At 48.8% G+C, this 55,555-nt stretch overlaps 1 protein-coding gene across 1 annotated transcript; it reads right to left on the reverse strand.

Annotated features, from left to right (window-relative positions):
* Nucleotides 1-10,693: 10,693 nt before the first annotated feature.
* USP22 (ubiquitin specific peptidase 22) lies at nucleotides 10,694-52,260 on the reverse strand. Its single transcript, XM_036101863.2, has 13 exons — nucleotides 51,861-52,260; nucleotides 32,816-32,948; nucleotides 29,905-30,018; nucleotides 28,011-28,112; nucleotides 27,552-27,721; nucleotides 26,477-26,624; nucleotides 23,349-23,454; nucleotides 21,650-21,808; nucleotides 17,134-17,260; nucleotides 16,144-16,235; nucleotides 15,366-15,428; nucleotides 14,619-14,768; nucleotides 10,694-13,821 (listed from the first exon to the last, which is right to left on the reverse strand). The coding sequence occupies exons 1-13, from the start codon at nucleotides 52,029-52,031 to the stop codon at nucleotides 13,779-13,781; spliced, it is 1,578 nt and encodes a 525-aa protein (XP_035957756.1). The 5' UTR covers nucleotides 52,032-52,260; the 3' UTR covers nucleotides 10,694-13,778.
* Nucleotides 52,261-55,555: the final 3,295 nt, after the last annotated feature.

The following is a 55,555-nucleotide window of genomic DNA, read 5'->3' on the forward strand; positions in this document are numbered from 1 at the left end:
GCACATCTGGGAGCCGCCAGGGTGCCGCTTAGACGGGAAGGCTCGCCTGGAGGGTGTGCGGGTTTCTATTTCTTCTGCAGTGTTCCAGCTCTGCCCATCCGAGCCCGGGGAACTCTGGGGGATGTTTCTGGTAGTGCTAGGGGAGTCGGGTCTGCGGAAAATGCAGGGTGCTGAGCGCCCGACCCTGGCAGCCATCAGACAAAAATAATCTTGGTTTTTGTCAGTTTTTCAATTGTTCTTTGTTGTGTGTGTGGGTATGGGTGTGGGTGTGGGTGTGTGTTTTAAGACACGGATCCCTTTGGTAGATCGTAAATGAGAAACTCTAAATACTGTCCATTTTATCCGTGCTCCGGATAAAATTCTGTTGGTTGTATCTCCAACATATATTCTGATTCCTGTCACTCGTCACAGCCCCGGAGCCAGGCTCCTGCCAGGGCTCCCGCGGGTGAGTGCGCAGCGCCCCCTGGCCGATCTGTCCCCACCCTGTCCCCTAGCCCGGGGCTCAGCCAGCTCTGCGGGAAAGGATGAGAGGGTCAGTATCTTGGGCTTTGTGGACCATTTTGGCCGGACAGTTACCCGGTCCCCACCACAGTAGCCAGCAGGGAAGGCTGTGCTCCATAAAATGGCTTCCAGAAACAGGTAGCGGGCCAGATTTGAACCGCGGGCCGTACCTTGCCAACCCAGCCCTTTCCCTATTCGTGGCAACACCGATCTTTTTTTTCTTTTAAGCTCTATTGAGATATAGTTGACATATAACATTGTGTGAGTGTACGATGTAAAATGTGATGATTTGATACATTTACATATTGCAAAACGATGACCTCATAGCATTAGCGAACCCTTCCATCCCATCACAGAATTACCGTGCCTTTTTGGTGGTGAGAACATCGAAGATCTACTCTCTTGGCAACTTTGAAGTAGATAATACAGTATTATTGCCCTGTTTGCCATGTGGTACATTAGGTCCTCGGAACTTGTTTATCTTATAACAGGAAGTTTGTGCCCCTTGACCAGCATCTCTCCCCCACCCCGTTCCCCGCCTCCACCCCTCCACCCTGCTAACCACCATTCTACTCTTTGTTTCTCTGAAACCTGATCTTTTCATTTATGCCTCTTAAATTTTTTTAAAGATTGTATTTATTTATTTGAGAGAGAGATTGAGAGAACGAGTGGGGAGGGTCAGAGGCAGAGGGAGAAACGGACTCCCTGCACAGCAGGGAGCCCCATGCAGGACTCAATCCCAGGACCCCGGGATCATGACCTGAGCCAAAGGCAGACGCTCAACCGACTGAGCCACCCAGGCGCCCTATGCCTCTTAAAATCTTTTTAATGGTACGTCTTTAGTTCATCACAGTCAACCCTCCAATAATAATATACCACTTTGCATAGAGCATAAGACTCTTACAACAGTATACTCTCAATGCCCCCCAGCTTCTGTGCTGCCGTTCTCACGCATTTTCCTTACATGTTCTATCAACTCTCTATACATCACTACTATTTTTGCTTTAGAAGTTCAGTACCTTTCAGAGCAATTAAAAATAAGAAAAACAATGCCTTTTATGTTTACCTTAATTTCTGGAAATCCTCACTGTTTGGTGTAGAGCCAAGTGTCTGGGAACATGTTCCTTCTGTCTGAAGAACTTCCTTTATTCCTTGTCCTTGCAGGACATGAATCCTCTCCATTTTTATTTGTTTGGAAAAGTCTTTATTTCTCTTGCGTTTCTGAAAGATGTTTTTGTTCCTGGGTATAGACTGGGGTTGCCAGGTCTTTCAGCATTTTAAAGACATTATTCTATTATCCGTGGTTTGCATAGTTTCTGACATCTACTCTGATTCCTCTCTTTGTTCCTTTATAATCTGTGCCCTCATTTCCTTCTCCTTTTCTTACCTTTTTATTTATTCTAAAGATTTTATTTATTTATTTGACAGAGAGAGAGAGAGCCCAAGCAGGGGGAGCCCGATGTGGGACTTGATCCCAGGACCCCGGGATCATGACCTGAGCCAAAGGCAGTCGCTTAACCAACTGAGCCACCCAGGTGCCCTTCTTATCGTTTTAGCAGTTAGAATATGTTCTATCTAGGACTTTTTGTTTGAGTTAGGGTTTTTTTGTTTTTTTGAGAGAGAGAGAGAGAGCACACATGAGCAGGGGAGGAGGGGCAGAGGGAAAGGAAGAGAGAGCACCCTAAGCAGGCTCCACGCCCAGCATGGAGCCTGTCACGGGGCTCGATGTCACGACCCTGAGATCATGACATGAGCTAAAAACAAGAGCTGGACGTTTAACCAACTGAGCCACCCGGTGCCCTGGGTTAGGTTTGTTTTTTACTTAGCCTGCTTGGGGTTCGCTGAGATTTTTTTGATCTGTAGCTTGGTGTCTTTCATTATTAAATATATATATATACATGCCATTCATTATCTCTTCCAACTGTTTGCTATCATCCCACAGCTCGGGTGCCCTATTATTTTATTGGGGTTTTTCCCCCCATTCTTTTTTTCTCTTTGTGGTTCAGTCTGGGTAATTTCTATTGACCTTCAAGTTCACTGCTTCACTCCTCAGCTGTGCTGAGCTTACTGATGGGCCTTCATCTCAATTACATGGGCTTTTCTTCCAGAGTTTCCATTTGACTCTCATAGTTTCCATCTCTCTGCTGAAGCCCCCCCCCTTCTATTCAGGCATGTATCCCACAGTTTCCATGAGAGAATTCAACATCTGAATCTTAATTATTTAAAAATTCCTGCCTAATAGTTTCAACACCCAGACCACCTCTGACTCTGGCTCTGTGGAGTGATTTGTCTGTTGGCAATGGGTTGTTTTTACTTGCTCGCGCGTGTGTGTGGTAATCTTTTTAACGAATGCCAGAGCCGCGTGGGACAGTAGGCAGGCTGAAGGAAGGAGGGTGTGGGGGGGACAGGTATGCCGGCTCTCCTGCCAGGCAGTCAGTGTGAGGGGTCGAGCCGACCAAGCTGTGAGCGGAGCTGAGTTTCCGTCTAGTTGTTGTATGCTCACCTCTCGTGCCTTGCTGGATTCAAATGCCCCTGGGGTCACCATGTTCTTGGTGGCAGGGGGTGGCAGGGTTTGTAATATTCCCACTGTGCCCTCCGTCCCTGCGTGCCTCTGCCTAAAGAGGGTCTTTCTCCATTCTTTGCCTTCTGTCCGTGGTAGGCGATGTTACTTGGTGCTTGCCAAGCAGAGGGGTGGGGGGAGCTGTCTGCCATCCTGTGTCAGTGTCTGGCAGGCCATGTTCCTGGGCAGAGGGCATAAGCCTTTTCCAGTGATCCTTCCCTCCCCCCACCCCAGGAACGGAACCTCTCTTACGGATCAGGCCCGGGACGGTGTCCTGCCCCCAGATGGACTAGACGGTATTTTCCTGGGGTTTATCACCTGAATCCTGAGTTTGCTGCCCTTTGCCCAGCTTTGGTCTGTTAGGGAAGAAGAGTCTGGGTGGGGCTGTGAATACTTCCAGCAGCTGGGGCCCCAGGCCGGCACCTCTGAGGCTTCCTGTGGTCTCCACTCTGTGACTGACATGTTTTATAAGATCCAGTGGAAGTCTGTGGAGAAGAACCTGCAAGTGGGTGTCAACTCCCCTTGTTCGACGTTCCCAGAAGTTCTGTGCTCTTGTGCCAAACCACGCTCAGCCTTCAGCAATCCTTTAAAGCACTGGAGGACCTCTTGCCCATGTGCATGGTGGCTCTGCCTTCTTCCCTGCGCTTGGCCACAGGTGGCCCTGCTCATGTCCCCTCTCTCCTTGGGGGCACCTGCCTTCCTTAGACTTCAGGCCAGTGGGTTGCCCTTCAACTTCAGCTCACAGATAGGCTCAGGGAAGGTACAGTTTTGTGGATTATCCAGCTTTCTGATCACTTGGGAAGGAGTGGTCTTCTCTCTGGCTTTCTCCTTCCTAGGCGGCCCCAGAAGCCAAGGTGATCTTATAAAAATATCAATTACATCATGTCTTTTCACTGTTTAAAACCCTCCAGTGGGTTCTCAACACAGAATAAAATGTCAACCTCTTCCAAGGGCCTCTGAGCCTCCTCCCAAAGTCAGCCTATATCACACTCCAGGTCACCCACCACCCTCCAGCCCCTCTCACTGGCATCCTCCTGCCCTGAGGCCTTTGCCATTGCTGTTCCCTCTACCAGGAATGCTCTTCCCTCCATCTTCCCCCTGGGTTCGAGGGGGTGCTCCTATCGTGCAAACCTCAGCTCAAATGCCACCTTCTCAGAAGCCCTTCCCTCCCACAATTTCCCTTCTCCCTGATTTCTTAAAATTTCAAAAATCTCACAGATATGATTTTGGAAACTTGCCCAAATTATTTTTTGGAACAAAGGAGAGATTCTCTCCAGCTGTGTTTCTCTGGCTCTTTACTCAGCCTATCTGCCTAGCTGTTCTCAGCCGTAGCTGAACACGAGAATCCCTGCGGGAAAAATCTGTAAAAAAAAATCCCAATGCCTGTGTCACACCTCAGACCAATTAAATCAGATTCTCAAGATGGGGGGGGGGGCAAGCATCAGGAGGCTTTCTAGGCTCCCAGATGGTTCCAGGTGGAGAACCAACTGGTCTGGTCCTATAACGGAACAGGTCACCCAGGCTGACATTCGGTCTCTTTCCAACAGGCCAGGGACAGGTCCCACATCTGCTTAGCAAAATACCTGGTTTCTTCTTCCTAATTTTTGTTCACTCTCTCATTTATAGACTAATCAAAGGAAAACCCCCAAACATATCCTAGGAAATGGACATACAGGCTTTGAGTCAGAAGACACACCACAGATCCCAGAGAGCCCCAAGCTTGGCTCTCAGATTTGGGGTTTTAAAAAAATATTTATATAATTCTTACTCCATGCCAAGCATTTTCCTAAGCACTTTCCATATATTAACTCAATTTTTCCCCCCTTATAATCATCCTATGAGGGGATACTCTTAGTGTCCACATTTTATAGAGGAGACTAAGGAGTTTAAGTAACTTACCCAGAGGTACCCAGAACCAGGATTCATGCTCAGGCAGTCCGGCTCACTATCCTGTCTCTTAATCACTGGACTATATACCACAGAGAAGGTTAAACTTACAATTTAAAATACTAGAGAAGCTGGAACTGCCATTTTAGCATGCGCTGTCATGCACCTGACAGGGCAGAGAAACCACATGAACCCGTTGGTGTGGAAAGCCCAAAAAGTTCTGGCTGCAGACCAGGAGGAATTTTTCCACTGGCTCCTCGGGAGAAGCAGGCCGCGGCTGCTCCATGCAGAACGTGCCCTCCTTAATACCCATCACCGGGCTAACCCATCCCCGCACCCGCCTCCCCTCTAGAACCCTCAGTTTGGTTCTGAGTCTATAGTCTCCATAGTTTGGCTCTTGTGGACATTGCTGCTATAAATATTGGGGTGCACGTACCCCTTTGGATCACTACATTTGTATCTTTGGGGTAAATACCCAGCGAGACTCGGCTTTTTGAATCAATGGGAAACAACCAGCGTGGGCTGGACCCAACAGCAGACCGAAGGGAGCTCGCTAAGGTGTCCCTCTGAGCCTCAATTTCCCCATCTTCAAGGACACGCTGTTCCTTTTACCTGGAATGTTCTACCTCTGACAGCCGGTGCTCACTGTCTTACTTCATTCAGGTCTCTGCTCGGAGGTGGTCTCACTGGAGAGCCATTTGACCACCTGGGTGAACAGCGTGGCCCCTGCTGTCACGCTCTGGCCCCCAGCCTCTCTCAGCTACATAGTGCTTACCACAGTCTGCCGTATGTGTGTCCCCTCCGTGAGAACAGGTCTCTCGCTCCCTTGTGCCCAGAACAGTATAAGTCCTGCACGATTCAGGGTGTCAAATAGTTGCCAAATGAATAATTCAGGAGCCCAACGAGACCACTGCTGAAGTCTTTTCTAGTTTGAACATTCTACAAAAATGCCACCTATTTACATTCCGTCTCCCCCTCCTAGCGGCTGGCATTGACATCCCTTCATGACTGATTGCTATCACCATCAGGAGAAGCAGGGAGAAAAAATTCTTTAGACTTAGCAAACATCAGGGTTGGGATGGAGTTTCCCGACCTTTTAAGCTCTGTCCCTTCTCATCTTAGAGACAAGAGGCCAGGGGTGCTCAAGAGAATCACCAGTCCCAGGAGCACCGCCAGGGAGCACCGAGCCCCAACTAGAATGCTCATCTCTTGTCCCTTGAAAAGAGACTCTCCTGCTCCATGAAACTGCTCTCTGCCGGAGCAGACCAATCCACCGACCGAGAAAGAATGGAGGGGGGCTCATGGAGCTCTTGATCAGTCTGTTATTAGTCTTCACAAATTTGTTGCATTAAGAGTGTCTCAAATGTACATGAGCTCCCAAGTTGGGATAAAGTGCGTTAAGATTTCAAGTGGATACATTTCTCCCCAGGAAAAAGGTGGCGTATGCCTCCCTCACTGGCAGAGTTATGTGTGCAGACAGGGAGCTGGGGATCTGGGGCAGGCCCGGGAGATTGGTTCAGGTTGGGGCTTCAGGTTTGCTCTGAATTACACTGTCATCGTGTCCGTTGCAGGTTGGGACCTTGAGCCGGTACTAATGCATGAATCTGAGAGTCCCAGGTGTCAGAGAAGTCACTGAGTGTGGTGGATGCTGTGGTGTGCACCCCAGGCCCCCCAGGCCTGAAGCGCTATCCTCTAATCAACAGGGCCACCCCACCCACACCACCATGGCCCCTATCTTGCTAAATGTCACTTCCTCAGGCCCCCAACTGCCCTGTAAGATTGCCAGAGCACTGTACCTGTGTTTGTCCACATTTCTCAGATACTTGTCAGTGCTTCTTTCCCTTCCCGCAAGTTCCTTGGGGACAGGATCTGGCCCCTTTCTGCTCACCATCACATTCTGCTGGAGAGCTTTTGTTATGGAAGTCACATGCTGAGGAGAGTCATTTATGCAATGAATATTGTGGACCAGGCACTACGTTCAGTGCCGTGGATATGAGAAGACTAGATCTGGCCCACCCCCATTTTTAGATATCATTCTTTTGTTGATGCAGCCCAAGACAATAGCTTTTCTTTAACAACAACAAATTATTTCTTGCTCACATGTGTATCCAGTCACCTATAGGTTCTCCTCCATGTGACCCTCTACCCGGGATATTCTGGCTGATGGAGACTCACTGCACATGGCCAGGTGTTGTGGCTGAGGGGGGAGAGCACAGGACAACATGCACCGGCTCTGAGAGTCTGCCCAGAACATGTATGTACAATTTCTTATTTTGTTAATGGAAGTATGTTGGATCCATTCTGTGGTTATTCCCTCAGTTCCTAAGTATATATAGTGGGCATACCTGGCACTTGGCAGGATCCCCACATTGACTTTTTATCCACTAGGTGAGGGCTACTGTGGTTGGAAGGACCATGTGGAAATGCCTAGAACTTCATCTCCCTTACCATGACAGTACACCAGAAGCAATACGTGTTCCTGGGGGGATTATTTTATCATCTTCTTCATCCTCCTCCTCTCCTCTTCTTTTTTTTTTTAAAGATTTTATTTCAGAGAGAGAGAATGAGAGAGAGCGGGTACATGAGAGGGGGGAGGGTCAGAGGGAGAAGCAGACTCCCCGCCGAGCAGGGAGCCCGATGCGGGACTCGATCCAGGGACTCCAGGATCATGACCTGAGCCGAAGGCAGTCGCTTAACCAACTGAGCCACCCAGGCGCCCTCTCCTCTTCTCTCCTACCTTCCTTCCTCCCCCTCCCCCCTTTTTTTTAAATTTTAATTTATTTGAGAGAGAGTATGAGCAGGGAGGAGGGGCAGAAGAAGCACACTCCCTGCTGAGCAAAGAGCCCCATGCAGGACTCGATCCCAGCACCCTGGGATCCTGACCTGAGCTCAACCCACTGAGCCACCCAGGCTCCCCTCCTGGGGGATTTCAAAGAGTAAGACCCCCATCAAAGAATTAAAAGATACAGCAGTGATACTTCCTATCACAGCCCCTTGTAATTCACCTGTCCGGCGTGTGCAGATCTGCGGGAATGATAGCGGACCAGGGGCTGTCCAATCTCAGGGGCTACATTAATTCTGCTTTCTGCTATAATAAGTCTATATACATATTGACTCCTGATATTCCATCATTCATCACTCTGGTCCACTATATTGATGGCATTTTGCTGACTCGATGCAGTAAGCAGGTAGCAGTAAATTCTACAGAGGCTTTAATAAGACAAGTGAACCAAAGCAGGAGAAATAAAGTCCCCGAAGCTCGGGCCCCCAACTCGATGAAGTTTCTGGGGGCTCAGGGATCTGAAGCTTGTCAGGATATCCTCTTCAAGGTGAAGGACAAATGGCTGCAAGTCACACCACCTACTACGTAAAAAGAGGCACAATGCCTGAGAGGTCTTGCTGGGTTTGGGAAGTAGCATACACCACATCTGAGTGTGTTAATTCGACCCACCTCCAGAAGCACCATACGGCTCCTGGTTGCAAGGAGGACCTAAGCTCGGGCTGTCACACGCTGCACTACCACTCAGATCCTATGATCCAAAGTGTCCGTGGCAAACAAGGATGCTTAACAGAGACTCTAGCAAGGGCCAATAGGAGAGAAACAGCACAGAGCTCCAGGATTTCAGAGCAACTCCAATCTATGTCCTCCTCCACAGATGTCATTCATTCTCCTTTCTAGAAACAGCTCCTACTTGTTGCTTGGACTTAGCAGATTGAACGTGTATCACAGGCCGAGCTGACCATGCAGCCTGAGCGTCCCACAACAGAGTGGTCTGACCCGCTCGGCCTTAAGGTCGGCCGTGTGCAGCCGCCGTCCATCATGTTGCGGCAATGGCACGTGGAGGAGCGAGTGTACGCACGTGCAGAAGGTAAACTGCGTCAACAGGTGGCTCTTTCAACGGACACCTGCTGCATGGCATCAAGTGTTTTTTGTGACCAGTGACTGAGGACACCTACGTAGTGACGGAGGACAGGCCTGAGTGGAACTCTGAGCTGCACCTCTGGTTACCCACTTGTCTGGAATGAGGTAGGGCCGTAAGTACTGATCTACGTTGATCTGTGGTGAGTTGCCAACAGTTTGGTTGGATGGTTGAACATCTGGGACAGGATTCAAGGATTAGTGACAAGGTCTGGTTGGGGACAGACCTCTCAAAACGGGCACCGACTATGAAGATATCTGCATCCACGGGTGCCCCCCCGAGAATCCCTATGGCGATGCTCTTAATGATCAGGGAGACAAAATGGCATGCCTTGTATTTGTAGTCAGCTTCCTTCCCCAGCCACCATGCTTGCTTGGTGGACCCATGAACCAAAGGGCCATCAAGACAGGGGTGGGGGCTAGAACAGGCTCAACTCTTAGACCTGCCTTGCCCAAGGCTCACCTAGCTAACTACCCGCTGAGTGCCTAACCAGCTAACAGACGCTAACGCCGAGTCCCTAGGATGGCATTTCCTAGGAGGACCAGCTAGCCACCCGGTGGCAGGTGGACTACACTGGGCCTCCTGCATCATGGAGAGGGCAGAGATCGGTCTTCACTCGAATAAACTCATATTCCAGTGATGGACACGCCCACCATGCCTGTCAGCACCACCATCCACGGTCACATTCTACAAATAGCTGTTGATCACAGAACCCAAATCACAGCAAAGGACATTCACGAGCAATGGGCTTGTATCCATGGAAGGAACTGTTCTTACTACATCAGCCCCCACCAGGAAGCAGCTGGGCATCCTGAGGACTCAGCTATGGGGAAGGAATGGGGTTCTGTCTTCCAGGATGACTTTTATGCCGTTAGCCAGAGGCCGTTACCTGGTGCCGACTCCCCCACAGCCAGAATACATGGGTCTGAGGATAGAGGCGTGGGAGTGGGGGCTGGCACGTCTCAGTATTACACTCAACAACCCAATCACAGAATCTTTTTATTCCAGGCCTGGAAAATTTGGGCTTTGTTGGTTTGACGGTCTTGGACCCTAAGGGGGGATAAGCTCCCCCTGAGGGACACAACACTGATTCTGGGTAATCTGAGGAGAATGCTACTCAGTGGGGACAGAGGACTAAGCCTGGGATCCAGAGGGATTCTCTGGTCTCTCTCGGTGTTTCCATGTAAGGGAAGTAAAGGACCTTGCGACAATGGTTTCTAAAAAAAGAACACTTCGGCAATGAGGCTTTGGGTCCAGCAGGTAAAAACCAGTTAAGGGAGGTTCTGAGGACAAGGGAAGTGTGGAGGGAGGCGGGGAGGATGTCACAAATGTCAACTACAGTCCTGTGACCAATTACAGGATCAAGGGCAGTACTAACTGTGCACACTTTCTCCTGATTCATGTATGCTCACTGCTCATTTGGGGAGCTTACTACACATGCGTATTGTTATACCACACCCCTGGTCTCGTCACCAAACGCTGGTAAGGATTCCTATACTGCACGTGACTGTGATGGTGACAAACTCTGAGAGTGGATGGTTGTCCTGAAGCCTGGATGCGTCACCCTACTGCCCACAAGAGGAGGGAAAGAGGGTCCGAGAAGCAGTGAGCTAATCAGGGAAAGTGAGGAAATGCGGGGTGCGCGGACTTCCCAACACCCAGAGCCATCACTGGACTGGCCCAAACCACATCCGAGAGCTCTGGCCGCTGAGCCCAGCGGGGCTGCTGTGGCGCCGAGCCTTACCCTGACAGTCCTGTGGCGCCACCTCTCCCCCGCGGCGCCCTCTCTGGCTGCTGTCAGTAGTAAGGGGAGAGCCGGCCAGTGTTCCGAAGAAAACGTAGCTTTATTATGACATAGGAAACACTACAAGCCATTAAGGGAGAAGGGTCAACAGTTTCTCAGAATGACAGGTAAAAGGGAAGTGTAAACATCTTGGTAATAAAATCCACAGCACGATCATTGGAATCTTTTCCTTACAATTTCTGTTTTCAAGATTATAGTCAACGAAACAGTCACTTGAATCGTCAAAAGAAGGGCCATCTGACCCAGGGAAAGCATACACACCAAGCCAAAGGACAAGAGCACGGGGCTATGTGTTGTGGGGTTGGGGGCACTGCCACAGGAAGGAGGCCTCAGACGGTCCTGCGCCCTGGAGGGGAGGCCTGGCCGCTCGGGCTGCCTGCCGGGCCCCCCACTCCCCCAGCCGGACGCTGCTCGGAGCTCACCGCCCACCTCTGAAGACGGAAAGCCCGGTTTCCCTGTGACACGCTCAAAGGACGGCCAACATCTCCAAGACACAGGTTATTTTAAAACCACTGGTGGAAATGTGCAGGCTGGTGGGGGTCACCTGATGATCCCGTTAGTGTCAGACGCCCTTGGTAATGACCTGAACACCGATACGGGGGTTGTTATGAGGAAACAAGAAAGCCATGTTCCTGAATTTAACAGCTGGCCTGGGAGCGGAAAGAAACATTCCCAGGCCCAGGATGGAGTATTCTGTGGGTAAGAGGGTGAATCCCAGTGACCACGTCGGCGGCAGGATGTCCTGCTGGCCAACACTGCCCACGGTGCTTGCGGTCACAGGAGCTTCCCAGTGGCACGGAGACAGGTGGCGACCTGCAACGCCACCAACAGGGAATAACGACAATTAATTTGGATACAGAAATGTAAAGTCATGTCTACAAAAGAGAAACGTGGCCTCACTGTCTATCCCCAGACCTCATACTCTTGGAATAGCTGAGCTCTCCTGAACATGAGCAGACACAGATGTGGGAAGCAGGACAGGCCAGACCACAGGGAACCTGCCAGAAAACCCAGGACGATCCAGTAAAGCCAGGTCACAAGGCAGCAAAGCTCACGGCTCAGAACTCTGCAGGCCTGCTTCAGTCAGCTCCTCGTTTGATTTGCTCCTGATTAAAAGGCAACGGCTCTCCCAAAAAGAAATCTTCACAACACACACACACACACACACACACACACACACAGAGCCAGGCACGTGGGGCCATTTCTGAAAATCTGCACCCACCCATATTTCTGATGACTCCTGTGTGTCCCAAAATGCCGAAATACACTGAGCCTGAACTGAGCAAGTGCTTTAAAAGCTGCATCACTAAGGACTTTGTCGAGTATGAAGCTGCTGCAGCATACTATTGTTGTTTCGTGTATTCTAGCACGTTCCACACTGAGCAGTAACTACTCAACTTCTGCTGCTCCTACCCATTTCCTAACCTGACTAGCTAATGAGCCAGATCTGGCCCACTGTGTCTACATGGCCTACCAGCTCAGAATAGTTTGCACATTTTTAAATAGAGGAAAAAAAAATTCCATGACATGTGAAAACTGTCACATTTCAGCATCCATAAGATGCTTTACTGGAACACAGCCATGCTCAACTGTTTCTGTATTAGCTATGGCAGACACCACGTGGCCAATAAAGCCTCAAATATTTACTACCTGGCTCTTTAGAAAAAAAAAAAGGAAGAAAGAAAGAGCGCTGAACCTCAAACAGAGGGTTCTCTTCTGCAGGAACGAACATTCCACAGCTCCGATGCAGACCGGGCTCCCAGGACAAGCACTGCCTGTTCCGTGAACGACATTCAAGCAGCTTTTCCTCCCCCACAGAAACGGACAATCGAAGTTTGGGTTTGGACAGACAGATGCATGCAGGGTATCTTACAAGGAACAAGGCGAACTGTTCCCTCTCCTCGCGCGCCTCCTCCCTCTCGCAGCAGCTCCCGCGCAGAGCCACCTGCCCCTGCTCCGCGTGGAACTACACCCGGCGGAGTGCGGAGGGAGCAGCGACGAGAGGCTCCAGCGGAAGCCGCTCCAGCATCCCTCCGACCCACAAGCCGCCACGCAGCCACGGAACAGCGAGTGGGCCGGGTGGCCAGGAAGAAAACAGGAGGAAGGGAACAATGAAGCCACTGAAACACTTCATTTACTCGAAAGGTTAATAGGACAGAGACACTTACTAGCCTCGGCCTGACTCTCGTCCGCCGCCCCCGCCAGCCTTCACCAGGACCCGGACGCTTCTGAAGGGGGGGGGGGGGAGGGGGCCAAGCAACAAAACCAGCACCAATGAAAAAGCAGGATTCACTCTCCAGAATAAAGGAAAACGATCTAAATGTCTGTATAAATCCAATAATTCATTCACGTTACTACCATTACGTTTATGAAAGTCACCATTGTGGAAAAAGAGAGAAAAGGGGAGAGGGCTAAGAAAGTGCCTATTTCCAAAGGAAAAAAAAAAAAAAAAACCAAGAGAGAACACCTGGGCTGACACTTCCACATGCAGCTGGATGCTAAGTGATGTGCGCAACAGACGTGCTTGGAAACCCCAGTTAGTGTCTTCAGCCCCGTGGGCTCGGGGGAGGGGGTTCTTGTATCTGCCGACAAGACGAGGCTAAGAGTTCCAGCTAGCTATCTGATACTAAACCCACAGCGAGGAAGGTACTTGCAAAGTCCTCTGTCCTCACACCACATCTTTGGCTCCTGTACTTCTCTGCTTTAACGGACCCACGATGCGAAACCAGGCTGGCGCCTTGCTAAACCGAACCCTCGGGATGGGCTCCAACCCCCCCCCCCGCCCCGCACATGGTCTTGAGGAGCACAGGAGACGCCCAGGGACGCATCCCCGGTGCCCCTCCCCACGCAGGGCCCAGCCCCCACGTCGCTGTGTCCGTCGCGCGGGTCCGGGAGCCTTGTTCCGAGCGCAGCGCCTGTCCACGCAGACACGACGACCCTGGGCACCCGCCGTGGCCGCCGCTGGGCCCAGGCTGCAGAGGAATCCGATGCTCTCGGGGGCACTTCTGTGTGGGTGGTGGCTTTGTGAAGTCGGGGAGGACGGGGATCGTTTTGTGAGGCTGGCCAACTCATCGCCGTCATTTCTGTGGACCAGCTGCAGATAAGGCTACTCATATTCCAGGAACTGTTTGTGGTAGAACAGCAGGTAGCTGGGGAGGCAGACAGGAAGCAGGCTTACATTCTAATTCACTGGAAGTTCACGCAACCCGAAGCTTCTGGCACCGGGAACACCCGTGTGGTGGTCTCGGCACCCACTGGCAGCCTGACGGCTTGCTTGCTAGGTGCTGATTCTTAGTCCCCAAGGACGAGGGGCCTTGGCTGGGCAGCAGGGTGCCCAGAGCGAATGCCCGTCCTCCCACCTATCCGCCAGGACATCGTGAGCCCATCAGTCCCGCCCCCCACACGGCTCCTGAAGCTTCTCCGACGGCCACCACAGCTGCCCTCAGGCGGCGGCTACTCTGGGGGAGACTCTTGCAATGGCTTCTGGTCCAAATCCACCCCTTCTGGAGGCCTCCTCTGGCCTCATTACCCACAAAACTGTCCTCTCTCACACCAATTCTTCTACACACACTCTCTCAAGGGGCGCCCCACCGCTTGGAGTAAATACAAAGTGTAGACGCCTCAAGAGCGCTCTGGTTGGCTCATCCCGGCCCATCCTGGAGCGGGGGATTCTACGGCCAGTCTCAAGACGAAGAAGGACTTAAGGCAAAAGGTGGATGACGACAGGCCAGGGAGTAATGAAGCGGGTCAAGAAGGAAGGAGCTCCCCAAGCCCCGCCGCGGCTGCTCATGCCGTGGGGGACAGAAATGACCACCCCCACGCTCTGGGCGTGAAGGTGCTCATAGAGAGTGACCCCGCCCATCCGGCTGCCCACCCAGGCTGGCATCCTGTCCAGAACATGCCTCGTTACATCAGAGGCTCAAGGTGACCATCGGACCGGACGTACCCCTCGCTGTCCAGCACGTCCTCAATGCTGGCCTTGGTGATGATAGCATCGTCACACTTGAACCACTGGTCCTTGTGCTGCCGGATGAAGCTGGTATAGTGGCCGCTCTCCAGGGTCCCTTGGTGGTTAACTACGGCAAACAAGGAGTACCTAGTTTGGGAGCGCGGCAGTGGGGAGAGAAGGGGCAGTCGAGTTAGTTTTATCACCGTCAGAAGCAATCAGCAGCCTGCACAATGTGCAGCCCCCAGACACCCCAAGAACGAGAGCAGGAGCCCGGCAGACAGGCAGGCCGGCCTAGCCCACTCAGCTCTCGAGCTGCTTTGCGGGAGCCCCATTTAGTGGAAGTGGGGACAGCCAGCCGCGCTGGGGATGCTGTAAGCACACCGTCCTCTGTTCTTCCTCCCACAGCGACGGCAGCGGGTGGTGAAGGAAAGAACAGGGGCCTTACTGCAGCGTGGGTGGACACAGAGGCCAAGGGGCCCCGAATCCAGACCCCGAGCTCGCGCACAGGAGCTGGGACAGAGGGGCGCAGGCTCCTCCATCGGGGAGCTTTACAGTGCACGTGTGAAAAGCCCTCTCCCAACAGCCTGCAGCATTTCCAACAAGGGTGGAGCAGCAGGACAGGAGGCAGGCCATCAGCCAGAAGAGTTGTGCCGTCGGGGGCCCTCCCCGCGCGGCCCACCGGTTCTCCCACGCTCCCCGCTCACGCTGCAGACGCCCGGCGCCAACCCACGAGGCACCACTTACTTATTGTCGTTGTTGAGACTGTCCGCTGGCTGCTGGTACTGTCCGTTCATCCTGCTCTCTTTGCTGTAACCAACAACAGCACTTCCTCAGCATCATTTACAGTAATCACCCAAGCAGATGCGGGGCTCGAATGACAGCCCCACTACCCCCGGGCCTCCTCCACCAGACGCGGCCCTCGGTGCATTTTAGACATGCTTTCTAATTCTTCCAGCAACTCTGCTTTCTAGGGGAAGACCATCCCGGAGTGAAGGTGGGGAAGCAGAGGCCGGGGCTGGAGAACCAAGCGGCGCAGAGCCACGAGGCGCAGACGGACCGGACTCCACCTCGCTGCTTCCAGCCAAGCCTGTGCTGATGTGTTACGGGGGCCGAGGAGACTAACACCTGTCTGACGTCTGAGCGAGTGTCGCGGTGATTCGGAGGGCGCGTTTTAAGTGGTCTGGGATATCAAGATGTGAATCTACATCTGCAACATCAACTGTGCTTTGCCGTACCCAAAGGCAGTTCCATCTGCCGCAGCGCTGCCTCCCGTGATCGCACCGTGACCGCTCGCCACGTCTGGGAGCTGATAAAGGATCGCTAGGGAGGAGCCAAAGCCGCGGCAGCACGGCTGACAAGACTCAACTGCGTCCTGGGTGAAGACCAGGATGACGATTCCGTTTTGGCAGATGTGCTTCCAGCAACCTCTACGCCGGCTCATCGGGGAACCAGAGCCGATCACAGACCCTACGGAGCCACAGCCCTCCCGGTCACTCATACAGCGTCCCAAACCCTTTCATACCTGGACGCCATGAAGGGTGTCATGTCCAGTTCCAGGGGAAAGGACACGTACGTGGTGATCTTCCGCCTCAGTTTGGCCGAGTGTTCGAATCGCTGCAGAAATTGGGGAGAGGGGAGAGAAGGAAGAGGATGAAGCTGTAGGGCTTTCTTCCAACGGTGCTTCTCTCGACACCCCCAAAAGGGGGCTTTTCATTTTCTTTCTGAATTGCCCTTCGGCCACATCTAGAGCTTACAGACTCAATAACACAATATTAATCCATGCAAATCTAATTCATGGGGTTCAAAAATGGAGGTCTGAAACGATGGCATTGTTCAAAGTGATCGGGGCCAAGTGTGCAAAAAAGTAATCTTGTAACAAACCCAGCAAAGTGCAAAGTGGAAGGTAACAGAACAAACATCCATAAGCTCCGGGAGCAAAAATGGACATACTGTTCCTTTTACCACAGACATTCCTTCGACTACACTGGGGCCACCAAATCCAGCCAGCAAGCCAGGAATGGTGTGGGTTTTCTGTTAAAAGGGTCATAAAATAAAACGAAGACCATAAAACAAAGATTCTATGTGGCCATGAAGCCTAAAATATTTACTATCTGACCCTTTATAGAGAAAGCTGACCGACCCCCCTGGACTGGATCATAAGGCTCAGGTCTTGTTTGCTTTTAACTAAAACAAAACCAGAGAACTTTGGTGTTGGGGGGAGGGTGGGGAATCTCGGGGGAAGGAGGAGGAAATTCTTAAACCCTGCCCCCAGGTGAGTGACTCACATCCTACTGTCATTATCAAGTAATCACTCTGGTTCACCACAGACCTCTCTGGGCAACAGAAGACAGGGGGAGAGTCACAACCTACTACCCTCTTGTGCCCTCTGTGTTCTTTACTGAGTCGCTGCTGTTACAAAATGTACTTCTGGACGCCATACCGACAGGCTCTAAGTTGTACCGCGGATCAAAAATGGAGTCTGCCGCTGGAGTGTGCTTCCTAGAGAGCTTACCTTGAGATGAAAACAGGCTACAATGGGCAGCTTCTTCATGGTGAGCTGCTTCGTGGACTCCTGGTAGCTATGGCAGCCACTGCACTTGATCTTGGCACTGCTTCCTAAGTGCTCCGGTCGGGTAAATCTGTAAGACATTTCAACAATACAGTTTTAGTTTAAAAAGAAAAAAACAAAAAGATGGGAGAGGTAAGAAAGGAAAAAGACAAAATAAGTATCACTTTTAATGGGTTAATCTCCCTACTGAAAACATGCGTACAGTTGGGGCGTTTATAATTTCACAACGGGGAAAAAAAAATTTTCTTCCTTCATCTCTTCCCCTTATCACTTTAAAAGTGATTTTGTTTTTATTTTTTTTTAATTAAAAGTCTGGTGAAATAGTAATGATTTTCTAATGACCATAAGACACAGCAATTCGAATTTCAGAAAAACGACAACTCGTGATCATGCAAACGACTATACATAAATGTTTTTAGCAGCTGTGTTTGTTAACAGCCAAAACACCTGGCAGCAATCAGTGCTGTTCAGTGTGCAGATGGTTGAAGAAAATGCTACGTGACCCCGTGGAATACTCATCGGCAACAAACAGGAACAGACTATGGACACACACAACCTGGATGAATCTCCGGAGACTTATGGTGGGGAGCCTGGGGGAGGAGATCCAAGAGGTTCCATGTTCTATGATTCCATTTACGTAACATTCTCAGAATGCTGAATTCGTGGCTGCCCGGGGTTACGAGGCAGTGGTGGGGGGAGGGACATGGAAGACTGGAAATGCCCTGCATCCTGACTACATCAATGTGAATATCCTGATCATCACATTGTACTGTAATTTAACACGATGTTACCACTGGGGGAAAACTCAGTACAGGATACCCAATTATAACTGCACGTGAATCTGTATCCCAAAATAAAAGGTAAATCTTAAAAACGGAGAAATGATCATTCTCAAATGACGAAGACAGACCTCACGACACAGCAAGGTTGCACTAAGTCCAAAAGCATTTCTGGCATAGGTGGTGGCTACCCATAAAACAGATGTTTCAATATGGTTTATGCCAAATTTTTTAAGTTTAAAGCTGAAAAGCAAATGAAGTTCATCTTTTCACAACCAGGTCTGGAAATCTTTTGTTAATAATCCTTCGGAAATTCCGTGATCTCACCGGGGCAAGACGGATGCCCCCTCCTGACCACAGCTGACCCAGCCTGCCCCGGAGGTGCCCCGGAAGTGGGAAGCCGAGGGAAGCCAAGGAGAGCAGTTAGGTCTCATGGGAAAGAACATGGTACAAGGCATCTGAGCGTGTTTGCCCCAACCTGCAAGAACTAGCCCACAAATGTAATTGGCAAAGTCCACAGTGTAGGTAATTCTGTGAAAAACGATCTTGTCTTTTCAACATAGAAATGGCAAGGAAACCAAGGCGGGGGGGGGCGGGGGCGGGGCCTGAAGCCTATGGATTTGCAAGCAAACGTAATGTGCACACCTAGTCTGGATCCTGAGTTGAACAAACTGTACGGAATAGTTTCTTATAAAAACAATCAGGGCAGTTTAAACACTGGGTACCTGACTGGAAGAAAGAAGAACATGCCCATGTTTATAGTGAAGACTCTGGAAATACATGACTTGCCACACACTACCCCATAACCGTATTTTCCAACTCAAACCCATTTGGCCCCAGGCCAACCAAACTGCTCAGGACCGCACCAGGGGCCACAACCGCTTCCCTGATGTCTAGACCAGCTCCTCCGGTCAGCACTGGAGACAGCGGGGACAAGTACTCAGACCGGTGTCACTACCAGGTAGAGCGAGCACGGTGCACTGAGGAAAAACATGGACTTTTACAACTGGAAGCCCAATGCCAGCCCACAACAGAAATTAGGCAGAGCACTCTGCCCGTGCAGCAAGCATTCAGAAAGCAGGTGTCCGATGGTGGAAAGCAAAGTGCCCGAGGCAACAAACCTACCAAGCCGGGCTGCAAAGAACACTTCCTTCCCCAGTGAAGGAAGCGCCTGAGGCTCGAGCTGCAGGAACTCTCAAATGTGACAGGGTCGAGCTTCCTAAGATACAGCCTTTGTGTGGCTTGTCAACTCAGACTGGGGGTGTGAACACGTCACTTACCCTCAATTTTGGAAACACAAGCGTCAGCCAGTTTTAACCACTTTGTTAACTATTATCAATTAAGCAGCTGATCAATAAGCGCAATGCTTCTCCTGAGGATGCGCATTTTAAAAGAACGTACTCCAGCGCGGTATAAAATGCTGAGTCCAGAGTCATCTTTTGAGGTTTTCTCATTTTTTATTCTTCAGGAAGATCCTGATATTTTGTCATTTTTCCTTCCGTGTGCAGTGCCCCCTAAGTTGAAATGCACTTAACCCAAATCCTCCTCCTCTCTGCCAAATGACGCTAACGTTCGGACACCAATTATGTCAACCAAACCTGCTTCGACAGCTAAGAAAACATCCCACAACGTCAGATATGAAGAGGATTTGGCTTCAAATTCCATAACCGTGAGTGAAGAATGGAAGGACAACAGAGCTCAACTCCCAGATCTTCTCAACTATCTATCCGTGCCACCCCTCCACCCACGTTTGGGGAATTTCCAAACCTGGGTGGGAGGCAGGGCCCGTCTTCCTTCATGGAAGTTTACCACAAAGGCCAGGGATTTGCTTTTCCACCCACCAGCATTCTGGGCACCCGACCTAGGCTCGACCGGTTGGATACTCATAATGAGGACTCTGCGTCTGGAAGAGTCATTCTCAAGAAGCATCTGGAGAAAGACCTGGTCTTGCCCGGAGCAGCAGCTCCACGGCACCAAACAGCCACAGGCCAGCAGCGGGCTGCGTGTTTCTGGATACCGGTCCCCAAGCCTCGCATGGGGACCACGTGTTTGCTGAGCCGGGTCCTCTTCAGCCTTCCTGTGGATGCGGTGAACTACCCAGTCTCTTCACCCGCCTGAGCTCAGCAGAGCCCCTTCCTGCCGCCTGCAAGCCTGCAAGCACTCCGACCTGCTGAGTGCAGGTGCGCTCGCACGCGTGCCCGGCAGAAGACCACCACCACTCGAGGTGCGACGGGGGGACGGGAAGGTAGTACGAGGCAGTCTCCTCCCCCGAAGAGGCTGCATTTCAATCCGGACTGAGGAGATACAACACAGACAGTAAAAGAGCAGAGACCGCAATACAATGACGAGAGCCAAGGGCACAGCCCGAGGCCAACACAGGAACGGCACAGACACCCAGGAAAGCAACTGGCCCTGCCGAGGGCTCCCCCTTCACCAGGGCCGCCTCCGTGCTCCCGCTGAGTCTACCTCCTCCCCGAAAGGCTCAAGGAGCACGGGGTGAGCCTTCCCTCAGGCAGCTCCCAAGGGGTGATGGCCACCTCTCTGCCCCCGCACCGCTTACCCTCATGAAACACTTGAGAACTCGGAGGGTCTGGAGCTATGGAATTCCATCTACCTCAACTTCCTCCTGCCGGCTTTGCAATCTGCTCTCAACGTAACTTGGAAAGGGCCCCTTTGCTGTTAACACAAACTCGAGATGAACGTGCTCGCCTTTCCTCAGCCACTCAGCCACTGACCCAGCCCCACGCGGCCCCTGACCGGACAGCTCGGTGGGCATCTCAGTGTGGAAAGTGTCGCTGCCCCCTCTGTGCCCGCTTCGTGGGCAAAGCTTCAGGTTTGCTGAAACACACAACTAAGTGCAACGGAGTTGGAAACCGTCTCTTCAAAAATGGTGGCCTTTTAATTTCCGACGTTCTTCTTGGTTTCCAAATTACAAGTTTGATGCCCCATTTACATCTGGACCTACCAGTGTGACGGAGTTGACGTGCTTAAAAATTCTTAACATGCACCTTTGAGCCTGCTGACTCTACAGCAAGATAAAAACCAAGAAGCCTGCCCCTCTTCGTAAGGAACACCTCTGCCCAAGGACACACCTGCGGTGACCTTTAAAGTGAGTAAATGAAAATAAAGGCTGTAAAACACTCAAGTCCATTAGGATAGTTTAGAAAGGGTCTCTAGCGTCTCCGCTATCACGTGTGAGAGCAACCCGAACACGCCGATGGCAACCGTCCCCTAACCCCAGCACCTGTCCCAGGTGGCGATGGCGAAAACGGACGCGCGCACCACCACAAACGGGCCAGTGGCCGGCAGGAAGGGCCCCGCCAGACTCTGGGGCAGCTTCTCAGCCCCAGACGCTGACGGAGCTTCAACCTCAGCTCTCTGGCTCTTGGGCACCTTACCCGGCGGGCAGGGGGTTCCCACACCAAGCTGGGTGACCAGAACAGTCCTCTTGCCAACACGTGACAGACTCTACGAGCCACTGTGCACCAGCTGCAGCCACCTGCAGGCTGTCCTGCCTTGTCTCATTTTCTATACCGGACATGTGACAGAAAATTCTCCTGGGGCCCTGGGTGGCCCTGAATTCCTTCGGACTTTCCTCTGACCGACCACTACCCCGAAGAGCCGCAGGCAGGAGAGACCAGCGCCTGCTTTGTCTCCAGAAGCGCTGGCAGCTCCCTTACCTTCGCAAGCAGTCCGTGAGCGTAGTGGTTCCTGCTACGTGGCTTTCCCCGTTCACCACGCTGCCCTCGCTCCCGGGGCTCAGGGGCCAGAACGGGGTGGAGGACCCAGGCAGATCTAAACTGATGTCCCAGAAGGGGTCTATGGTGGTAGAGACTCCGCTAGAAGCAAGAGGAGAGACACACACGTGAGAACGGACGGCCACGCAGCCTCTGAGGCAGCAGCTGGCCGACGACATCCACAGCATCTCACAGCTCTGCCCTTCCATCCAAATGAAGTGGAAGGTCAGAAGACACGGGACAGCTCCCACCCAGCTCGTCCTGGGCCCCCAAGGGAGCCCTGTGGAGGAACAGCAGGTAAACCACTTCCGGCACAGGATGCTCCGAAAGCTACGGTTTCAGAACCCAGAAGATCATTACAATCGTTTTGGGGTTTTTTGAAAATAGAGACAGACCCCTGGGCCCCACGTCCAGAAGTTCTGAATTGATGGATCTAGCCCAGCAGCATCTGAGGAATTGGAAACCGCGAGTCCAGGGAGCGATTCAGAGCTCCACACACACCTCCCGTGGAGAGAACGCACTGAGCCAGCACCGCGCCACGGGATGCTCTACCTAACAGAGCCGGTTCCCTCCCAGACACAGCCTGTGAAGGACAGGCTGGGAACTTCACTCCAGATACTCAAACAGGACATAAACCTGAGACAGCCTCCTGCTGCTGGAATTCAGCAGCACAGAGCCGACAAGGAGATCCTTTAAACTGTGAGTCTAAACACTGGAGCAATGCCCACGACGGCGTCTACATCACAGAAAACTGGGTGCGTGACCCAGGCAGAATCGCTCCCCTCCCGGTATCTCCTCTGTCCTCTACCAACTGCACGTGGGAATCCAGTAGAGGTTCCGAAATAACTTGAGTGGATCGTGACCAGGATTTTTTAAAACCCTGAAATGGAAAAACACAGAGGAGTGTGCACGGAGGTCGAAAGGGAGGGTTCTTGCAACCTCACTGACCCATGCATCCTCCTCCTGGAAATCAAAGCTCTGCACGCTGAGCAAAGCTGTGAACAATCAGGGACACTAGTCTGGAGAACGTGGGAAAGGAAACCATGACGTGAAAAGCAACACACTTCGGAGCACGGGTGCCAAGGATCTGCCAGGTGTGCACCAGTCCCTCCAGAAGGCAGGGCTCTTATTTAGCTCCTGGTAGAGCAAGGCGTGGGGAGAAGCTTCAGGGCACACCCGCCCAGGTGTGCATGGGAAAAAAGATGGCCCCGGGACCCTGCAGCACTCGGGGCGACCTGCTCCTCCTCTGTGGGCCTCCTGTACTGGAGCTGATTTATCTCAACACGTTTGATGGCTTGGCTGTTTAACCTCAGCTCGTCCTGCTCCACGTTCGGCTGCTGGAGAGGCTCCTCTGTCAGAGCCACACCACCTACTGATCCACGCATCACCGAAGAGCCAGAGCCGTGGGGGGTGCGGACTAAACTTCTGGCTCTAAGTGTTAAAACTTCTAAAACCTGCTCAAAACACAGCAGTTTTGCTGGCTGAACATGTCCCATGATGTTCCAAAAGCAGCACCTAGAACCAAGTCGGTCTCCCGGGCAGGACCTGGGGTCCCGCATCACGGTCTGGTCAGCACAGCGCAGACGGCCTCTCGCGTTCCAGAAGAACGCTGGGTGCCGTGCGGGAAGCCTCGCACACTTACTGGCAGACTTGGCACGTGACGTCCGACTGCAGCCCGCCCGTGAAGATCTGGTCTATGATGCAGTTGCAGTGGTTGGGGTTGTTGGCCTTCTTCCCGTTATCGTCACCTGGGGAAAGATCACAGCTGTGGGATTTGCATCTGTGCCCCGAGTCCGCAAGCTTCCAAGAGCCTCGGGCCCAAGGCGTGAGGCCATTCACCTACAGAGGCTGGTGAAGCCAAAGTGCCGAAACTTTCACGAGGGCACAGGAGGACCCTTATTTGAACAGGGAGACTTGGCAAGAAAAGAGGGAACAACCCAGCTAGCATATTTTAAGTGTGCTTCTTTTTCTCCATTCCCTAAGATCCGCTTGGCTTCTACGTAGATACCACGATGTAGCTAACGCCCAGTCACTGGGGAGAGTCACGGATTCCCCTTCCCCCACAGAACAACTGAGCGGCCCTGCCGTGGCGGGGCGCCCCACGCTGCCAGGGAATGCCTGCTTCCCCCCTGCGCGGCACAGACACGGTGCCCCGACTTCAGAAAGCGTCTCTGCAGGACTCCCGTCGGTCTGTTTTCCCCATCAGCTCCTGCAGCCTGCAACTTCACGAACAGCTCTGCTTTCTAAGCATTTGCACCTAGATAAGTACCACTCCTATCCTCTCTAGTTCAACACGGGTTTTATATATTCGAGGGCAAATACTCGAATACAAAGCTTACACACTGGAACACAATACATACTAACATGTATCGCAGATACATACAATAGAACTTTCATTCAACCAGACAAAGAGGATAGACTGTGTTTATCTGTATATATATTTCTTCTCAAACAAGTGAAATTATTATCTAGGAATAAAGGATGCCCACTAAGTCTTTTGACAGCCAATCGCCTAGAGAAATTAGGGAGAAAATGCTATCCAGAAAGATTTCAAGTTCATGGGACAAAATGTTAGAATACAGGAAAATACATATAAGAAACCACAAAGGAAAATAAGCCAAAAGATACCCGATGCTCGCAACCACATAAAAACACGACCCAGCCAAGTGAACTAGCAAGGCTGAAGGAGAAATTGGAACACCTGCTTTTTTTTTTTTTTTTTTTTAAAGATTTTCTTTATTTACTTGTCAGAAACAGAGAGAGAGGAAACACAAGCAGGGGGAGTGGGAGAGGGAGAAGCAGGCTCCCTATTGAGGAGGGAGCCCAATGCGGGACTCGATCCCAGGACCTTGGGATCATGACCTGAGCCGAAGGCAGACACTTAACCGACTGAGCCACCCAGGCATCCCGGAACACCCTGCCTCTGACGAGACATTTCTTGTGACGTGTGCAACAGAATTACATCAGAGAAGTGGATCATGATCATTGCATCATGTTTCTGTCAAATGAACGTTTTCCCAGCAATGCATTTGAAGCAGCTGATTTTTAGGACAGACTAATGCTGGTTACAGAAGTCTCGTGATTATCCTCAAGTGCTCGGGATGATAATTTAATGCTCTCACACAGCGGCTCTTTTCGGTTTGTATGTTATACTTCATACTAGGAAACCAAACCTCACCTAAGCTATTCAGCACCGTTTATTTGGCTCCTCAGGTGAGCACTGAAAGGATGTATAGGTTTTTCAGGAGAAAAACACTTAAGTACACAAAAAAGCCAGAACCCAAAGCCCCGACAGCTGATGAGAACAAGCCACCTTATTCGGAGTCTGGCTGGCCTCAAAGTTGGGTTGTCAGACCTCACAGGGCATTTGGGAGAGCAGCCCCGTGACTGCAGAATGGCCGAGCAGGAGGCCTGGGGAACAGAACTGTGGTCCAACAGAATCACCAACACCCCGCCGGTCCACCCCAGAAGCCACAGGTAAGCAGGTAACTTGGTCACCCCGACGCATGTCAGCTACACCTAAGTGTCTTCCCTGAACCGGCCCATGAGCATCACCGGGGACCCAGCAGGAAACTGCTGAGCTCACTCCACACCCAGCGAACAGAAGCAGCAAAGAGCCCTCCAGGGGACTGTGACCCATCACGGTCAAGAATCCTCCTCAGCTGATCCTGGGTCAGCACACTTGGGCGTAGGGCCTTCAGACTGGGAACCCCGCCATGGGGAGGGCAGGAGGGACCCGCGGTGGCTTGTTATTCAGTCCTAACCTCCTGCCCCGAGCCCGAAGAGCTGCTTCCCCCATCCCCTTCCCCAGACTATCCAAACCCACCCACGTCTGAGACCCCTGGGGGGGCTGCCCCCCTCTGGGAGCCCAGCTGTGGGACAGAAGCCAAAACCCAGCGAGGTCCTGAAAGAGACTTTAAAAAGACCTTGGCTGGACCCCAAAATGAGCGTGACTTAGGGTAAGGGAAGCACTGGCGAGCGTGCAGGTCCAGTTTTGTATTCTCAGCTCTCTCTGGCGACTTTAGCGCCATGATCGGTCCTTCTGGAGACCCCACCAGGGGAGGAAGCCAGTGTTGATGGTTCAGCTGCATTTGGAGCATATATGGAATTTTCTGGCGCGTCAGGGGCCACGGTAACCCGCAGGAGCCGCACACCAGCGCCCTCACAATCAGGCCGAGAGGAAGCCGGCAGCAGAGGACTCGAGGCAAAGGCCCGTCAAGGACGGAGACCTCTGTTCACTGCTACGGGTTTTACAGGACCAACCGCCATGCTCTTCCCCTCCCAGCAAGGTCGGAAGAGGACACCCCAAACCATTTCCTCCCCTCTTAAACTATGAGGAACCTCTCTGGGGTATTAATGGGGAAAAACAATACAATTAAAACACAAGTGCGCTGAGTTCCCCGTGGTGTTCGAGAGCGCCCCCTACCCCAGGCGGGGGGAATGGCGGACCCGGGGCGGAGGCGCACCTTTGCAGTGTCGGTGCAGGACGTCCAGTCCCCCCCCCACCGCCGCGGACCCGGGGCGGAGCCGCACCTCTGCAGTGCCGGTGCAGGACGTCCAGCCCCCCCCCCCACTGCGCCCCCCCACCCCCGCGGACCCGGGGCGGAGGCGCACCTTTGCAGTGCCGGTGCAGGACGTCCAGCCCCCCCATTGCGCCCCCCGCACCCCCGCGGACCCGGGGCGGAGGCGCACCTTTGCAGTGCCGGTGCAGGACGTCCAGCCCCCCCATTGCGCCCCCCGCACCCCCGCGGACCCGGGGCGGAGGCGCACCTTTGCAGTGCCGGTGCAGGACGTCCAGGGCGGCGATGAGGAACTCGTGCGCGTCCTGCTGCTCGTACCCCGCCAGGTGCCGCGCGTGAGTCCACACCAGGTGCAGCAACTTGTAGGGGATGTGGGGGGAGCGGTGCCCCGAGTAGAACTGCTCACCGACAGGGAGAGGAGGAGAAAAACTGTCAGGAATAAGTACTACGCTCTGAACACAAAGCACACACGATAAAAAAAAAAAACCTGTAACAGCCTAGAATTTCTTGCGGGTACTCGGACAAAAGGATTGTTTTACTCCCGTCCCCCCCATTTTTTTTTTCAAAATGTATTTTCATGTGGACTCCCTGGACTTTTTGAATCTATCATTTTGTCCCTTCCCACTGTCGGTTTTCTACAGAGAAGCCATAATGAGGAATGGGGAATGCCCGATGCGGACACAAGGTGGGCGGCGGGCACGAGGCTGCGCTCGGAGGTACTGAAGAAAGCAGACGAGGCCGAACCTGCCGGCTCCTCTGCTGGGCCCTTGAAGCACATCTGGGTCCTCTCGGCAGCCACGGGGCAGGCGCCGCCCCGATCTGTAGTTGGGCAGCCTCTTCGGTCACTAGGTGTGGGGGATCCCGCCCCGGGACGCCTGAGCCCAGGCCTGAGCTCTGTCCCGCTGTGAGTGCGGCCTAGGCCCCAAGCAGAACAGAACCTGATGTGCGGGGCAGAGGGCCACCAAGACAGGTGCTCTGGTGGAGCACACTCAGGCCTGGCAAGAGAAGACAAGGGCCACTCTCCTTGAGAACAGGACAGCAGACAATGAGGAGGATGAAATGACCACGACATCTACAGACAGATGTCTTCCACCTGTTGCGCCCCCTCCGAAGGGCTCTTTCTCATCCTCCAAGTCTGCACGGTGATGCCAACAGTCCCTAGCAATTCCCTTTGGAAAAAAATGTTCCATAAGAAATGCATGTATTATTCCCTGTGCAAGGTTCCAGAAACCTGCCTTCCTTTATTATGTGGACTTGACTTTTATTTAAAGGAAAAGTACAAGCGGTCACAGCAATGGTAGGCTGCCCATGCCAGCAGCGCTCACCTCCTGAAACAGCGACGACATCTCGCAGACCAGACACGAGCTGGGGGTCTGCATCTCACACCGGTGCCTGTCGGAGAGGAAGAAGTCTCGCAGGAGCGGCGTGTGCGTGAGCGCCTGGACGATGCAGTTCATGAAGCAGGTGTTGCCAAGGTTGATCAGCCCCCGCAAACCTGGGCAGAATAAACTTGAGTCTTCTTACAGGACAGACCGCCAGAGCCCCGGGGCAGGGACCGTTTCCGTCCATCACCATGAGGCCCCCCAAGCCTACCCCAGCTGCCCCCTTCCCCCGGAGCACAGGTGTTCCAGAAGTTGGGGGGAGGGGGAATGATGAACGACTTATACAAGGGCTTAAGGAGAACCGTGCTATGAAATCCAGCTGTTTACATCGACTTTTAAACCCAGAGAAGCCAGCCTTCCTGGCAGAACAAACCACTGCTCCGGGCGCTGTCGCCCACCTACCTATGGTGCAGTTGGACGTGATCTTTCGCCTTTTCGGGTTGTGTTTCAGCAGTTCAAGCTCCCGTTTGGTGGGTTCCCAAGTTGAAAACTTCTCCCCAACGCCTAAGTAGATGGAAGACAGTTCCCGGTGCCATGAGCTCAGTTTTCATCAAGTGTTTGTAAATAAAAGCGATGGTGATAGAATACTTATCAGCTTGTATTTCAAAGAGGGGCAGCCACAACACGAGGTCTTTGTTGAACCGTATTATATTGCAACGGGCTAAAAAGAACACTTAGGAGGAGTTTCTTTTAGAAAATGTGTGGTGAATAAGCGGTTTCCTGTGAGAAAGGCAACACCTCCAATTAACTCTACCGTAACGCTAATGCCAAGATGGGGATTTTTTGCAAAGCCTTTAATCCCTGAGTAGCGAGACTGCACCAGGCCCGGCCACTGAGATGAGGGGTCTCCCGTTAAAGAGTAAAAGCACAGGGAGAAAACGCACTCGCTGAAAGTTTGAAAATACATCGTGTTGAACAGCTGTACCCACAAAAGATTTATACCACGGACAATGGTGCAGATGCTAATTGTCACAATTCATCTTAATACCTGCTTGTTCCATGTGACTTAAAATTTCTGCAAAATTCAATGACCTTTAAAAGACATACTATCTCACTGACACCTGGAGTTGTAGAATGATTTTTTTTTTTTAAGATTTTATTTATTTATTCATGAGAGAGAGAGAGAGAGAGAGGCAGAGGGAGAAGCAGGCTCCCAAGGAGCAGGGAGCCCGATACAGGACTCGATCCCAGGACCCTGAGATCATGACCTGAGCTGAAGGCAGACGCTTAACCATCTGAGCCACCCAGGCGCCCTGTAGAATGATTTTAGAAGAGTTCTGTTTTATTCTGGGCCATGCATTTCTTAGCTCCTGTGGGTGAAATGTTCTTCCCAGAGAAATAATATATTCAGACTTAGTTGCAATGTTACTAAATTTTTGAGGGAGAAAAGAATAGGAAGTTGGTTAGAGACTGTTCTCCAGAAAAGATGTGTTACATACAAACAATTCTGATCACAGAGAGCCCCCGTTTCTATTGTTCCATTCTCAAAAAACAGGGTTGTTTGAAAGCAGAGCTATTAAGGCCAAAAAGTGTAAAGCAGATACTGGGTTTCTATGTTCTCTCTGTAAACAGTGAAAGCTCTGCTCACTGAGTGATGCTCACTAGTCAAGTGGGGTAAACTATACCTCCTACTGTTGTAACCCTTTCACTGTTACAGCATCTGCTGGAAATGAAAACTAAAAAAAAATCAAGGAAACAAAAAAGAAAGAAAGAAATAGGGAAAACAGCCGCATATTGTTGTGTGTATCCCAGACTACGCATCCGATGAAGGCACGTGTGAGCACAGGGAAGTGACAGCACGGGAGAACCCCACGCTGGGACCAGAAAACACATAGTGGTCCCCGCCCCTGGTTCCTGGCACAAAGCTCCTCAAACCCTTATGATTTCCTAAGTGCTAAGAGCACTAGGAGCATCTTTATTCTAATGAGGTGACTCCCAGTGGGCTCCTGGAGGGGGCTGGTTGCCAGAGAGACCACACCATGAGGAGAAGCTTGGCATTTTCAGCCCTCCTCCCTTGGCCCCCTGCAGAGGGCACCTGCCCACCTGTCTGGCCAGTCACCTCACCTGCTTCTCCCGGATCCTCAACTGGCACCTACAGGGGGAAGCAAGCAGCTGTGAGGGTTCTTCCCACCAAATCAAGACCCAACCTGCAAAAACCCAGAGGCTATCCTATCTCCCGACCCTGACTTTCTCCCTAGATATTGATCTTTCTCTTGATAAGCCCTGCCCTTGACAGACATGAGGGAATGCACAAGTAGGAGCCAAAGCAGGCACGTAAATCTAGGCAAAACCAAACCTTGCATTTTCCAAGCTTTCCGTTGCTCCTCTTTGGCAATGATTTCCATGTCTTTGTCATATATGTAGTCCTGACACAAAAAGCAGTAGATGCCTCCATACATAAGCTCTATGGCTGAAAAGAGAAAGGGAGAAATGGAGATCAAATTGAATTAAAAACTTTAAGGTAACGCTTAATAAGGCCACAAATGAAACATCTAAGTGTTTTAGACATTTTACTGTTTCCACCATTCCCCTACTCTCAAACCATAGAAACCTCTATTTATAAAAGGATTTTACCTCCCACTTCAGACTTTTATCCTAAGCAAGTGAGGTATGTGTACTTTCCCTGGAAGCTCAGGACTTTCGAGGCTGAGGAATCTGAGAATGAGAGGCGTCACATCCATATTTTACAAAGGACCTCAAGTATCAGGATGCTCTATTCTCTGAAAGAGGCAAGGAAGGGGCACCTGGGTGGCTCAGCCAGTTAAGCGTCTGCCTTGGGTTCAACCCCCCCCTCCCCCGCCAGCTTGTGCTCATCTTCTCTCAAAAAAAAAAGAAAAGGGAAAACTTTCGTAGAGTATCATCAGCTCAGAAGGATTCTTAGCCACCTGACATGCATAACTGTGTTTTACTACATCTAGAATTCCTGATATGATTACAAAAAGGAATGCCACAGCTATTTGCCTACTCTTACTTTGACAGTGGTAAAATATCCTCTACCCAGGCAATCTTCACTTCTTGACCCACAGAGCTGACTCCTGCCCACCTGTGAGTGGGTCTTATGCATTTTCTCAACTGCATCATCTATAAAAACTGGCTCTTAGTTACTTCATTATAAAGTAAGATAAAATCCTTTAATTTAAGCACCTGGAAGAAAGGTGTCTCAATTCAACAATCACAAAGAATTTTTTTCTGGCTCGGGTTCAGCAAGCAATAGAAGATGTCTGAGACGCAATGCAGCAGAAAGAGCACAGATTTAGAATAACTGGGATTAAGCCCAGCTCTGCCGCTTACTAGTTACGCACCTCTGATAAATTACGCCACTTCCTGAGCCTCAGCTTCCCCTTTGGTATAGTGGTGATGGTAACAGCACTAAGAGCTCACAGGTTTGTGTGGTGATTTTGTAACTTTACAGTACACCTAGTGCGTGGTAATGTCTTCATACATCACAGTTTGTATCGTATTCCGGGTCTTCAGTTGCCAGGACACATCAGTAATATTGTGGTGGATCTTTAAAGTCCTCTAAAGCAGATGTATTAAAGCTCAATTTAAGAATCCCATACCTACCCCTTGCCTCTCACCCAAAACTGACAAAATTCCCACAAATTCTTTGAAAGTCGCCATCAAAGCTGCTGCAGAGAGCTTGGCTGCCCCTTGGCACTGCGTATGCCTTGAATGGGATAGTTCCTGGCATGGGATACCAAAGCCCGAGACAGACTACAATGACGATGACAGAAATTCTCAGGAAAGCAGAGGCATTCAATAAAAAATATGCCAAGCAAGTTACACAGCGGGCTCTGAGCTCAGTGGGGAGTCTGCTTGAGATTCTCTCTCTTTCCCTCTCCGTCTGCCCCTTCCCCCTTCTAATAAATAAATAAAATCTTTAAAAAAAAAAAAAAAAAAGAACTGGATCTTCCTCCCATTTCAAGGTTTTGTTTCTGAAAGCAAACTTTCTAAAACTTATGCTTTCTAGCAAAAGTAGACGCGGAGCTTATCAGTCAGGTGGATGAAATGAATAAATTTCTGAAGTGATTTTTATAGATGACTGGGTAATAGCAAGATTCTTCAGAGAGCTTTTTTAAGTGCAAATAGATTTCCAATTTTCCATAACCCTTTAACCCCATGAAATCACAGCCCAGGAAAAACAGCAGAGCGGCCTACGTGGGTCTGGTCTGAGATGCAGACATGGCAGGAATACTCTTCATTTATTTATATTGTGAAAGCACATATCTACATTAAGTAAATGCTAGATAATTTTGTCACATCCATACTCCCAAGCAGTGTCTTTTCCGTCTGGTTAGCCAATTTAAGAGATCACTGATGACCTCATTCCTCCGTGGGACATAATTCATGAGAGCACCTTCGGCACCATTAGCTCTCTTTCCAAAAAGGCCAACCAGCTCATCACCACAACTTGAGTCCCTTGTTCCAAGCAGGCTTTTTACGAGCGCTTGCTGTGAGTTCTTAGTTACGAGTGTGGCAGTCCGAGAGGGATGACTCAGTTAGTACATTCCATTTCTACTACCGAAAAAGGCCTAAAAAGATCTTTAACTGGAATCACTGAGGCCCCATGAAGTTTCTTTGGCTTGGACCTTTTGAAAGTGATTTTCTTAAGGACAGCCTAAGAACCTCACCATCACTGAAAATATTATTCTGAAGGAGAGAAACATTTAAGGCGCACAGTTAGAAATAAAGCCAAGGACAAAACTTTTGCTTTATGTAACTTCCAGAATGTGTGACAGTTGGAACTTGTAAGTATAAGAAACATAAATTTATCTTGACGCCACAGTGCTGTTAGCCTTTTCACGACTCTGTGTTATCGAGAACAGTGAAAATCCATTATAGAAAGCGACAGAAACCACCCAGCTGGGCTGTCAGCCATGCTGACATCAATAACCCAACCCTGCATCTAAGATCTCTTGGCGAATTTTTGCCTCATCGAGGGGAAGAAGGCTCTGAGGCTGCATTAAAGAAAGAGCTGAACAGTGAGCCTTCGTTAATTGATCATTTCAGGTTACATAAAATACTAACTTCAACTCCAGTGCCTGAGGGCAGGCTAGGTGCATAATCCCTTTGAGTCCTGTGTACTTCACCGCCCCCGGACTTCCACAAGGATTTCGGACCGGCCCTTGGGAAGAGGGGTGCTGGGAGCCGCAGGCCAGGGAACAGGGGGCTGCTGCGCCAGGGAGACGCGTCGGAGGGCGCCTTACCCAGGTTGTGCCGCTTGGACTTGGCGTGCTCGTGGATATGCTTCTTTGTGAAGCAGCCGAAGAAGACACAGTGTAGGCAGGAGTGAAGCCTGTTCAGGTGGACGCCACAAACGTGACAGACGCACGACTTCGCCTGAAATTGAGAGCAGAGAATTAGAAACCAGGCGTTCCCGGACAGAAAGTGGTCAAGTGAAGCGATCCACAACCGACACGGCAGGGGGAGGAAAGGACATCACAGGTATCATCAGTCTCACTCAACAAGAGATCTCTTTGTAATCCTTTCAACTGCTCCAAAAGGTACTCTTGGCTCCTTTGGCTCAGAACTAGCTCCACGTAAGAAAGCTCAAGCCCACAGTCGCAGCTACCAAAACCCGGAAGTGGCTCAGATGTTTACCACGTGAGCCTTAGGAGCCCTCAGTCTCCTGCTCGGTCCCGACGGGGTGCCGCCCACCCCCTAGTCTCCTTCCCCATCCCACACCAGCAGCTCACAGCCTAGCCACCCTTCCCGTGGACATCACTGTACGTTTGCGATCCCAGGTCACAGGACCACAGCCAATTTACAAGCCATCATCAACCAGCAGAGAGGGACATGAGTCAAAGTGATACAGAAGAACAAGAAAAAAGAAAGTTTGTTGCCAAGAGTTAGACCACAGAAACCTAAAATTTTAATCTCAGCCATTGCGAGCAGTGATAATTCTTACACACCCCAACCACCCAAGACCACCACTGTTTTCTAGCCCAATATGACCTCTGCACTGCAGCAGTGACTATAAACTCCCTGCAGATCATCAAATTGAATTTCCAGCCTCTGAGAGGACACCACGGTGTCAAATTTTCTTCTGCGGTGATGGGTGGGCAGGAAGCAGGGGGATGCAGGCCAGGAGGAAATAAACAGGGTACGGGGAAGGGAAGGTTAAGACAGAAAGGGCTGCCAACACGAACATTACAACCCCCCGCTGCATGCACTCTAGACGCTGGTGCCGCGGGCCTTCAGATGATGTACCTCATTCAATGCTCACAACCACCCGCTGGGGAAGGTTCTGGGCTCTTCTGACATCTGAAGAGTTACTTAGGTGTATATATGCTTGTGACCTTTGGGTGGGTGGGTGGGTGTGTGCGTGACACAGTTAGAATGGGGACTAGGACGTGCCTAACCCCAGGAGGCCCCTCAGCCTGGAGGCAGCCCCTCCTAAGCTTCACTCTGCACACACAAGATCAAATCAAGTGCCAAGCCCAGGGGTGACAGGCTGTGCATTCACCTAGAGTGGGGGGCATGGAGGGAGGAGAGGCTCTGGGGACCAGGCTCAAACCATATTTGCATAAAACACAAATCATCATTTTCACCTAGATGGTAACTGCCTAAAGGGAAGCTGTGTGGGGACACTGATAACTCTGTCAGCCTCCAGAGGAGGGAGAACTGGTGCAGAGGAGTTGGCCAGGGAGGATGCAAGGGCATATGCTCCTCAAAGACAAGAGAGCCCTGCGGCCACAGCCCAGAAGACAAAATAGACAAGCTCCTCTCCCTGGCCCACCCCCACCTCGTGCACTCTCATGCTCTCGTTCTCTCTCTCAAATAAATAAATCTTTAAAACAAAAACAAAAATAAATGCCACCGTAGTATAAATAGTTGTATCATCTATTGATTCTTCTAGTGATAAATCCAAGAAATTAAGTAACCGTAATTGCTTTTAGGAACACAGGGGACATTTCTAAATTACATATACAGTTATATTTGATGTAAGCAAATGATACTTTCAGGTATCATGGAAAATTTCCCTTTGGCTATAAATATTGTAAGCAACAGATTGCTGAAGATTCGTAGTAACAACCACGAGCTAGACTCCATTTACTATTCACTACAATTACAGATACAAAGAATGGGAAAGATTAAGAGGTGTCCTTTATTTTTAATCACTCAGGATATTTTTTAATTTTTTTTTTTAAGATTTTATTTATTTATATTCCAGAGAGAAAGAGAGTGTGTGCACAAGCAGGCAGAGGGAGAGGGAGAAGCAGGCTCCCTGCTGAGCAAGGACCGTGGGATCATGACCTGAGCCAAAGGCAGTCGCTTAACCAACTGAGCCATCCAGGCGCCCCAGTCAGGATATTTTAAAGGCATTATAATGATTTTTTTAAAAATTCCTCTATGAACTTAAAACAGTAAATCCAATTCTATTTATATAACAAAAAAATTCAAGAGTAGCATTACCTTGAAAATATAAGCTTATTTGGATAATTACAAAACTAATTTTCCCTTAAAACACACAAAAACTTTTTTTTTAAAGATTTATTTACTTTAGAAAGAGAGACTTTAGAGAAAGAGACTTGGGGCTCTAGAGAGAGATTGAGACTTGGGGCTCAATCTCATGACCTGAGCTGAAATCAAGAGGTGGACACCCAACCAATTAGCCAGCCAGGCACCCCAAAACACACAAAAGGTTTTTTAAAAAGATAAAAATTAAGCCCTGAACTTCAAATGTAAAACTGTATCACCTGTTCTTTTGCAGAATTTCATGAAAGAGAAATCTGCCTGAGGAAAAAGATCCTCAAGAATCTTAGCTGCACGGGTGCCTGGGTCGCTCAGTTGGTTAAGCGACTGCCTTCGGCTCAGGTCATGATCCTGGAGTCCTGGGATCGAGTCCCGCATCAGGCTCCCTGCTCAGCAGGGAGTCTGCTTCTCCCTCTGATCCTCCCCCATCTCATGCTCTCTCTGTCTCATTCTCTCTCTCTCAAATAAATAAATAAAATCTTAAAAAAAAAAAAAAAAAAAGAATCTTAGCTGCACAAAAAACTATAGTAACTACAAGGAAGCAGAGAGCTCCAGCTAAACACACAGAAACTGATCATGTCCTGACGCTACCAGGTCAGGGAAAGAAAGCCTCAAATATAAATAAATGCACACACATATCCAGAATTCAGCTAAATCCTTTTCATTTAAATAAAGCCCATGCTTGGGGCGCCTGGGTGGCTCAGTCGGTTAAGCGTCTGACTCTAGATTTCAGCTCAGGTCATGATCTCGGGGTTGTGAGATCAAGCCCCATGTTGAGCTCTGCACTGTGTGTGGAATCTGCTTGGGATTCTCTCTCTCCCTCTCCCCATGCACGCGTGCACACTCTCTCAAATAAATAAATAAAATCGTTTTAAAAATTAAATAAATAGGGGCGCCTGGGTGGCTCAGATGGTTAAGCGTCTGCCTTCGGCTCAGGTCATAATCCCAGGGTCCTGGGATCGAGCCCCGCATCGGGCTCCCTGCTTGGCGGGGAGCCTGCTTCTCCCTCTCCCTCTACTCTTCCCCCTGCTTGTGCTCTCTCGCTCTGTCAAATAAGTAAATAAAATCTTTATAAATAAATAAATAAAGCCCATGCTCAATATTCATTTTAAGGCACATATCAGATTTTACTAACTGGAGCTCCCCTGACATGTTCACCACTGATGTAGGTCACAAATCTATTATCCATAAACACCAATGACCTGCCACATACCCTAGCCATGAACAATTCTTGAACTAATTGGTGCTTCCTAAATAAGAATGAACATAGGGGCGCCTGGGTGGCTCAGTCATTAAGCGTCTGCCTTTGGCTCGGGTCATGATCCCAGGGTCCTGGGATCGATCCCTGTGTCCAGGCTCCCTGCTCATCAGGGAGTCGGCTTCTCCCTCTCCCTCTCCCCCGTTTGTGTTCCCCCTCTCGCTGTGTCTCTGTCAGATAAATAAAATCTAAAAAAAAATGAACATAAATGGACACCTCTTATAAGCCACTGACTCCAACACCGAGAGAGACATGTGAGGAAGAATGGGAGCCAGCTTAAGGAATTCCCACCAGGCAGTTCTGGTACAATTTGAGCGTAAAAATGAATAATAACAAGAATGGATTAGATACCGAATAAAAAAGAATCCCCAAGTCCATTCTGATATTAATACTATACACACACACACACACACACACACAAACACACACACACTGTCTTAGTCTTCTTCCCAGGAGAATTCCATCTAATCAATGTAGTAGGAAAGATAAAAATATAAATACAAAATCTTCACTTTCTAATCATTATCATAATAATGGATTCAGGCACTCATCAATGGATGCTAAAACCACAGAGTAGAAAAGTACTGGGTCAGGGGGAAATCGGAGGGGGAGAAGAACCATGAGAGACGATGGACTCTGAAAAACAAACTGAGGGTTCTAGAGGGGAGGGGGTTGGGAGGATGGGTCAGCCTGGTGATGGGTATTGAGGAGGGCACGTTCTGCATGGAGCACTGGGTGTTATGCACAAACAATGAATCATGGAACACTATATCTAAAACTAATGATGTAATGTACGGGGATTAACATAACAATAAAAAAATTAAAAAAAAAAAAAAAAAAAGAAAAGTACTGGGTCATTCACAATAGTTAAAAGGTAGAAGAAAAAGCCGAGATTTCCACTAATAGATGAATGGATATACAAATACAGTATGTCCACACAATGGAGTATTATTCAGCCATAAAAAAAGAATGAACTTCTGATACAGCTACAACACAGATGAACTTTGAGAACGTAATGCTGAGAGCAGCTGGGCACAGACAATCACGTTTTGTGCGACTGCATTCATATGAAATATTCAGAATAGCTAAATCCACAGAGACAGAACAGAGATTAGAGGTTGCCGAGGGCTGAAGAGAGAGAGAATAAATAAAAGTGACCTAGGGGTGCCCGGCTGGCTCAGTCGGAGGACCATGCCACTCTTGATCTCGGGGTTGTGAGTTCCAGTCCCACGCTGGGTGGAGCAATTACTTAAAAATAAAATCTTAAAAAAAAAAGTGATCGGGGCGCCTGGGTGGCTCCGTCATTAAGCGTCTGCCTTCGGCTCAGGTCATGATCCCAGGGTCCTGGGATCGAGCCCCACACTGGGCTCCCTGCTCAGCGGGAAGCCTGCTTCTCCCTCTCCCTCTCCCCCTGCTTGTGTTCCCCCTCTCGCTGTGTGTGTCTCTGTCAAATAAATAAATAAAATCTTTAAAAAAAAAAGTGATCTGAAACTTGGTAGAGGTGGGGTGGTGACTATACAACATCATGAATACAGTGAATTGTTCTAAAATTAATTTTAAAGTTAATTTTTATGTGAATTTCAACTCAATAAAAATACATTAAATTATATGCGTGTGTACACGTGTGTATGTGTCTACATATATCTGTATATAAGTACACTGAGCACTGGATATTTAGCTTCAAAGTATCACCCCTGAGACTACTACTGTTAATTAAAAGGGAAAAGGTTACCTTTAGAACAGAGAACTCTGGCCAAAAAGCACCACCTCATCCAAACTTTAACATCCCCCAAAGAAACTGATATCCATGATAGAAATGCATGTATCAAGGACACCAGGAGACACATAAAGGAATGTCGTAATTGTAATACCCCAAACCTGAAAATAAAAATATTCATCAGAAGCAAAAACAATAGACTGTGGTACAGACATTGAATGGAATGACCAGAGCAATGGAAAGGAACTCACGGTAGGATGAATCTCACAAGCGAACACAGAGGAAGCGGACCACAGAGAGGTACGTCCTGCATGCTACCATCACACAAAGTACTGAGGCAGGCAAAGGTCACTTGCTGGTTATGGAAGGGCGGATGGCAGACACTCCTGCGGGGGGGGGGGGGGGGCAGGAAAGGGCTCGCAGGGGACATCATGTGCAGTGCTGGGTGCTGTCCACAAGGACAGGAGCGTGTTCACTTTACAAAAATTCATCAAGGAGTATGCTTTAACAGGAGGGATAAAAAGCCGCAATACAAAATAATAAGCACCCCGACAAAAGATGTGGTTATACTGAAAGACAATAAACCAAATGCTATGAAATTTAAAAGGAGCAACAACCACACCTGACTGAGGACAACTGGAGAAATCAGAAAAGTCTGTATACAATTTCTGCTCAAATTCTACGGAATTCTATAGAATAAATGTTTCTTACAAGGGGTATGACTTCAATTCATATGGAGAAAAGAAAATGAACCCAAAGTGGGAAGACCTGCTCTTCCAAAGAACAAGAAGGAAAGCGTGTAAGGACGGACCTAACTTCCTCCTCCGGGCGACCTCGCTCAAGTGTGTAACCCCTAGGACGCTCCCTGGAGGCGGTGTCACACCCACCACTGAAGGTGTTACTGAGTGGATGGGTCCAACAGCTGCGAGACCAGTTCCCTCACAGTAACGAAGCGGCCAGCGACGGCCAAGAGACACTAAGCACAGAAAGCAGAATCTGTCTCGGACGGTGTCTTCTGTAATTTGTATCAGCACTATCCCAGAGAAGGTTCTACGATGCTACAAGTGTTCTGGGTCTGCACTGTCCGTTACAGCAGTCATTACCGAGAAGTGACTCGGGCAGCCAAGAAACTGGGTTTTTTATTCTATTTCATAGTAATTACAAACAGCACACGTGGCTAGTGACTGGAGTGCTGGGCAGCACAGTTCTAGATCCTAAATGGAGCAACGACTGACTTACACGAGGAGTTCTGTCTCCTGAGTTCATTTAGCCCCGAAGCTGAAGCACAGAAACTAGAGCAGCTCGAAATAACCCTGGACGCCCTAGGAAACAGTACAGGTAATATCGACATTTGTAGGTCTGACACCAAACCTCAGGATGCTGAAACAAAGGCAAGTGATTAGTACTGCCAAGTACTAGTGAAAAGAATTATGTAGATGTCAACTACTTATCAAAGCCAGCTGCTGACTTCCAGTTAATTCTTCAAAGATCTTGCATCCAGTTGTAGGCAAGCCGGTGACCCACTGAGCATCTGTTACAGGGCACAGGAACGGGTCCAATTCCGGTTTCCACAACTCTCGCTGTGGGATCGAACAAGTTACACGATTCTCTTTGCCTCGGTTTCCTGACTTTTAAATGTGGACACGTTTCTACCTCATGCGGCTACTATGAGGATTAAATGGCTGCCTTTTAATGTACTGAGGACAGTGCCTGTACTTGTCAGGATCTGTAGTGGGCTGACCGCCGCTCCCCAAAAGGTGTGTCCCCGTCTTAATCCCCAGAACCTGAGAATGTTACCTTAGGTGGAAAATTTTGCAAATGTAGTTAAGTTCAGGGTGTCGAGATGAGATTACACTTGATTATCTGGGTGGGCCCTAAATGCCAACCTGAGTGTCCTTGGGAGGGTCACAAAGACCTTGGACAAGGGAATGAAGGCCAGGTGAAGGAGGCAGAAACTGGACGGTGGGGGCCTACAGCGGGAACAGGCCAGAACTGTTCCTCCCTTCGAGCCTCTGGAGGGCCGTGGTCCTGCCAACACCAGACTGCGGGCTTTTGACCTCCAGAACTTGTTGTAAACCCCCCAGTTTGTGGTCACTTGTGAAAGCAGCCGCAGGAAAGAATACAGAGTTCATGATAGGTATTACTATCCTAACCCCTCCCACTGACATGGAAAGGGTAGGATACCCCTTGCACCACCCACTACTGGTCTGAGTGGGCCAGGGAGAGGCACAGGGGTGGCTGCTTTCTGGAGTGGATGGTCGCGGCAGGGACGGCAAGGTTCCTCCCTCACCTTCCTGGATGGGCAGAGGCAGCGGAATTCTGGAGGCTGGCGGGGGTTCCAGGAAACTCAACCCAGAGTCTACTGCTCCTGGAGCCCTTGCAATGATTTCTGTATTAAATCCCTTTCTCCCATAAATTAATTCAAGTAGATTCAGTAGGCTGCAAGGAAATCCTGAAACACAGCTAGGATTTTTATTGATAGGAAAAGCAGACAGGGGTCAATAATTTAACAGTTCTGTTTGCATCCACCTGGATGAAACCAGAGAGGATTATGCTAAGTGAAATAAGTCAGTCAAAAAAAGACAAATACCCTATGATTTCATTCACGTGTGGAATTTAAGAAACAAAACAAACGAGCAAAGGGCGTGGGGCGGGGAGAGGCAAACCAAGAAACAGACTTGCAAGTATAGAGAACAAACTGGTGGTCACCAGAGGGACGGTGGGTGGGGGAGATGGGGATGAGGGGGGCACTTGTGAAAAGCATGGGAGTTGTATGAAGTGTTGCCTCACTATATTATACACCTGAAACTAGTATTACGCTGTATGTTAACTAACTGGAATTTAAATAAAAACTTAAAAAAAAACAGTTCTGATTTTACATAATTCAAGAAATGCACAGAAAGTCCATTCATTCGAGGCCCCAATACTAACAATATTTCCTTGGATACCCTAATCTCTATGATCTTCTTTCTCACACCCTCCTCCCCATACCAAGAAGGATGGGGCAGGGGCAGAAGAGGCACATGAGTCAGGGATGACTCAGTTGTACGGTGAATTCTGAGTCTAGCTTAAAACAAGTGACAACCATGAGATGGCACCTTGAGAGCTAATGCACGACTTCCCACCACCACTGATCTATTAACATCTGACAATTGTAAGAAGGTAAATTTAATTGTTTTTCATTCTCTTTGATGACTTTTTCAAGGGTTCAAAATACTTTTCTACCATCAGGGACTCTGACATAAGCAAAGGGACAGGAATAAACATTCCATTTTCTACATGAACTGAGGCACCAAAAGGCAAAGACTTAACTGAAATCAAACAATCTCCTCAGATTTCCCAGCCTCAGAAAGCCACACTCAGGTCTTTGACTCTCTCAACTCAAACAGATCTATTTAGCCCAACTCCCTCGAGGTACAGAAGTGAGAATTACAGTGTGATAGAAGAAATACATATTTTGGTCTTCCCAATTCCAAGCACAAAGCCCTTAAAACCCTTGAATTTCGAAGTGATCTGATTGATAAAGGTATCTTTTGTTATTCACAAGTTCCTTTCAACCATGTCTAAATTTATGTTACTGAGATGATTTTTGAAAAGCTTCTGGATAGCCTCAGGATGGGGTCTGGGTGCCAGGGAACCAACCATGTGATCAGAGGGTTGGAACTTTCTGCCCCACCCCAACCTCCACCAATTGCCAATGATTTAATCAATCATGCCTCTGTAATGTCTAATCAGTGTCTGTTTAATCAATCATAACTATGTAATGAAGCCCTAATGAAAATGCTAAAAGACAGGTCCAGGGGGCTTCTGGGTTGGTTAATGCATCCATGTGATGTGGAAAACAAAGGCAGAAGAAAAATTATTAAATTTCCTTACTTGTTACAGCCCACTGACAAGTCCTTGAAACAGAGTGACATTCCTCTAGGAACTTAAGTGCCTCGATGTTAATACTTTGCTAAGGGTAAAAGGCAATCTTAGCCCGACCCCCAGGATCCTGTAAGTCTACTTTAACATATAAAAATTCCTTTGGAGGCGCCTGGGTGGCTCGTCGGTTAAGCAGCTGCCTTCAAGCTCAGGTCATGATCTCAGGGTCCTGGGATCGGGACCCTGTCGTGCTCCCTGCTCAGCGGGGGGTCTGCTTCTCCCTTTCCCTCTGACCCTCCCCTTCCCTCTGCTCAAGTGCACTCTCTCTCAAATAAATAAAAAATCTTTTAAAAAATTCCTTTGGAAACTTCCTTTACTTCTACTCCCCCAAATATATGTTGGCAATCATCCCCCAAGCATATGACCCACAGATATACATCTGAAGGGTCTCATGACTAAGGTTTTATTAGACGGTAATAAATAACCTTTTCCTAACAACAGCTAGCCCCCTCAAGGTCCTGGAAACCTCGCTTCCAAAATTCCTTAGAGACTTAGGCCGTGCCTAACTCCATCCCCCAACTCGAAAGTATATAATGGGCCACTCCTCACGACCCCGGTGCACCTCTTTCTGCCCATGGTCCTGTCCCAGAGCTTTAATAAAATCACCTTTCTGCACCAAAGATGTCTCAAGAATTCTTTCTTGGCCATCGGCTTCAAACCCTAACATCTTTCCTACATCATATGCACCGCGAGTGTGATGCACCCTGACTCCACTGGGACAAAGCTCCTGTGCCCAGGGCCCTCCCAGACCCCATCCTATGTACCTCTTCATCTGACTGTTCACCTGTACACTTTATCTTTTATAATAAATTGGTAAACGTAAGTAAAGGTTTCCCTGAGTTTTGTGAACTATTTTAACAAGTTACCGAATCTGAAAAAGGGGTCCTAATCAGTTGCAAGCACGGGTGCCAATCTGGACTTGTGACTGGTGTCTAAAGTAGGAGCAGTGCTCTTGGACTGAACCCTTAACCTATACAATCTTACACTGTCTCCAGGAAGTGTCCAAGTTGAGTCTAATTTGTACGACATATGGCCACTGTCTGCCGAGATTAGAGAATTACTTGGTGGTGATGTAAAACATTCCAGAATAATTTAGTGGGAGCACAAACTTCAGACTCAAAGTAACCTAATTTCAAGGCCCAGACTTGGTGTTCACGATAAGTGCCCCTGGATAGGTTAGGCGACTTACCTGCCACGCCTACCTAAAACGTGTATTATGAGTACCGAAATCAAGTGAAATTATGTATGAAAAATGCTTTATAAAATATAAAACGCTATGTAAATTAAAGAGCATTATCATAAATGAGAAATGAGTGACACTCAAGAGAGATTGGGGGACCTGTGCAGGTCACACTTTTGGGCAGAAGCAAAGGCAAAATCCCCATGGTACTGACTGCCTTGGGCTACCCTTTTTCTCCCCCTTGGGCTATTCTCAATTTAAATTCTATATCACCTCCCAACTGTCAGTTGTCAATGCGTATAGGGAGTGATCAGATTCTCCTAAACCCTCATTTTAACCTGCTCTTTCCACTTTATTCCCCAAAGCATTTTACCAGAGCTGCTAACAATAATAAAAGCTACTGATTCTGGTTTAATTTCACTCTCTGCTGCAGGTACCGGTCAACATAAGATGAGAGGAAAGAAACAAACCTCAAAGATCTGTTAAGGTAGGTCATTTCAGTCCCTGAAAACTGAGTTTACATACTTCCTATTTAATCTTCTTAACTTTCACAGCACAAAGGGCAAACCATAATATATGCCAACCTGTAAATAATTGGTTAGGCAGTCAGAGGATGCCAGGATGCAGTGCAGACCAGGACAAAAGAATCTGACTGTATTACAAATAAACGTATGCGATAATGCCCACGTATGCAGAGGGTATGGGACAACTTGCCTAAGTAACTTGGAAATGAGTGGAGGGTGTAAAACGCCAGGCAAAAGGAGCCACAGGAAAGCCAGGTGATAACACTGCTTCCCCGAGGAGGGGCAGAGTAACAATTCTGAAACCGCTGTTGGAGGGGAAAATTTTTCCTCTACCCTTCAAGATTCTTCCAGCTAGTCTAAGATTTAAATTGACATGAGATAGAATAACCAAAGAAAAAGAACCAAAGTTTAATTATGTGCACGTGGAGACCAATACGGACATTAAGACCCAAAGAAATGACAAAAGCTGGCAAAGAGACAATAAATTGCAGAGGAACTGACAGGACAAAAACTTATGTTCAGGAGCTTCAATTATTAAGGAATTAAACACAGATTTTGGGCTGGGCCGTAAATTGGTAAAAAAGTAATAAAGGTTATACAGCTTTCTCAGTTCTAAATTCCCTATCTCTGCCAGAGTGTTCTTTCGTGGGCTGTTTTTAAGGAACTTTTAATTCAGAATAGACAATATGCCAAAGTGTCACATTTGGGGGCAGACTATCCTTGGTGCCTATACCACTATACAAGCAAACTGAAATTAAACAGTTAAGTATGTAGATGGTGGGTAAGTTTTATCGGTTGGACAGAGAAGTTACAGATAAGCAAGAAAAGGCTAGAATGACCCATGTAGTATTGGATTAGAGCTGGAGACATCACTATGAACTCAGGTATAGTTTAATAAGGGTGGAGATGAACCACCATAGACTTGTGTGTACATGAATTGGCATATACACGTCTGTTTCTTAGCTCTGTCCCCTGAGGGCTGAGAAGCCACATCACTGGTATCAACAAGCACAGCTACTGCCCAAACCCTATTTTCTAACTCTATTCTTCAATAAAAGGACTAGGGCCCCTTGGAGAAATGGTAGATTCTAAGACCAGGGCAGAAAATATACAATATAAGCCTAGAAACTCACAGTACCAGAAAGTAAGGAAGTCCTCAAAAACAACAATAAACCAAACAAAAATCGGTAAGGGTATGCCAAGTGACAGGGAAGACAACCGGAAGAGCTCCCACTGGCTAAAGCTGGAAGAGTCTGAGCAACAAAACAGAATACTGGATTATAACCCATAGTATAAAATACCTGTAAATCCATACTGATACGAAAGATTGAATAAATACTAAATGAGTGGGAAAGGACAAATATTTCCTATAGAAAAATTCCAAATAATCTGGATACTCTGGCCTCAAGGATGCAGAGCGTTAACTGCCCTCCCCTTACATGTGACCTGTGCAGAGTGACTCTGCTCCAAATAGGACAGTATGGAAAGGAGGGAAAAAGAGCCACTTTACTGTAGAACAGCCTCACAACCACGCGGTCAAGCTTTCCACCAACAGTCCTAAGTCGTGTTGACCCCATCACCCTTGACAGGGCTTGGTAAGGGCACTTCACCTCTCTGGCCTTCCCAAAAGCCATAACCACAGCTCCATGAAAAACATCAGACAGCTGAAAAACATCAGACAAGCCCAAATTGAGGGGCGTTCTATAAAATACCTGAACAATTTGCCTCAAAACTGCTAAGGTCATCAAAAAGAAGGAAAGTCTGAGAAAATGTCACAATCCAGAGGAGCCTACGGAGACATGACAACTACATGTAATGTGGAATCCTGGATGGGATCCTGAGAAAGAAAAAGGAGGTTAGGGAAAAACTAATGGGATCTGAATGAAGTATGACTTTCAGTTAATAACAATGTATCAACTTTTGTCATTGGTTGTGACAAAAGGTACCACGGTAACAGTAAAAGGTTAACAATCAGGGAGACGGAGGGGAGGTCTGAAGAAAATGGGTGGATTGTATCAAAGATGGACTGTATCAATGCTGACATCCTGATTGTTAATATTTCATTACAGTTTGCAAGATGTTACCATTGGCGGAAACTGCGTAAAGGGTACAGAGACGTCTATGTGTTATTTTTTACAACAGCATGTCAATCTACGATTATCTCAAAAGAAAAATTTTTTCCATTCTGGACCTTTTACTTGGAAAGACCTGTCCCCTGCTTAGTATGAATGGTATTACGTTTTGCTGTAAGGATTTGAGATTCAAGGCATCAATAAATAAAGCAAAAGTTAATTCCTCAAGAGAATAAAGTTTGAAAAGAAAAAAGTTTCCTTAAAAAAAAAAAAAAAAAGACATATCCAAAAAATGAACTGAACTTAAAAAAACAAAAACACAAAACCCGAAGTGGGCCCAACAGCATTCTCAACGTCACGGTGTAAGCACCGGGCTGAGCCAATGACCTGTGTCAACGGTGAAGCCAGCGACACATGCAAGCTCATGGCTCTCGGTTTATGATCTACCAGTGTGTCCTGCTGCTCCGAGTACTCTGTCTAAAGCCAGTAACAGAACTGTCTCCCCCCAATGATGATTTCTACTAGAAAGTTCAAAGGAATCAAAGAGATTCATTCAGATCTCAAGGGACGGATCTCAGACTCCAGAACTAAAGCAGCACTTATAAAGAGATGACCAGTGCACAGCCCTGGACTAGTACGTCTTTTTCTAAAACACACGGCAAAGTAACCACTGACTCAACAGAAGCAAGACCATTTTCCTCCTGCAATAACTTCCCTTTCCACACGACAACCGAACACCTGAGCCACACTTCCACAACCCTGACCGTAAGAGCTGCTCTCATCTGAGGCAAGTGTCCACAGCCTAACAACCTGTATTTGTCGCTTTGTCAAGATTCAAAATGAAAGGGCGTTACGCTTGTACTCTATGAAATTATACTACCTTAAACTTTCATGTGTCATACTTAGTTTTTGTATTTGTCTCCTTTTGGCTACCTCCCTCCCCGTGTTTTTCCATAAATAAAAGTGCACTTTTTAAAGGCATCTCAGGTTTGATGTCAAGTAGACAAATCATGTTCCAATCCCTCAGTAAATGAAAACATATATTAAAATGACTTGCCTAAGATTATTCCTTCTTTAAACTGATCACCACGCTTAAGTTGTATAAATTCTTAGTAAATCCTACAAATTGAAAGCTTGAAAAAAGGGGAAAACAGACAACGCTCTTTGCATCCAATGGAATATTAACCGCACACAGCTCAACAGATCTATATGCATGGGCAACAAGTGAAAAATGGAAACAAGATACACAGCACGTATGTTTACATAAATAAAAACATGTAACTGTTTTATATGCAGATGTATTTATCTTTTTTTTTTTAGGATTTTATTTATTTATTTGACAGAGAGCACGCCAGCAGCAGGCAGAGGGAGAGGGAAAAGCAGGCTCCCTGCTGAGCAGGGAGCCTGATGTGGGGCTGGATCCCAGGACCCTGGGATCATGACCTGAGCCGAAGGCAGACGCTTAACTGACTAAACCACCCAGGTGCCCCTATAATTTTTTAAAAATCTGGAAGACCCAGGCAGCAAACATATCTTGACAGTGGTTGTGTGAGGCCAGAAATGACTCACCATATACATTCAATAAGCCTATTCGATAAGGTGTTTTATTTTTACACATTAAGAGTATGTTCAGGGCGGGCACCTGGGTGGCTCAGATGGTTGAGCGTCTGCCTTCGGCTCAGGTCGTGATCCCGGGGTTTTGGGATCAAGTCCCACATCAGGCTCCCTGCTCAGTGGGGAGCCTGCTTCTCCCTCTGCCTCTCTCTCTGTCTCTTATGAGTAAATAAATAAAATCTTTAAAAATATATATATATTCAGGGCACCTGGGTGGTTCAGTCGGTTAAGTGACCAACTCTTGGTTTCGGCTCAGCTCATGTCCTGGTTGTGGGAGCAAGCCCCACATTAGGCTCCATGCTCAGTGCAGAGTCTGCTTGAGATTCTCTCTCCCCCTCTCCTTCTGCCCCTCCCTCTGCTCTCATGACTGCTCTCTAAGTAAATAAAATCTTTTTAAAAAATGCAAAAAAAGAGATTATGTTCATATTGTCACTTCTGTTAATTGTTATTTTTTAAATACACAGATTCATGCATTTTAATCTTCCTCAGTAAAACTGACCGACAATTAAGCATCTAGAATTATTTATGCATTCCTTTATGTATGTTCAGGCTCTAATTAGCCTATGTGTAAGAATTATCATTGGGCATCTACAAGTACTCTAAATTTTAAGGCAGATATTTGTAATCTGGCTGCGTGACACTTACTATTTAATGGCATTTTGACAATTAAGATTTCAATTCCTCAAGACAGAAACCCAGGGTTCAGAGTTGACTCTGGACTGAAGAGAGAATAAGAGTTCTAAAAAACAGGGAATCATTCCACATTTAAATGGTGGTGTGAAGACCACAAACATCAAACAGAACTGTTAAAGTAAGGTATGATTACTGGATCTTAGAGCCCTCCCGCCTCTTATCTATCATTTCCCAGGTAAGTTTCCTCTCTAGCCCCTTTCTCAAACGAAATATTTCCCTAAAAATTTCTACCCAAAGGCTTGCTTCAGGCCCCAAATTTTGTGCCTCAGACGGAAACCTTCAAAAGCAGTTTACTGTCCTCCAGATTACTGACCAAACTAAACCAGAACCCATATTAATCCAAAATGACAGTATGTTTGACAACTCTTCTTCACTTGGGGCAAGGTAGAGTTGCTTAAGAGTATTTACTATATCTATAAAGAAGGCCGTGTTTTGCTTTTTTTTAAGATTTTATTTATTTGTCAGAGAGAGAGAGAGCGTGCACGTGAACAAGCAGGGGGAGGGGCAGGCAGAGGGAGAAGCAGGCTCCCTGCTGAGCAAGGAGCCCCATGTGGAACTCAATCCCATCCTGGGATTATGACCTGAGCTGAAGGCAGACACTTAACTGACTGAGCCACCCAGGCTTCCCAAAAGGGCTGTGTTTTGAGGACAAGTTGCTGCAAAATTTTAGAGTCACAGAAACAGTTCAAAAAGGGGAGTGCGGGGCGCCTGGGTGGCTCAGTCCTTAAGCGTCTGCCTTTGGCTCAGGTCATGGTCCCAGGGTCCTGGGATCGAGCCCCGCATCGGGCTCCCTGCTCCGTGGGAGGCCTGCTTCTCCCTCTCCCACTCCCCCTGCTTGTGTTCCCTCTCTCGCTGTGTTTCTCTCTGTCAAATAAATAAATCTTTAAAAAAAAAAGAGAGAGAGAGAGAGAGAAGTGATTATTTAAAAAATGTTCCCCGTCCTCCCAAGGTCTATATATTCAAAAAACAATGTAGACTTTGTTATGTCATAATAACCAGTAGCACTTAAAATCTTGATGTTTTCATTGTCAGTTTTTCACACACAAACCCTAAAATGGTAAGATATTTGCTATATTCAACACATGCCAGAAAAGCAGAGTCCACTGTGGCAGCACTGAGTCCTAACTCACAGGAACATGGGAACATTTTTACATTCAGTAGTACACAGGTCTTACTGCAATTCAAGCCTATATTGGACAGAAAGTTATCAAATCTGATCATGTTCTTCTTACTCTGTGCCTACCAAAAGAAGAATCAAAGGTGGATACAAAAACCATAACCGTTTCCTACTTAGAGAAAGCTCACCTGTTTATCCAGGGCTTTATTGAGATACCACCTCACACCAGTCAGGGCTTTATTTCTATGGTTACACTGTTGCTGAGACTTCAACCTCAAAAGGCACCTTTGTTTATTTAGGAAGATTATAACTTAAGTTGAAATATTTTTTTTAAAGATTTTATTTACTTATTTGACACAGAGAGAGAGACAGCAAGAGAGGGAACACAAGCAGGGGGAGTGGGAGAAGGAGAAGCAGGCTTCCCATTGAGCAGGGAGCCCAACTCGGGGCTTGACTCCAGGACCCTGGGATCATGACCTGAGCCGAAGGCAGATGTTTAATGACCCAGGCACCCCGTTAAGTTGAAATATTTTTACAGGAAACTTCGTACTGTTAAAACCAAAATATATATATATACCAAACCTACATACAGATCTACTGAGAATCCTACTCACTGGGAAACATGTATTGTTCACTGTTAACCATGAGGGTTAAACCATTTATCAAACCAACTCTTCCTTGGCTGGGCCACTAGAGAGTGCTAGACATGCAGTTAGACAGGACCCAAATGATACAAAAAGGAACCTCCCCCCCCCCCCCCCCCCAAAATCTGGAGCAGAAAAGACGAAGGACATTAGGATTCCTGGCTGGTATACTACAAAAAGGTATTGCAACAGTGACAGATCTGAAATTTGAGGTATTTATCACCACCTCTTGTCTGTCAATAGCTCAAGTTCTTATAAGTGAATAATAGAGATGTGCTTCAACAGCTCCCAAACTAAGCAACTGACATTAAAGGATTAATCCAAGACATATAGCAAAAAAAACAGTGATTCCTTACTTTAGGAAAGGAGACAAAGTTAATGATGTGTTAAACTTGACTCCTTCAGCTTTGTTAAAAATTTACAGGGGAAGGGGAGAGAGAAGAAAAAAGCAGGGGATTCCTTAAGTAAGGAATCCAATGTGGAGAGGAACCTTACACACACCATATAAATCTCAACCACTAAACTAATGACATGGAGCAGTAACAAGATTATCACCTGAAGACCATCGCTTTCAACCAGGATATTTTTTCAGGAGCACACAATTCCATCAGCAAGAATCTCACTCTGATCCTAACAGAAATCATCTCTGACTTCAGTTCATTCTAAGAGGTAATGCTTCCCAACACCATCACTAATAAAAAGAAAGAAAACCGGTGCTTAACCCCTACAATCTCAGTGGATGTTAGTTTAAAAAAAAAAATTTTTTTTTAAAGCTACAAGGTGGAAAGAGCCTCACACCTCCGAACCTCACTGAACTGCAAAATCGCGTTACACTGTAACAAGATTTATTCAGGTAATACCGTTATTTTCTGATTTCCACATAATTAATAAGCCTAATGGGGCATTTATCTGAAAAAGATAACACTAAAGGTAATTTCCTCAACGTCTCACGGAGGTGATCAGTTTCTTACTAAAGCCTCCTAACGCAGAAGGCACGCCTCTGTCCCACCTTCCCGTCAAACCGATCTTTTCTTTTAAATCCACTCCTCCGTAGCTACAAGCGATTCTCCAAAACACATCGTGCTGATAACGAAATGGCCTTCCCAGATATAGGTGTACAGTGGCTTGACTTGCTCCATTTCCAACTGCTCACTCCCTCCACCCACGTCCGTATCTGAAACGAGGCGGGACGATGCCATCTCCCTGCATTCCTTCCTGCAGACCCTGGAGCCGGTGCGGTGTTCTGCCCAAGCACCACACCGTTGTAGCTTCATACTGACAACTCCCGGTCGAGACACACGGCTCAGTTTCCCTGACCTAGGTAAGCCCTAACGCACGCTCCAGATTAATGGGTGCTCAGTATGGTGGCAGGGGACGGACCCACAGCAGACCACCCAACAGGCCCCGGAGTCTTTGTCCCTTTTTAGTTTTCTGTCCTACGTCTGCTCATTGCCCCCATCCCCGCCCCCGAACCCTTCCCTGCCCCGGAGGGTTCCTCGATGAGGTCTAGCACTGGAACCTGGGACACCTTCCTTCTCCGTACCAGGCTTCCACCGTTACCCCGGAGAAGAAAACCACCCGCTTCCCAGCTCTGCACTCGCCCACCTCCGGAACTGGACACGCCCCAAACCCCGCCCCTGCTCCGCCCCCACCCCCGCAGCGGAGGGGGAGGAAGACGGGGGAGGGGAAGAGAGGGGGCGGGAGGACCGAGGCGGAGGGGAAGGGGAGGAGGGAGGAGGGGGGAGGAGATGGGAGGTGGGGAGGGAGGGGAGAGAGGGGAGGGGGGCAGGGGAGAGGGGGCAGGGAATAAGAAAGAAGAGCCCTCTCGGGCCCCCCCACCCCGCCCCGCCGGCGAGCGTAGCCCGGGAGGGGTCCGCAGGAGGCTAACAAGCCCTCCCTTCCTTCTCCTCGCACCCCAACAGGGCCCAGAAGCGCCCCACCACCACCCACTTGCTGGGCAACGCTGCAAAAAAAGGGGTCTCCCCCGGCTCCCAGCTCAGCCCGCAGTTTTCCGGGGGAGAGGGGACTCGCACCTTGCGCTTGCGGGCCTCCGCCGTGCCGCTCCACACGAAGCACTGGTAGATGGCCCGCAGGTTCTGCTTCCAGTTGTCCACCTTGAAACTGCTCAGGTGCGAGCAGCCCGGCGGCGCCACCACCAGCTCCGCGTCCATGGCCTCGCTCTCCGGCTCGGGCCGGGACACCATGGGGGGCAAGGCCCGGCCGCGCGCGGGGGGCGGCGAGGGGGACGAGGACGACGCCAGCGCGGCGCAAGGGGGCTGCTCGGCGGCGCGCCCCGGCCGGCCGGGGAACGGGCGCCGGGAACAAAGCGCGAGCAGCCGCCGGGCCGGCGGACAAAGACCCGGCTGCGCGGACGCCAAAGGGGAGGCGGCGGCCAGCCAGGCGCCGCCCGCGCTGCGCTCGCCCTGTTCGCGGAGCGCGGCGCGGGGCGGGGCGCGGAGGCCGCAGGCGGAGGTTACGTCATCCCCGGCCGGCCGCGGGCGCCGCACTGCGCAGGCTCCGGCCGCTCCCGGGCCCGCCCCGCCACCCCGCCGCCCCCAGCCGCCCGCAGGCTCCGGGGCGATCGGCGGAGTGAGTGCTCGGCGGGGGCGTGGAGCCGACCGGGGCCCGCCCCCGCGCTTACGCCGGCGGTCGCCGGTCGGCCCGCGGCGCCCGCGGCGGTTGTCGCTAGCTGTCAGTGCAGGCCGCCTGGTTCAGAGCTGCGTCCCGGGAAGCTGGCCACTTGCCATTCCCGGGCTCCCACGGAGAGCTGCGGAGGTGGGGGCCAGCCGAGGATTGGGTGACGCGGGACGGCCTTCGGGGCACTGAGCCGGTTTGCACCGGCCTGAGCTCTGCCGCAAAGAGGCGGAGCAACGGGCTGGGCCTTGCAAATCCGTGCAGTCTCCCTTGGCCGCCGGTTCGTGCTGACCCCCCAGCGTGGGCTTTCCCACCCTAGGCGGTGCCTCCCTGGTTCGCTGTCAGTGTTGTTGGCAATGGGAGTCCCTCATCTGGGACTCTGCAGGCCTCTCTCATCTTTGTGGCCTGTCTGGAAGTTGCTGGGCATTGAAATGATTAAGACCATGTCCTACTTTGAGAATCCCAGGATGGATGCCATGTGATTTCACTCACGCAGACTTGAAGAAACAAAAGAACAAAGGAAAAAAAAAAAAACCCCAGACTCAAAAAAACAGAACAAACTGGTGGCTGTCCGAGGGAAGGTGGGTGGGTGCATAGGTGAAATAAAGGGGATTAAGAATGCACTTAAATTGATGAGCACTGAGAAATGTATAGAATTGTTGAATAATTATTGTACATGTGAAACTAATATAACATTTTATGTTAATGATACTTCAATAAGAAAAAATCCCGGAGTGGAATGTCAATTGACGCAGCCACTGTGGAGGTTCCTCAAACATTAAAAATAGCAATATCACATGAGCCAGAAATTGCATTACTGGGTATTTACCCAAAGAAAATAATACTGACTCAAGGCTATATGCACCCCTCTGCTTATTGTAGCATTATTTATGATAGACAAGATATGGAAGCAACCTAAGGGTCAATCAATACATGAATGGAAAAAGATGTGGTATATATACACAATAGAATATTACGGCCATAAAAAAGAATAAGAGCTTGCCATTTGTGACAGCATGGATGGACCTAGAAGGTATTATGCTAAGTGAAGTAAGTCAAACAGAGAAAGACAAACACTATATGATTTCACTCCTATGTGGAATCTAAAAAACAAAATGAACAAACAAAAAGGCAGAAACGGGTCCATAAATACAGAGAACAATCTGGTGGTTGCCAGAGGGGAGTGGGAGATGGGAGGGGATGTGCAAAAATGGGTGAAAGGGAGTGGGAGGTCCAGGCTTCCAGTTATGGGATGAATGACCCATGGGGATGAAAGGTACAGCCTAGTTGTAATAGGGTCAGTATAGTGACGGAGGGTGGCTACACTTGTGGTGAGCATAGCATAATGCATGGAGTTGTGGAATCACTATGCTGTGTGCCGGAAACTAATGTAACATTGTGTGTCAACTCTACTTGAATTAAAAAAAAGAATCCCACAATGTAGTGGGATAAATAGCAACATTAGCAGGCAATTACAGTAATATGAAATTGCAGAGATAAAGGAAAGTCCAGGTAATATGAAAACATTGCAAGACACCTGTTACCTTAACCCTACCCAGCAGTCATAGTGGAGGGGATCCAGAAATGTTTAGTATGCCTTACATAAGCATAGAAGGATGAGTAGGAGTTGGCCAGTTTTTTTTTTAATTTTTTTATTGTTATGTTAATCCCCATACATTACATCATTAGTTTTAGATATAGTGTTCCATGATTCATTGTTTGTGCATAACACCCAGTGCTCCATGCAGAATGTGCCCTCCCCAATACCCATCACCAGGCTAACCCATCCTCCCACCCCCCTCCCCTCTAGAACCCTCAGTTTGTTTTTCAGAGTCCATCGTCTCTCATGGTTCTTCTCCCCCTCCGATTTCCCCCCCTTCATTCTTCCCCTCCTGCTACATTCTTCTTCTTCTTTTTTTCTTTCTTAACATATATTGCATTATTTGTTTCAGAGGTACAGATCTGAGATTCAACAGTCTTGCACAATTCACAGCGCTTACCAGAGCACATACCCTCCCCAGTGTCCATCACCCAGTCACCCCATCCCTCCCACCCCACCCCCCACTCCAGCAACCCTCAGTTTGTTTCCTGAGATTAAGAATTCCTCATATCAGTGAGGTCATATGATACATGTCTTTCTCTGTTTGACTTATTTCGCTCAGCATAATACCCTCCAATTCCATCCACGTCGTTGCAAATGGCAAGATCTCATTCCTTTTGATGGCTGCATAATATTCCATTGTATATATATACCACCTCTTCTTTATCCATTCATCTGTTGATGGACATCTTGGCTCTTTCCACAGTTTGGCTATTGTGGACATTGCTGCTATAAACATCGGGATGCACGTACCCTTTCAGATCCCTACTTTTGTATCTTTGGGGTAAATACCCAGTAGGGCAATCGCTGGATCATATGGTAGCTCTATTTTCAACTTTTTGAGGAACCTCCATACTGTTTTCCAGAGTGGCTGCACCAGCTTGCATTCCCACCAACAGTGTAGGAGGGTTCCCCTTTCTCCGCATCCCCGCCAACATCTGTCATTTCCTGACTTGTTAATTTTAGAGGAGTTGGCCAGTTTTTAAAAATAAGTGACATGGTGAGGGATTTGTCTCAAAAAGTATTTCCCACCATCCATGAGACTAACATGGTCTAAAATTTATTTTCTATATGTTTTTTTAATTTTTGTTTTCCAACTTAAAGAAATTTAAAACACCTGTGGAATTGTGCTTCCAAGATGGTCAAGCAATATCCTACACTAATCCTCCCTCTAATAACAGCTGTGATCTCTGGACAGAATACAAAAACAAACACCTGAAAGCACTGGAGAGTGACCCAAAGCAAGCAGATTCAGGAGGGAGCAGACCCGTGGAAGACGGGACTTGCCCAAAGGAAGTAACCTGTTTTTTATGGCTTATAGACTGAGGACAGGCTACACTTGGAGGAACCCAGACAGGGAGGCTGAAACTCTGACAAAAGACCCCCGCCTCTTTCTGGACTGAGGAAGCAGGGGAAGAGTACAGAACAAACCACTGAAAAGTGAGGAGAGACAGAAGGGGAGCCCCAGAGTCTATGCATAAACTATGTCTTGAC

The sequence above is a fragment of the Halichoerus grypus genome, chromosome 2 (genome assembly GCF_964656455.1).
Source record: "Halichoerus grypus chromosome 2, mHalGry1.hap1.1, whole genome shotgun sequence".
Taxonomy (NCBI): Eukaryota; Metazoa; Chordata; class Mammalia; order Carnivora; family Phocidae; genus Halichoerus; species Halichoerus grypus.

What these genes read in the sequence shown, in the direction of transcription:
- USP22 (XM_036101863.2), bottom strand. Translation starts at nt 52,031, where the DNA reads ATGGTGTCCCGGCCCGAGCCGGAGAGCGAGGCCATGGACGCGGAGCTG. An exon ending in CGGAGGCCCGCAAGCGCAAG is followed by an intron (nt 32,949 to 51,860) that starts GTGCGAGTCCCC and finishes TCTCAATTTCAG; the next exon opens with GCGAAGTCGTGCGTCTGTCA. An exon ending in CCTGCACCGGCACTGCAAAG is followed by an intron (nt 23,455 to 26,476) that starts GTGCGCCTCCGC and finishes ATCTTTCCCCAG; the next exon opens with GTGACGATAACGGGAAGAAG.